Source organism: Meriones unguiculatus, chromosome 6 (genome assembly GCF_030254825.1).
Source record: "Meriones unguiculatus strain TT.TT164.6M chromosome 6, Bangor_MerUng_6.1, whole genome shotgun sequence".
In the NCBI taxonomy this organism is placed as follows: Eukaryota; Metazoa; Chordata; class Mammalia; order Rodentia; family Muridae; genus Meriones; species Meriones unguiculatus.
Window position 1 is genome coordinate 102,406,564 of NC_083354.1, and position 68,015 is coordinate 102,474,578.

The 68,015-nt window shown below is 47.2% G+C and overlaps 1 protein-coding gene, 2 long non-coding RNA genes and 1 other non-coding gene across 4 annotated transcripts; 3 read left to right on the forward strand and 1 right to left on the reverse strand.

Annotated features, from left to right (window-relative positions):
• Positions 1-5,256: 5,256 nt before the first annotated feature.
• Positions 5,257-13,661, reverse strand: LOC132654554 (uncharacterized). The gene is made up of 3 exons (XR_009592182.1): positions 13,016-13,661; positions 8,647-8,806; positions 5,257-6,471 (listed from the first exon to the last, which is right to left on the reverse strand). It is a non-coding gene; the product is annotated as an uncharacterized LOC132654554 (long non-coding RNA).
• A 3,474-nt stretch (positions 13,662-17,135) lies between these two features.
• On the forward strand, positions 17,136-35,769 carry LOC132654742 (uncharacterized). The gene is made up of 5 exons (XR_009592444.1): positions 17,136-17,310; positions 20,497-20,683; positions 26,446-26,555; positions 30,705-30,799; positions 31,655-35,769. It is a non-coding gene; the product is annotated as an uncharacterized LOC132654742 (long non-coding RNA).
• Positions 35,741-35,868, forward strand: LOC132654983 (small nucleolar RNA SNORA17). Its single transcript, XR_009592580.1, has one exon. It is a non-coding gene; the product is annotated as a small nucleolar RNA SNORA17 (small nucleolar RNA).
• Positions 35,869-45,839: 9,971 nt separating this feature from the next.
• On the forward strand, positions 45,840-49,601 carry Hey1 (hes related family bHLH transcription factor with YRPW motif 1). Its single transcript, XM_021632311.2, has 5 exons — positions 45,840-46,096; positions 46,314-46,389; positions 46,563-46,646; positions 46,929-47,010; positions 47,884-49,601. Exons 1-5 carry the CDS (start codon positions 46,008-46,010, stop codon positions 48,450-48,452), a joined length of 900 nt encoding a protein of 299 aa, XP_021487986.1. The 5' UTR covers positions 45,840-46,007; the 3' UTR covers positions 48,453-49,601.
• Positions 49,602-68,015: the final 18,414 nt, after the last annotated feature.

Here is a 68,015-nt window from a genome sequence, read left to right on the forward strand (position 1 = left end):
CTTTGTGTTACTGGAGAAACTATGTGGACAGGATATAGTCTGGTTATCACACGATCTTCTTAAGTTTCATGCCCGTTCTGCTCACCAGTGCTCCCAATATCAGGAGATACATTTCTCGGAGATAGGCTTTTAAGAGGCAGTCTAGCCCAGCTGTTGCCGTCCATCTTGAACACCTACCTTTTCACCCTGATGTGGAGTGCACATGTCAATAAGGACTGTTTAAAAAAAATTAAAAAAAGAAATTCTAGAATGCCCAGCAAAGGAAAAACAACAAAGTTGGGTAGTCTCTGGACACTGAGGTAAGAGACACGGCCCAGGATATTTCAAGGCCTCAGCACCGTTGTGTAAGCACTTCAGTCACATAAATAGAGCGATTTTTTTTTTTTGGTCTCGTTTTGCTGTAAGGAGCCTTAGCTAGAACAAGAAATCCACAAGGGTTTGGAGTTGGTGAACTGTCATTGCCTAGCTGGGTCTCACGCAGGAGCAGCTCTCCACACCATTTCCCCGGCATGCACATGCCATTCCTGGGAGGCACTCCCACACGGACGAGGCTGCAATTCGCTGACAAATGACCTCTAAGCCTTTTTCTCACTTGCAAGTTCAGAGCCAGGGGGTCTGTGCTGAGGTAATTCTGGAAGGCTTCCAAGGGCGGGAGGGGTTGTTGGAAGGGAGTGCTAAGTGGGAAAGGCAGAGGCCCACGTGGTCCTAAGATCCCGCTGCGCCCCGCTGGGCCCTGGTGCAGCCCTAATTGAACCTATGGGCCAGGGGTGGCAAGAGGAAGTGTCTGCAGGTGGGGTTGCCGCTCGCTGGCCCTCGTGCGCGCGTAGTGTTTGAAGTTGGGCCGATGGTTTTCAGGAAGCTGACGGCATCAGGTTTCCATTAGCTCAGACGGAGGCAGGAGGCACCGGTGAGGCAGGTTCACACCACGACATGGTAACAATTAAGCCTTCTGCTACTGGACCTTACCCTGGGGTGAGGCTCCTTTCTTCCTTACTCACGGGACTTAAAGTCGCACTGGTTTCCTTATGGCTCTGTTTCCTGCAGATTCCGGTTGCTTCACGTCTAATCTGAGGCCCCTCATTAGACCACACAAATTGCCCAAAGTGTCTCCAGCCAGCAGACCTTGTAGCAGACCCCCAGTGTGCCTACGAGAAAGACCGTATCGCTGAAACGTGAGATTTCCTTCCTGTGTAAACAGTCGCATTACCCGGAATCCGAGCTGTAAAGATTTGGGTGATCATGAAAGAATTGTACATCCATACCCTGAAGCCTTCTAAGTTATTTTCTTTCAGTTTTTTTTTTTTAAAAGGGTTTGTTTAGGACGATTATCTCCATTTTCAGTGATGAGAGAGATATGTGCACACATGATTGTAACATGAAACAAGTTTTTTTTTTTTAAGTTTCTTTAAGAAGTATGGTTTTTCTACAGAAAATTGCATTAGCTTCTAGAAGAAATGAGGTCAGGGAAGACGCTTTTCGAACTGAACCTTGAAAAACAGGTGATCTGGGTGGGCAGAAATTGTGTTTGTGTGGGAGGAGGGGTGGCTAGCGAACAGAAAGGTAGGGAAAAAAAAAGATGCGAGCTCTCTCCTAGTGCTTGCTGCTGTGGCTTTGGCACCAACAGTGCCATGGGAAGAAAATCACCTGTAAGGCAACCAACTCCTGCCTTCTTGAGGCTCCACTTCAGAGTGGAGGAACCACACACCGGTAAGAAACCTCGTGGTTCCACCCCTGAAGCCCACCTCAGGATGAAAGTGTCATCAGCTGAATTGCACTAGGTTTCTGTCTCCGCTGCTCTCCCAGACGGTGGGCCATCTCAGTAGCTCATAGGCTGTCTGTCTCTGAAAGTTTCTCGTGGCCCTGCCCTGGAAACTACGGGTTATTTTCTCTCAGGTTACATGGCTGGCAGGGGGCTCATTGCCACTGACAGGGCCACAGACACGATGATACTGCATATCTCTTGCCTTGGAAAACATTAAAATGAAACCTTTGCAATAATGCTTTCTACTGAATGGGTGTCACCTGGGGGTCATTGGACAACCCAAAAAGCTCAGTTTGGTCCATTTTGTGCTGAAAACTTTCTGCAGTGTAGAGGACTGCCGTTCTCTGCTCAGTCTGGACCTCAGCTTCCGGGATAAGGAACTAGGGTTCCATTTCTCTCCAGAGTGGCTAGAGCATTTTAGGGCAAGGCCAGGGTGTGCTAGGCCAGGGTGTGGGAAAGTTTTCCATGGAGTGTTACATGGAATGGGATTGCAAGAGGCAGCTGGCGTTCCAAAGAGGCAGGTATCAAAGTGTTACAGCTCTTGGCTAAGCTGCTGTGCTGAGCATGGCAGAGGTGCGGGCCAAGGCCCATGCCTGGCCGGCTTGCAGCTGAGACACAGGCCTGGAAAGGCCCAGGCCTGGCAGATAGGAGGGCAGGCCCAGTGAGAGGGGGCCTGGCAGTAGATAAATGGTTAATCTCATGAGGCCATGGTGGAAGGCTGACGGTCTCACGGAGCACACAACCAGCCAGCAGCATGTTTATCTGAAATCAGGGATTTATAAACCTTGGGCACTGGGAGGGATTTTGAGTGTAAATGTGTTTGATTCTCTGGGGTAGAGCCTGAGATACTTGATTTACATGTAGTGGTACAGTGCCTTATTTTCCATGAAGTAGCACGGTTCCGTTACTCATCCTCGGGGTAAGAGAATCTCCAAGTACAATTGAAGGTCACTGCTGAAGACTAAGATCCTTAGTAGGGTGGGGTATTTCTAGGAATTCCCAGATGCTTGCTGGACAGGTTTTCTTATCAGGAAAGGATCCAGTCTGTAATCTGCGCTGAGGGCTATGTGCTGGTCCTTACAAAATGTGGGGTCACCCCGATCAAGGGGGGAGGGGTGGCTTTTAGAACCTCGATGAGAAAAGAGAGTCCATTATCATAGACTGAGCACAAACAAATGGCTATCCAGACATGTCAGACTTCAACCTAATCCAGCAAAGCCCCTCAGAGGACCATTGAAGATGTGGTGTAACTAAGCCTTATGCCCCACAGGTAACATTTACTCCTGAAGTGTCAGGACAGGTGAGGGGTGTAGGGATGACAGAGAGCTTTCTGCACAGTATTCCTCATGGATCTAGTGTGATATGTGACGAATTCCTCAAGTTCCTGGATGATGTTGGTGTTCCCAGCTAGGGTCTCACAGCTCCTTCAAGACATCAGCAAGCCACGGCCAAGACTCTGATATGGAAAATACTGGGAAGTCCTACATCTAGGACATGCTCATCAGGGTACCTCTGCCACTTGAGCTGAGAACCAACTCCCATCCTCCTTCCTGTTCACATTCCATCAGGAAAGATGCAGACACAGTTGGATGTTGTCTCCTTTTCCTATGTCTAAATGACTTCTTGATTAGAGCCACAAAAGAACAGAGTGATGTCTTTTGTATTTCCAGAAGGAACAACGATGGTTAACATTGGATACCATTCCAAAACACAGGTCCCTGCACTGTGGTGTTCCAACCCTGTAATTCTGTCACTCAGGAGGCTGAGGCAGGATGTGTGTTCTAGGCAGAGCTGGATTACATAGTCTTGAAGAAGAAGAAGAAGAAAAAGAAGAAGAAGAAGAAGAAGAAGAAGAAGGAGAAAAAAAAAGACAATCCAAATTAAAAACAGTTAACAACAGTCTCCCTAGCAACATAAAAGAAACTAAAAGATAGTTTTCATCGGTACCTTCTGAAACAGTCCTATGTCTTGTAAATTTTAAAATATTGCAGACAAGGAGTTTTATCATCACATTTCCACTTGTGTATGTAATGTACTTTGGCCATATTTACCCTCCCCCCAGTTATCTCACACCCTTACCTTCTGCCACATCCCCCAATAATTCCTGTTTTACTGTTATGTCCTTCCCCAACCCCGACTCTAAAAACATGAGAAAACATTTATATTTCTTAAAAAAAAAAATTTTTTTTTTGGAGACAGGGTGTCATATAGGCTGGCCTGAATCCTATGTAGCTAAGGATGGCCTCCCACTTCTCCCGCCTTTACCTCCTGAGTACTGGGGTTACTGGTCTCCCCATCTACCATACCTGGTTTATGTAGTGCTGGGAATCTAACTCAGGGCTTCATGCCAACCCCAGCCTGACAGTCAGTGACTCCAACAGCTAGGGTTTGTTACGGCATTGGTGTATGGAGGCCTCTACAGAATCTAGACACTTGATCTATGAATTAGAAACACTGCCCAGACTTTACGTTGAAAACAGTGCATTAGTTTGCTCTTTTCATATGACATTCGAACAGAAGTTACCTTTTTTTTTTTTCCATTTTTTAAGCCTTTATCTATTTAAACAAAGCCACATTATTTCTCACTGTAGAAAAAAAAATATATAATTCCAACTAATGGGAAAAGGACAAATTTGAAAATATTTGAAAAAAAAATCTGTTTTTGTAATCTTTCTACTCTGCTGGCTCATGTTTGAGTTTCTTCAAGACTTTAAAGTTTGATTTAGGTGGGAATCCTCCCCCATACTTGCCTTAGTAGGTGTCTTGTTTCACATGTTTGAAAATAAGTTATTGTATACTATCTTATTTTAAAAGGTGCTCTGTGGTTTTCAAATTTTCCTTTAATCTTTTGACTATTGAAGATCAGAGTTGTGCAGTATGCAAATGGCAGTAATTAGAGAACACCATAATATAGTTAATAGCATGATTCATATTTATGAAGTACTAATTTCATATGAATACCAAAAATATACACTGATTATACCGCTCACATTTTGAATTGAGCAAATAAACAAAATAGCTAGGAAGACAATTTATTTTATAACAAGGAAGTAATGTATTATGTATCTTTTCTCATGGTTCAGCCTGTGAAGGAGCACAGCTATGCTGCTGTCTTCCTTTGTGTAGAAAGAAATGATATCCTTTTGAGTAATGAGGAAGTGAAGCGCTCGTTTCTCCCAAAAAGATTTGGAAGAGAATTTCATGACACAGGTTAAGAGGCTGTAGAAGAGTTGAGGGGTGGGGATACAGATATCTTCCAGGGACCCCAAGAATGACCATGAAAGGGTCCCACCAGCTCCCCGTGTTTGTCAAAATCTCTGGCTCGTTGGCTGGGATCCTGAGCCTCTGTGGAGGAATAGCATCTTTTGAGGAGAGACATATCAGTCCTGAGGTTTTCCTACTGCCATTTGTTATTCCCTCCCCCACACTTTAAGCAACTTAGCCAAACAGTGTCTTGGGTAAAGAGGAGTTGCATAAAAGAAAGGAAATGTATCTCCTTAACTTGATAGTGTTTTATTTTATTTTGTACAGGTGTGTTTTTCTGTGAAGGGAAGTTATTAACTTGTGATCACATTCTTGCAATCTTACAACAGCACAGACAGGGCATCCCTGGAGCTCACTGGCCATATGTTCTTGATGAATTAGTGAGCTCCAGAGTCAATGAGGGACCTTGTCTCAAAAAGTAAGAGGGAGATGCCTTCGTGGAAGAAGGCATCAGACATTGACCTCTGGCCTCGAGATGCCAGTGCCCCCACACACATGTATCACAGACATGTGCATGACTGCACACACATACACACGGAAATGTGAACCTAAATTCTTCGTATGACAGAGAATATACACATATTTATATTTATGAGTTTGGCTTATTTTGTGTTCCTGTAAATCTGTACCATTTGTGGGCGTGTACTCCAAGGACTCCAAGCTGTCGGACCACAGGGTACACTCACCTACTGCTGTGCTAGACTCAGTTACACTACCAGCAGAGGACTGCTGCTAAGCCCTGGATTCCTGTGTGGCCCCAGGAGGGTGACTTTTCCTCCCCTGCCTCAGCCTCCTCTGGGTACAGTGGGAAGATTGTCTCCTCTCACGAATGAACATGGCAATGAAATAACAATAAAATGGCAACCTGTGATAGAGCATAGTGACAATAACCCAAACGATGCCCAAGGAGGACAAACTCGTGAAAAACGAGCTGTCCTGGGCCAGTGCCACAGAGTGCCTTCATTGCCACCTGGGGCTCAGCAAGGTTTTGGAAGACATTCTCATGGTTCATCTTCTATTTCCCCAGCTCCTACCCAACTGTTCACTCTCGAAGCCCAGGATCTCCATGGGTCAGGTAGTGTCCTCCTTGCTTGGTGGCTTGTTGGGCGGGGGGGTGTCCCATCTCCACCACAGTGCTTTGAGATCCTGCAGTCTTGAGCAGGGCTGGCTTGTTTATTATGACTCTGCTTGGGCTGACGTAACCAAATACCACAGTTCATGGCTTGGGCCACAGAATTTCTTCCGTTGTGTTTCTGAAGCTAGAATTCCAGGGTCAAGGTGTTGGCAGGGTTGGTTTTCCCACAGCCTCTTCCCTCGTCTGGTTCATGTCTTGCTTCTCCTGGGTGCTTCAGTGTTCCAGCTTCCTCTTCTCAGGACATCAGTGTTAGATTAGAGCCGTGCCCTGCCGCTTGGGTTCTGTCAACCTGACACAAACCTGTAGTCATCTGGGAAGAAGGAATGTAAACTGAGGAAATATCTCTATCAGACTGGCCTGTAAGCAAGCCTGTAGGGCATTTAATCAATGACGGATGTGTCCAGGCCCAGCCCATGGTGAGTGGTGTCACATCTGAGCAGGAGGTCCTTGGCTGTGTTAGAAAGCACACAGAGCAAACTAAGGGACTGGGCCAGTAAGCAGACCCCTCCACGGCCTCTCCCTCAGCTCCCGCCTCCGGTTTCCTGCCCAGAGTTCCTGCTCTGACTTCGTTGTGGACTGTGGTGCGGAAGTGTAAGCCAAGTTTCTTCTCCCATGTTGCTTTTGGCCGTGGTGTTTCATCATTGTAATAGATACCCCATTTTCCTTTCCTTACCTCTTTAATTTAATCTCTCTCTCATATTGTATGTGGTGGGCACATGCACATTTGGTGCGCACATCTCTATTTGCATGTGTGGTGATCAGAAAAAGACACCAGGCATCCTGCTCTATCTCTCTCCCTTAAGCATCTCATCCCTTGAGTCATCTCTAGCTGACTCAGCCTGTCTCAGCGATTTTCTGGGTTCTGCATCCTGTTCCAGCACTGGGGTTAGAGATGGATGAGCAGCTATGTCAGGCTTCTTTTGCAAGGGCTGGAGACACAGTTTCAGGTCCTCATGCTTGCACGGCAAATGTGCGTACCCGCTGAACTATTTCTCCAGCCCTCAATCACCTTGTCTCTGGGCAGCGTCACCTGCTGAGGGAGCACATCCAGAGGAGCCATAGCTTAGCCTGTAACACTTATGAGGGATGGTTTGGAGGGGTAGGGATGGGCAGCCATCAGCTCTGCTGCTTCTTTCCAATAACCTGCCCCTGCACAACGGGATTATTCCACTACGGCTGAGTTTTATTCTTCTTGCAAAATGATACCCCTGGGAAGGATCACACTAGAGAAGAACATAGATTCTTCTTTTGTTACTTGCTGTGGTGCTGCATCCAGAGCCAGACACATAGGAAAGACAGGCTGGCTGCTGTAACCACGTGTTTTCGCACCCACACCCCAGCTCCTGAAATAATGACTCTGAGGCTTTATTATTTACTAATAAATGCCTGGGCCATAAGCTTTGGCTCGTTCCCTGACTAGCTCATAGCTTATCTTACCCATTTATCCTATGCTCTGTGTGACTGATGGCTGGTTACCTCTCCTCAGTTTCATGTGTCTGTCTTCCTCAGAGTCAGGGTGGGATGAGGGAATCTCCCCTCCAAAGCTATCCCAGAGTTCATCCCTCTCTCTTCTGGAACTCTCACCTCCTATTTCCTGCCTCAGCTCTTTATGGACAGGTGATTTTTTTCCATACAGAGCACAAGAGGTTCTCACCTCAGGCTGTTGTTGATATCACCACCATTATCATGATGGCCATGGTTGTCACAGACTGCAAACTCTATGAGAACAGGCCAGGCCACTGTGCTCTGTCTGGCTTTCCTTGGTTTAGTAAAATATAGAATCTCAATATACTTGATAAATACATGAAGAGATTCCCTGGGGCTCTCTTTTTGTTTTTGTTTTGTTTTGTTTTGTTTGTTTTTTTAATCTCTGAAATTACTATTTGCTGACGGGACTGCCTCACATCTACAATCCCCTACTTAGGAGGCAGGGGTGGGAGGACCAGGAGTTCAAGGCCATCCTCAGCCATAAAACAAGTTTGAGGTCAGCTATATGGAAGGTTATGTGGACCATGTGCAAAACAACAACAGCAAAGAACCATTTTTAAATTCACATTTATTTTTTATTATTATTATTTTCTATGTGTGTGGAGGTTAGGAGTCAACCTATGGAAGTCTAGTCTGTCTTTCTACCGTAGGGACTCTAAGGATCAAACTCAGGACTTCAGACTTGGTGGCAAGTGATTTTACCTGCTGGGTCATCTTGCTGGCCCAGAACTAACATTTGCTGAGCACTTACTATGTGTGAGTCCCTGAGTTACCTGTTTTATGTAGATTATTTCATTTTAATCTTTAAACCAATCATTTGAGATAGGTACGATTTTTATCCTCACTTTTTTTTCCAGATGAGTAAATGAAGGTAAAATTGGTCAAGGTTGCACAGATAATACACAGGAGCGTTCAGATGCCTTACTCAAGTTGGAAGTACCAGCAAATACTTTGTCTCTTTCACAATCATGAATATGGTGAACAACCCCAACCTTACCTGGGTGTGGTGGTGCAGGCTGTAATCCCAGCTACTCGGGAGGCTGAAGCAGGAGGAATCTTGGCTATAGAATTCAAGTCCAGTATGATCAACTTCATGAGGCTCCTTCTCAAAATAAAAGGTAAGAAGAAGGCTGGGGAGCTGATGTTCTTCACAACATCTGGAGGTGAAGGCAGGGTGATCAGACATTCAAGGTCTAGCTAGTTTGAGGCTGCCCTTGGCTCCATAAAATAAGGTCTTAAGAAACACGGGGTGAGGGATGTAGCTCAGTGGTAGAGTGTTTACCCTCATGCATAAGACTGTGGGCTCTACAGACAGTACAGAAAACAAACAAACAACAGACGCCTAGCTTTCTTTGCTGCTCCATTGGGAGGAATCAGGGGAAATTGTTTATGTGTCTCTGACATGTAGTAGGAGCTCAAGAAATGTCTAGTCTTGCTGAGCTATGCAAACAGGCTCTGACCCCTAAAAAAAGTCCTCCCAAATCCTCCAGTCTCCCAAGCCCCACTGACCCCATTATCTGCTCTCATTCAGAGCAAAATTCTACAGGGAAGAGATCTTCATCTCATTTTGCCTTCATCCCACAAAAACAAGGCTCTTCACACATCCTCTGTGAAACAGCTCTTAACCTCTCCGCCCACCCCACCTCTCCTCATCTGAGCTGATGCGCTCCCCATCTTCTTCCTGCCTTTTTGGTGCCTCTTGGCTCTGCTCCTGTCTGTTGGTTTTCTCTTTCCATTCCAGCTCTGTATGTCGGCGCTATAGGAAATTGCACACAGACCCATGACTTGAACTCTGTCCCCAGGTGGGCGGTTCCCACGGCCTGGCCGCAGTTTGGTCTGCCCCTCCAGTTACCCCAATTGCAGGGCTGCTAACAGTTGAAATGGCCTCTCAAATGCAACTTGACAGGGGATTCCTTTTTTCTTTTTGTGTGTTCTTCTCCCATTACAATCCACCCCCACTGGAGCTCCCCTCCCTCCTCTCCTCCCTCCTCCCCTCTCTTCCAGTTGCACTCCTCCTCCATTTCCCTTCAGAGAAGAGCAGGCCAGGGATATCCACCAAACATGACATAGCAAGTTACAATAAGGCTAGACACAAACCCTCACATCAAGGCTGGATGAGGAAGCCTAGTAAGAGAAAAGGGGTCCTAAGAGCAGGCAAGCGAGTCAGAGATACACCCACTCCCACTATTAAAAGTCCCACGAACACTCCAAGCTGAACAACCACAGCACATGCGTAGGCCTAGTGCAGACCCACACAGGCTCGGCCACTGTCCTGTCAGTCTCTGTGAGCCCCTCCGAGCCCTGCTTAGTTGAGTCTGTGTTCTCCTGGTGGCCTCGACCCCTCTGGCTCCTACAATCCTTCCTGCCTCTCCTCTGTAGGGTTTCCCACCCGGCTAGTGCTTGGAGGTGGAACTCTGCATCTATTTCCATCAGCTGTTGGAGGAGGCCTCGACTTGAGATTCTTTAATCTGCATCCCCTCCTTCTTTTCCCACCAAGTTCTCTCCCACTCTTTCTCTTCCTCACTCAAGGAATGCTTCCACCTTCTACATGGTTCCAAACAAAAGTCTAGGACATATTTTTTTTAAGTCCTCGTATCCCCATTTCCTATATTCAGTCAGTCAAAAACCACCAAAGGACTTATTTCTAAAATACATCTCAGTGCAGGAGAGCTGGCTCAGCCTGTAAAAGAATTAGGTATGTAAGCTTATGCCCGGATGCTGTAGTGGGAGAAAAGAACGGATTCTTCCAAGTTACCTTCTGACCTCCGCAATGCACCATGGTGTATACACATGCACAGACACACACACACTCACAGACATACACCACACACACACACTCCCAACACACACATCCACACCACACACAAACTCACACCCACTCTCACATACAGACATTCACACACACTATACCCATTGACACACATCATGCACCCCCCACACACTCACACATGCACACACATGCCCCCCCACATACCATATACATACAGTAATAAAATTTAACATATGCTTTGTTCTAAAAAAAAACAGACTCTATCTTAGGTCTGACCATCTCCTACCTCATTTTTGGAATTAAGACAGAATCCAGAATTTTGGACCCAGCTCACAGAGCTCCCTGTGGGCTCTCTCCCTCCCTCCCCTCCAGAACCTTCAGGGTAATGAAAATCCCCCTTGTTTGTGAAGTATCAGGCACCCCCCTATTCCCAAGGTACGTCAGACCTGTTTTTGTCTCAGAGGCTTTGCACTTGCTGTTCTTTCTGTTACTCTTCACCCTTGGCTACAGATGGCTACGTACCATTCAAGGCTCAACTGCATGTCACCTCAAAGAGGATGCCCACAGCCACACCATGGCTTCAGTCTTAGCATTTCATGTTGCTCTATTAGCAAAGTCTCTTGCTGATTCAAACCTAGAGGAACTACACTCAAAGAGCTTTGTTTCATGGGTTAGCATTATTACAATTATTATTATTTGGTGCAAATATCATCACCACAACCACCGCCATCATCATCATCACCATCATCACCATCATCATCATCATCATCACTACCATCACCATCATTATCACCACCACTACCACCACCATCACCATCACCCCCACCACCATCACCATCATCATCATCACCACCATCACCATCATCACCATCATCATCATCACCATCACCATCATCACCACCACCATCATTATCATCACCACCACTACCACCACCATCATTATCATCACCACCACTACCACCACTACCACCACCATCATCAGCAGCAGCAGCAGGTCTGGGGATTAAACTCGGGGTCTTGCACATGCTTGCAAGTTCCCTGTTACTGAGCTGCATTCTCAGCCTTTTATTTTTTGAGACCCAGGCTGGTGTAGTGTGGACCAGTCTGGACCTGACTATACATCCCAATGGAGCCTTGAACTCCTGATATTCTGGCCTCACAGAAGATCACAGGCAAGCACCACTGTGCCTGGTTTGTCTCGGCCAGTATTGAAACACCCTGGGAAGTTGGGTGAAGGCTGTGCAAGGCTCCATGATGGCACCAGGGATTCCGGTTGTCTTTTGCTTCTATTGTGTCATCAAAACATGTTGAATTTCTTCCCTGTAACTACATCTTCAGGACCACAAGATAGCTGCCATGCCTCCGGAGACCCCGTTGTGTTTCCAAAAGAAGGGAAAGTTAAAGGGTCAAAGTCCTCTCTTAGGCAGCTCTACAACGTCTTGGCAGGGAAGCTCTGCCTGGCATCTCTATCTGGAGTCACTGATGTGTCAGGCTGCTGCTGCCACCAGTAAGTGAGCTTTCCTCCTCCTGTGCATGCTAGACAATAAACGGGGGTGGGGGCAGGGGAGAGGTGAAGGAGAAGCGCAGTGAAGCCCAGGCCCAGGCTCATCAGTCTGACTCTAACAAGTTATCTGCTTACTTCACTCTTTCTTTTCTTATGACATGTTCATTTATGGTTAGAATAAACAGGACTTGCTCTTTCTCTCTCTCTCTCTCTCTCTCTCTCTCTCTCTCTCTCTCTCTCTCTCTGTGTGTGTGTGTGTGTGTGTGTGTGTACACATGTGTGGAAGCCAGAGGACAAACCTTGGATGTCAATCCTCAGTCCTCACAATCTATCTCCTCCTTCCAGACAATGTCTCTTTGTTTTGTTTTTGTTGTTTTTTTGTACTCCACATGCCAGGGCTAGCTGGCCTACCAAGCTTCCTGGGACTCTCTTGTCTATATTTCCTCTCTCCCCATTGGATCATTGGTATTACAGATGCTTACACTGTGACCACTGTGACAAGCTATTGTGTGAGTTTGGGGTTTCAAACTCAGGTCCTTATGCTTGTGTGGATATATATATATAATGTATTATTCTCTGGGTAATACACACACACATATATATATTACTGTAATATATATCACTGTAATACACACACACACATATATATATATATATATATATATATATATATATATATATTACAGTGAGCCAGGTCTCCAGCCCCAGCCTCATCTTTTTTGTTTATGGCTCTGAAAGGAGTAATCTGTGACCCAGTCAGCATTCAACAGTTAGCAAAAGCATGGTGACATGCATCTGTAATTCTAGTGCTCGAGAAGTACAACCAAGAGGATCAGGAGATCAAGGTCATCCTTTGATACATAGCAAATCTGAGGCCATTCTGAGCCATATGAGAGTCCCACCGCAAAAAGCAAAGCAAACCAGCCAAACAACCAAAAAACCCCCAATAAAACCTATTTGTTGATTACTGAATAACAACGACAAAACAACAACAACCAAAAGAGAATGCGTGTCTCCATCTTGCAGATGGATTACCAAACCACATGGTAACACAAAGCAGATTATCAACACTCAGCTGGACACATCACACACCAAGTAGTATGCCATCGGGACACTGCTGAGGACTGTGAGAACCAGTCATGGCTGTACTGTCAGGAAGCATGGTGCCTTCTGTGTGGTCCACACGCTCTGTGGCATCTCTCCTGGATGGCAGAACAGGATGCCCTCGGGCTTACTGAGGAGCTGCATCTTTGGGTGAGATTCAGTTATGGTTCCTAGCCGGAGTCCCAGCCTAATCGACTGATTTCCTGGCTACACATAAACTCCAGAATATTGTATAAAATCTGAGTGACAAACACACCATGGACAGGACAAGTTTCTATGTTGCCCCCAAGGCTCCCCATTCATCGTGAGGACTTGATGGTGTTCTTCAAGCTCCAGGGCCATCATGCCACAGGTGGACCAAAAGTCATCTCTTCCATCCTTTGCAGAGGGCGGTACATACATAACTCCTGGGTCCCTGGCCCCAAGAACAGCTGTGCCAATAAGTTCATCCCAATTCCTAGGCCGCTGTGATCAGTGGAGAGAAGGGATTCTGAGGACTGTCCTCAGAGGATGTCCTCTTCCTATGCATGTATATAGATGCAAGGAGGAAGGCACCAGAAGTAAATATGAAAATTTTGTTTTATTTAAAACCCTCTGTGTGCCAGGCACAGCCCCAGGCTATGTTGGAGCCCCGTGGCAGGGGTTTCGAAAGGGAAAGAAGTGCTCTTTCCCCTTTTCCATGGCTGTGGCCATGACCTTGGGTCTCGGAAAGCCTGGCTGTGGCTTGTTGGAATCTCCATTGTCTTTAGCAACTTCAGCAATGGAACTGTATCCAGGCAGCTTCAGAGAAGAACAGGAGGTACAGCGGGATGATGAGCTTTATAGCAACAAACTGGAGGGAGAACTTGAGCATTCAGCCTCGGGGTTAGTAGTAGGAGTCCAGTTCAAACATCATCTCCCCCCCTCATGTCAGCCGAACAAGCCCAGGAGAATGGGCTTCGTATATCTACTGAGCATGTTGGCTGCCTGGCACTGTCCTCGCCTTCACGGCCCTTCTGCTATAGAGAGAGTACCTTGGTGTCTCAGGCTGCTACAACAAGACACCACAGAGCGGGTAGCTTATAGATGACAGTAACCAACTGCTCACAACCCGGAGGCTGTCAAGCTTACGGTTAGTGTGTGGCGAGGGCCCCGGCTCCTGGCTCAGGAGCACTGTCTCCTCACCCACACAGTGGGTGGCACCAGGTGCTTCTGTTTTTATGCGGCCCCGAGCCCAGTGCTTGGTAGCGCCGGCCCCACCGGGCATATCACCTTGAGGACTTTAGGGTTCTACTGGGAAATCTGGGAAGGAGATGCACGCACTAAGCTCTCGGAAATAAGAAATAACCTCCCCCACCGGGGGTGGGGGTGAAAGGGCTGAACCTTGACTACAAGAATGGAGATTGATGGAGACTACTCGGATTCAGAAGAGAATTTAGAGGAAAGCGTTCCCAGAAGGAGGGGTATCAGCTGTTGTCCAGCCCCAAGCCGTGCTCCGAGTGAACCTGCACCTCCGTGGGCCCAGCCAGACGGTCCCACGCCGGCGCTTCTGCTCTCTGCACCCGCCCCTCCCGCCCCCCACCCCCAATACCTTCACAGCACATGTGGCTCAGCGCGTGATTTATGATGTGCTGTCTCTGCAACTGGCCGGGAGCTCCTTCCCCAGGCTCCTCGGAGCTCTCTGGCCGACAGCAGGCCCAATGGCAGGGGTGTGCGATTTAACCGCTGGCCCTCTGACAGAGCCAGTCTTCGAGGTGGAGTCACGTTGCAACAGGTGAGGTTTAGGTCAGGCATCGAATGCTCCTTGTCAGGCGCGTGAGAGGCAGGAACAGCTGTGCGGGGGCGGCTGCGGTTCACTCGGTGTCAGGCTTCAGCACCGGGAGGATTAACCCGTCAGCTACAGCGCAGCCACAGGCGGAGGACTGCGCGCAGCCAGGGCACCGAACCTAGAGGGCGGGAGGTCACTGACCACGGCACGGGGGGAGGGGGGCGCTCTGCAAACACGCAGGGTTTGAGAAGACACAAATGGAGGGGTCGTCATCGCGGGGCTCTGATGGATCTCAGAGAAAATCCTAGAGGCATTCCATCATTTGCAACCTCGACCCGAAAAAGAAAAGAAACGTGTGTGTGTGTGTGTGTGTGTGTGTGTGTGTAGGGGTGGGAGGAAGGAGAGAGAAGGAGGGAGGGAGTTATTTTTAAGTTCTGTAAAATGGTAAAATGTTTGGGATTGTTTTAATAACATTGGTTTTATGCCATCTCTGAGCACTGTTAGGCTTTGGTATAAAATGTGTCCCATAGGACACTGGTTTGCATGTTTGGTCCCTAGCTGGAGGCGCTATTTGGAAGGTTCTGGAAACTTTAGGAGGTGGGGCATGCTGGAGGAAGCAGTGGCTGGAGGCTTGCTTTGAAGGTGATACCTGGCTCCTGGTCCCCCTGCTCTCCGCTCCCTGTTCACCCTGAGGAGAGCCCCCTACCACCTACTCCCACCACGGCTGCATTCTGCCTTACCAGAACCGACAGAACCAACGACTGTGGACTTAAACCTCCCAATCCATGAACTACAATAAGTCTTTTCATCCTTTAGTTGTTTCCGCCAGGCAGCCTTATCATCACGTAATAAGAAAACTAGCCACAAGGGATACGGACACGGAGGCACGAGGAAACGCAGGGCTTCTGCAGTAAAACTCACAGAAGGATCCAGATACAGAGGCGTGAAGGATGCAGCGCACTGCTGTGTTCGGACTAGCGCTGGAAGCAGAGGGAGAAAACAGTAATAAGGGCTGTGAGCTGGAGAGATGAGGCAACAAGCTGTGTCTGAGCCCCCCCAAACCCACGGGGTGGCAGGAGAGAACCCACTCCTTGAGAGCCGTCCACATGCTGCCGTGGGCCATCAAAGCAGGATCAGAATTGGGCTGAGAGCGCCAAATGTGCTATGTGTTAAGCGCTGGTGCTGGCCAGTCCCAGCCATCCCACTAGAGAGAGAATGGAGTCTGCCCTGCCTGCTGGGGAGAAACTCCGGGTGCTGGGCTCAACCTCGCCTTTGCTCTGGTGCCTGGAGGGGAACAAGGTATCAGCATTCATTCGTTTCCACGGATATAAGTATATCCAGATACGTTTATAGCTAGATCCTGTTAGTCTGGGCTCTTAAAAAGTAGCTGTTGAGCGCTGGAGGATGGGTTCCGTTGGTAGATTGCTTGTACTGCAAATATGAGGACTGAGTTCGTCCCCAGTACAAACAAACCTTGAAGCGGTGGTGTTTGTTCACCATCCCAGCACTGGGGAGGTAGAGGCAGGTAGATCCCCAGTGCTTGCTGGAATACCAGCCAGCCTAGCTTGATCAGTGAGCCCCAAGTCCCAGTAAGGGACCCTGTCCCCCAAAATAAACAGACATCTCCTGAAGAACGAGAGCAGGGGTTGGCCTGTGGCCTCCACGCATGACCAGATACGCATGTTTAGACTCCTCCCTGTGAGGCCGTGCCTGGGTAGCTGACCGAGCCCGGAAGCCCACTGTCCTCTGCACTGTCATTCTCCTTGGTGTGAGGTGTGACCGGCTCCGCCGTGCTGTGTCAGGACTGGTGAGCGGGGCACTGCTCCAGAGGGAGTGCTCCCCTACCCATTCCTTTGCGGGCTCTGGAGTGGAAGCCCCAGCACCAGAGCTGCCTACAGCCTGCTGCAGAGGCCCCGCCCTCCGCCAGCACCTGGCTCCACAAAGCGCCCAAGGAGAAGAGGCAGAGGTGCCGCAGCACCTGGGATTTGATCGTCGTGAGGCCTGGAGAAGCCCACAGCCATCTGTGATGAGTTGTGTAGCCGCGTGGCTGATTTTCACTTCTATTCTGCCATAATTATCTTCAGGCGTCTATTCATCTCCCGCCTTAAAGATATATAAAAACCCCTTAATGCGCCTTTCCTGGAATTTTTAGTGCTAAATATTTGTCGGTTTTCTTTCTTTTTTATTTTTTATTTTATTTTATTTTATTTTATTTTTTTCTGGAGATGTTGTCTATGGTTTCAGGAAATTAGACCTTATTTAGAGTTCCACAGCTAGCCTGTTGGGTGGGTTAGACATGCGGCTTGGCACATAGGCAGGAGATGCGCTGAGATGTTTCCACTTCTGTCTGTCCGTAGGATCAGTGCTGCTGCTCGGAGGACAGCTCTGGGCACCGGGGCCATGCTTTCCATGTTTGAACTCCAGAAAGGCTAGCCACTGTGCACAGAAAATAGATGCGGATAGCAGAGCAGACTGGCAGAGCTCGCCAAGGGATAGCCGCATGAAAACAAGCAGCCCATTTGCTCCTAGAAATCAGGTAATTAACCAGGAACCAAACAGAGACGGTTGCAGACTATATTCGGTCACATCTTAGTGGGGGATATGGGTAACGCTGTTTTCGAAGCCTTGGGAAATCGCTAATAAGGAATATGGCTTCCAAGGGTTTGTTTGTTTGACTCTTATCTTCATTTACTTATGAGGGCGTGTGCCACACATGTGTTTGAAGGTCAGAGAACAGCATTCTAGAGCTGGTTATCTGCTCCTACCATGTGGAGTCTGAGGATCAAACGCAGGTTACCAGGTAGCAAGGGCCTGTGCTCGCTGAGCTGGCTTGCCAGCAAGAGTTTCAATATTATACCAACTTTACAGCTTGTCAGTCAGCTCTCTCGCTGGAATGAGAGAAATTTATAAAAGAAATTTACAAAAAGAGGGATTATTAAGTAAAGAGGTTTATTTTGGCTTATGGTTCCGGAGGTCTGAATTCAAGATCAGGTATCCCACTTGGTTAGGGTACCTGGTGAGGCCAGCCCAGGAGCATGCTGGGATCAGAGATGGAAGCTAGAGGAGGGGAAACCAGAGAGAGAAAGGTGATGAGCAGATCCCACAGGTCCCCTGAGAGCACAATGCCTTCCCCATGAGGATGGACACCCCTTCTCAAAGGCCCACCTCTTAAAAGTCCACAGCACCCTACAGATGTGTATCCTGGAGAAGAAACATTTGGGGACCACTCAGATTATACCAGAGCACAGGAATCTAGTACTTCAAAGTGTCAGAGTGTGTGTGTGTGAGTGTGTCTGTGTGTTTGTTTGTAGGCTTAAGGGTCATAGAGTTTATTTACTATTTGGTTGGGTTTTTTTAAAACCTTTTATTGATTCTTTGTGAATTTCACATCATGTATCCCAATTTCACTCATGTCCCTATCCCTTCGTGTCTGCCCTTTGCCCATGCAACCTCCCCCCACCCAAAAAAGAAAGGAATTAAAACCAAAAGCCATTATATCACCGTATGTCCCAGAGTATTCCCTTTTGTCCACACGTCTTTACTGCAAATTTTCATTGCAATAAGTTATTGGCCTGGTTTGAGGCTCTGGCTTCTGCTACACCATCAGTACTGGGCTCCTCTTGTTGTTGCCGTGTGTCATGGAGATCCTGCAGCTTTGGTTCTGTAGGTCTGGCCCTTCACACACGCCAGCAGCGCATAGATGGGGTAGATGTTGGGGTGGGCCAATTCAAAGCCCTGGATCTGGGCCTGGGTGGTAGCTGAGTTGGTCAGTATGCCAGCTCTCCCACACCCACATCCTCAGGGCCAGCTCACCTGGGACCCTGCCGTCAGGGTCACCTCTCCTGTGGCATCTTCCGCCCTCCTTCACCTTCCCTGCTTGTTTTTAAGTTAGAATACAAGACAATGTGTTTCATTACGGCATTTCATACTTGGTTTTCTGTTGCTCTTCCTTCCCTGCCCCCGCATTTCTGATTCACCCCCTTTTCTCTGCTCCCTTCCAGTCCTCAGTAGCTCTGCTTACGATCCATATCAGACTTAATCTATTGCCATCTTTACACCTGCTGCCCAGCCCCTCTTTATAACCCCTCCACGATCCCTTTTCTTGTCCTTGACCTATATGCCCTCATATATGCAAATAAATAAAAAATGGCATGTAGAATCCACGTATGAGAGAAAACACGGATTTATCTTTTTGAGTCATCTGGGTTACTCCACTTAATATGTGACTTCAGTTTCCCTTCACTTTCTGGTACATGCGATCATTTTATTGTTGTGGTGGTTGAAAACACATTTTCCTTACCTGTTCACCTGTTGACGGACATCTCAGCAATGTTAGTATTTTCAAACTACATTTAGAAAATGTGAAAACTGAGATATAAAGAACTTACCATTCAAAACCATTACTTTACTTTTTTTAACGTGGTGTCCTGGTTAGTTTTTTATTGCCAACTTGACATAATCAGAGTCACCTGAGAAGACATAATCTAAACTCAAGAATTACCTCAGTCAAATTCAACAGTGGCCATATCTCTAAGGCTTTTTTTTTTTTTCCAAGACAGGGTTTCTCTGTGTAGCCTTGGCTATCCTGGGATTTACTCTGTAGACCAGACTGGCCTTGAACTCACTGAGATCCACGTGCCTCTGCCTCCCTGAGTGCTGGGATTACAGGCGTGTGCCACCACCGGGCTTCTGTGAGGCAGTGTTTTGATTAAGGATTGATGGTGGCAGAGCTCAGTCAGGAAACAAGCTTCTTCCATGGACTCTGCTCCAGGTTCCTGCCTTGGGTTCCAGCCCCTATTCTACTCAATGGTTGACGTTACCTGGATATGTAAGCTAAGTTCCTTTTTGGTCATGGTGGCTATGACAGCAATAGAAAGCAAGCCAAGGCTGATGGTTTTCTACTAGCTAGTTAGATTACATTGTCAAAAATGATCTGGGAAGATGCTCATGTTACTAGGTTCAGGAGGCAGAGGCCTGTAAGAAGCCAGGAACCCAGTGCAGAGGAACAGGTGCTGAGGCCAAACCTGGGCTGACCCCAAGCTTTGTGAGTTTAAGGCTCTTGCCCCAAGCCCAGGCTAGCCATGCCTCCATGACAGCCGATGCCATCAAGCCATTGGCTCTGAGCCCAAGAAGCTGATCAAAGTAACAGCAACAATAATAAGGAAAGCAAAGAAGGAGCAAGGAAAGTTCTTCTTTTATCTAGCTCAGGTCAGGCCTTTCTCACTGTATAGGGGAACAATAATCCAGGACTTGTGTTATTGGCTTTGGGAGGTTGACAAAAAGGCCATAATTCTAAGGGTGAAAGCCCGTCACTTAGCCCTCTAACCAGACACTGACACTCCTCTACCCTCCTCAGGGAACAGAGATGGGGGAAGGAGGCAGATGAAGAAAAGAGTCTATCATGAGCCCCATACAAGCCAGCATCCCTCTTGTAGAAGAAGACACCAAGGCCCAGAGTTGAGGCTCGTCCTGACTCATGTGATTAGGTGCGGTTACACTCAAAAGACAGGTTTTCTTACTCTGGCCCCCCTTTTATCACTCTGACTCCCCTATTCTGTTTTAGTTGTATATTTGGGTCTCACCATGCAGCTGTCACTGACCAGGAACTTACTCTGTAGATCAGGCTGGCCTCAAACTCACAGGGCTCTGCCTGCCTCTGCCTCCTCCATTCCAAGCACCTGCTCAACCACATAATTCCCTGTTCTGTTCTCCTGCTCCCCAGTTGTAGCTGGTACTGGACACAAGGAACAGATTGTATTCATGGCCCGCTGCCCCATGAGTCAAGCAATGGGAAGAGAGAGGAATGTGAACGGAGGAGAGGCGCTCAGAGTCGAGGGCATCAAAAGCTGGCTACAGGAAGGAAGGTCTGGAAGAGTTCAGCGGTGGGACTGCTCGCTTGGAGTCTGGTGGTAGGTCTCCAGGTCAGCCCGGCTAAATTGTCCACCGGTGTGCCTCTCACAGTACTTCTAGAAAAATTCAGAGGAGGAGGGAAGGCACCCCCACTTTCCAGCTGTGGCTGACACCATAGCATGGACTGGGGTTCTAGACTGAAAAAAGAAAAGAAGAATAAAGGGTCTGCAAGATGGTCTAGAGGGTAAATATGCTTGCCACCAAGCCCAAAGGGCATGAGTTCAGAACCCACATGGTAGAACAGAAACTCCCGAAAACTTTCCTCAGACCTACAAACACACACAAACACACACACCATGATATATGTCTTACCTCCTAGAACTAACTAAATGTATGTATGTACGTATGTATGTATGTATGTGTGATGTCTTTTTTAAATTAAAAGGGAGATGGAGAAGCAGGCTGAGCAGCAGTGTTTGGTGCTCTCTGCTTCCCGACCGTCAGGGCCATGTGACCACTGGCCTCATGCTTCCCCCGTTTTACCTTCCCACCGGGTCCTGTCAACTGTGAGCCATGAGAAACTCTGGCTTCCTTAGCTTAGGGATCTCTCACATCTACAGGAAAAGTAAGGAATACGCTCTCCACCAAGGCTGCCGTGTTAGACGGCCGAGGTCGGAGGATAGAGAGACATGGGAAGGTGACTCATAGTGTGAGTCTGGGTGGGAATGAGCGAACGCTGGGAGCCGCAGCATGGTTCACCTAATAGGAAGAATGTTGTGGTACTGACTTCCTTCCTTCTTCAAGGGAAAAGAATGACACACATGACCTAGGCATAAATTTTTTTTTTAAACAATCCTTTGATTTGATTAAATAGAAAGAAAATAGAATCATGAAATTGGCGGGAAAATAGGTGGACCTCAAAAGATTGCTCAAAGAGAAACCCAAACTCAGAAAGAAAAAAAAAAGCACGTTCCTCCTCATATGCACATTCTGCCTTATGATGGATATGTGCTCACATGTAAAGAAGTGCTAACATATTAATCTTAGGAAGGAGATCAAGAGATGGTCACATCAGGTGACAAAATGTAGGCAAAACGACAAGTGAGTCACACAAGAGGGGATAAACCTAACGTTTTTCTTGTTTCAACTCTCATGTTTTTTTTCTTTCTCCTAATAGATGCTGGAATTCAGCTTTCTTTGCACTGAAGAAGCAAGAACATTTTTTTTTTTTTTTTTTGTATCTCTAAACAGCCGTTGAAGCAGTGGAATTAATTTTTATTTCTGTTTACCATTAGTACAAAGGAATCAGACACATGGCTATCAGACACATGACTATTAGTAGATTTGTCATATTGATACACGTGGGAAAACAGATTTAAAAATTTTGTTCTGGTAGGAGGGTTTGTGACCCTAAAAATTTCCATTTTTCAGATCAGGGTAGGATGGTACATGTCTATAATCCCAGCACTCAGGATGGTAGAGATTGGTGGATCTTTGTGAGCTCAAGGCCAACCTGGTCTACAAATCCAGGACAGGACAGCTCAGGCTACAAAGAGAAACCCCGTCTCCTTCTTTCTTTCTTTTTATTTTATTATTATTATTTTATCTTATTTTGAGGCAGGGTCTCACTATGCATCTTTGGCTGGTGTGAAAGCATGTAGACCAAGCTGGCCTCAAACTCACAGAGATCTACCAGCCTCTGCCTCCGGATTGCTAGGATTAAAGGTGTGTACCTCTGCACCTGGCTTTCACATCATTCTGTTCTATCGTTCTTTCATAAGCAAAGCGTATTGCTAGACTTAAAATAAATCTTTTTAAATTAAAAGCAAAAAAAAACCCAATCATGACAAATGCAACTTTCAGCCCAAGGTTGTGAGGTTGGTTTTCCTGGTTCCACCCACCGCACATCAGCTCTCTGGCTTCTGAATCCCTCTTTGAATCCTTGACATATATGTTCATATAGGGTCTCTTCTGTAGCCAGACTGTCCTTGAAATCTCAGTCCTGCCTCACAGACCTGTGCCACTTCAGCCACCAGTAAATATTGCTGGAACGTCACTATGCGCTTCACACTGGGCTACAGACGAAAAGATAAGCCCAGTGTCTACCATTTGTAAAAACCAGCATGTTCCCAGAACCAGGGTAGTGGCCAGGTCTCCACAGCATCTAGCTGAAATCAGGACTGAGAGAAAGCAGGGCCTTTCCTGGAAGGACGGCCCGAGTATGCCCAGATCAGAAAGGCTGCTCCAGGGCCAAAGACTGATGAGAATAAGCTTGGATTGTTGCTATTTGGGATTCTTGCCACGCCAGCAGAAATACATGGACCATATCATACAAAAATGGTGACACAACCACCATTAGGTGACATCAGCAGTCCACTCACTGTGGAGGAGCTCAGAGAGGGAAGCTCTGCCTTCTGTCTTCTGGAGTGGTTTACCTGTGACAGGAGATTCTTGTCTCTGTCATAGCCTGTTACATGCTTTCTTCCCCCTTGTCTTCAGGCCCATTAAAACGAACCAAGGCGTTTGGGAAGTTGAGGGTGAATGAAAAAGGAAATAAAAAGGAAAGCAAAGGACATGACTGCACCTAGCTGTGGCAGAGAAGAAAGTTTATCGTAGATATTTGTGAGAGCAGAGCCAGGGGCAGACCCATCAGAGAGAGTCCAGAGTGTGGGGAAGGAGAGAGGGAAACCAGTGGAATAGCCAGGAGGCCAAGGGTACAAAAAAGGGTGGGCAATCAAAATGTCTGGGTTATATAGGGAAGAGCCTCTGGGAGAAGGGCAGCCAGCCCCTGGCATGGAGAGTTGGGGGAAGGGGTAAGAGGTTGAGGTATGCCAGCCATATCCTGTAACAGGTAGAGACTGAGGGATGCTGGGAGAACCTGGTGGCCAAGTTCGCTTTGATATGCCAAAATGGACACCCCAGCCTTTCACCCTGGTTTGAAACTTAACAGAGGATTCCAGCAACTTAGGTGCGAGCTCTACTTGGAGGCCTGAGTGGAGTTGGTAGGATGAGGGGAACATGGGGTTTGCAACATTAGAAAGAATGGCTACATTATATATATATAATATATAATATATAATATATATATATATATAATGTATTATTCTGCCTCCATGTGTGCCTGCACGCCAGAAGAGGGCACAGGATCCCTTTACAGATGGTTGTGAGCCAACATGAGGTTGCTGGGAATTGAACTCAGGACCTTTGGAAGAACAGCCAGTGCTCTTAACCTCTGAGCCATCTCTGCAGCCCGAGAATGGCTACTTGAGGATCTGGGCACGTGGGTATGCCAGTGAGGATGCTCTCTGCTGCAGATAATTGAAACCTTTCTTCATGTCAGGAAAAAAAAATGTTGTCAGAATGGCAGAAGTCCTCTGGCTGGGATCAGCTGGGGGGCTTGCAAGTGGAGCCACGCCCACATTCTTTCTCTCAGCTGGACCTTGCAGTCCTACGGTTGTTTTGGTTTTCTCCTGAAGCTGCTTTCTCATCACACCAGCTGATCAGGGTCTGTAATGACTTTACTGTGAAAGGAGTCTGAGGTACTGGTCTGGGCAACAGAGGGCAAGCTCAAGTTAGCTTTAATTTATTCTTTCCCCTTTACGTGGGAGTGCAAAGCATTAGATCGCTGCAGAATGCTGCTGTTATTTTGGTTCTGGGAGTCTGCTTTGCTGTCCACACTGGCAGCCCTGCATCTGTCCGCCAAGAGCTGCAGTGACAGTCATGAGTGAGCACACTGGCTCCCCGAAGAATTGCTGGGGCCACATTCAGAGCCCAGGGAGTGTGGTCCTGTGGGGTCCGGGGAAACACACCTTCCCCCAAGAGCTTTGCGCCTTCACCAACCCAGGCTCTTCCCGACCTTCAGCAGAGATGGTCCCACAACACCTTGGTCATGTCCTGTTGAAAGTGAGCTGCTCCTCACTGAACTCGGTGTTATGCCAGGTACTCAGATGAGATGCGCGTGAATACAGTGCTGTGATAGTTGCTGGCTTTTGGTCTCTTCACTTTTCCGATTTAGTCTTTTCCATTTTGTTGATTTTTTTGGGTTTTGTTTTTGTTTTTGTATGGGAGACAGGTTTTCACGTAGCCCAGGCTGGCCTCAAACTCCACAGGCGGTAGAAGGTGACCTTGAGCTCCTGCTCCTTGGTAGAAACAGAGCAGAGATATTTGCTGCAAATGCCAAGTGCAGCCTGCTATGTGTGCTGGCCCCCAATCTTTAGAAGCTCTGTGTGTGGCAGTTTTACCACAAAGGAGGGAGACAACCCTCTGGACTCAAACCCCAGCTCTACCTGGACAAGCCTGTGACCATGAGTTAATGACTCGTCCTCGATATTGAGAAGACTGTGGTGGCATAGCAGTCTACTCATGGGTTCCTTAGCCAGTGGTTATGGCTTCCTAAGTCACCTGCATGGAGAAAGCATTGTTAGGCTTGCTTTAGTCTTTTCTTTCTTTTTCTTTTCTTTCTTTCTCTTTCTTTTTCTCTGTGTAGCCTTGGGTGTCCTGGACTTGCTTTGTAAACCAGGCTGGCCTTGAACTCACAGAGATCTGCCTGCCTCTGCCTCCCTGAGTGCTGGGATCACAGGCATGCACCACCATGCCTGGCTCTTTAGTCATTTCTAAATTAAAACATTCTTAAAAAAACAAAACAAAACTCTATACGCTTCTTTTCTTTCTTTTCTTTATTCCTTCCTTCCTTCCTTCCTTTCTTTCTTTCTTTCTTTCTTTCTTTCTTTCTTTCTTTCTTTCTTTCTTTCTTTCTTTCTTCATTCTAAATCTTATGTTCTGGTTTTGAATGCAATGTTTCTTTTTAGCCAGTAAATGGGATACAGACTCAAAAGCCCCTGATGGGCTAGAGAGGGCTCAGTGGTTGGAATGTTTGCTGTGTAAGCATGAGGACCTGAGTTGGATCCCAGAACCCATGTAACTAGCTAGGTACTTATAACCCCACCACTTGAGTGTGTGCAGAATGGTCAGAGCTTAGAGGATTGCTAGGGCTTGCTAGCTGCCAGCCTAGTCAAAACTTAAGAGATCCAGGGACAGGATCTCTTTGAGACTACCTCAAAGTACTAACGCAGAGAGTGATGAAGGAGGGACCCTGACACCCTCCTCTAGCCTCATATACACGTGCACAAAAACACATGTAAGCACAAACACATACACACACCATCCCAGAGGGTCCTCTCTTTCAGAGCTGCTGCTGCCAGGGCTCCATCTCAGCCTTGGTAGTCTACTCACCTGGTCTAATCCACCACATCCCATGTGAGGAAAAGCATACATTTGTCTTGCCAGAACTCCGAATCAACTAACATCTCTGATGTCATTTCCTGAAACTAAGCTCTCCTGCTTCCTCTTTCCCACACAGGAGAAAACAAATATCCAAACGAAGGCATTTTCAAAGTCTTTGAAAACATTTTGCTTTTGGTGTGTTTATAGGTCACTTATGTAACAATACTTGAGAAACTGTTGCAGTTCTGACTCTAATGCAAATCTATCATGCTGGTGGATCTAAAATGTTTATGTGCTTATTTTTTGGAGACAGAGTCTCACATGTAGCCCTGACTGGCCAGGAACTTGCTCTGTGCTTCAGGCTTGGCCTCAGGTTCACCGAGACCCACCTGTCTCTCTCTCTCCACTGGGTCACACCTGACCATTTTTAACTTTTATTTATTTGTGAAGCTATCGGTTTTTTTTTTGTTGTTGTTGTTTTGTTTTGTTTTGTTTTTGTGGTGCTGAATATGGAGCCCAGAGCCTCGAGCATGTTAGGCAAGAGCTAACCATTATGTTACATTAAATATTGCCACTTTTGTTTGTTTCCTTGAAACAGGGCTTTGCTGTATATCCCAGGCTGACTTCAGATACACTACCCGGCAGCAGCTTCACCGGCTGGGATTACAGGCATCCTGCACGTGCCTCCAGCAAATTGCCTCTTTTAAGGTAAAAGGAGTAGTAGTTGTTCTTTAGGAAAACCGAGGACAGCAGATCACTTTCTCCATTACAAAGTCATGTTTATTTAATTTGGAAATTTGGGAGCTATAGAAAATCAAGTGGGAAAGAATCATCTCTGGCCCCAAACAGAAATAAAATCCCTACAGCAAATACTTACTATATTTCTACTCACAGACTATCTTTGATATGGTTGTGATGAAAGTATTAATAACTTTTTGTAGCAGGATTTCATGTAACCCACGCAATCCTAAAGTTCACTATGTAGTCAATGATGACTTTGAACATGTGATCCTCCTGCCTCTGCCCCCTGAATGGTATAACCAGTAACCCCATCAATTAATGAAGTGCTAGGGCTCCAGCCCAGGCATTCTACCAATTGAACTACATCCCCACCTGAAGTATTTATTTTAAACATTTTTTTTAAGAGTTATTGCTGGACACTGTGGCACACGCCTATAATCCCAGCACTCGTGGAGGCAGAGGCAGGTGGATCTCTATGAGTTGGAGGCCAGCATGGTCTACATAGTGAGTGCAGGACAGGCACGGCTATACAGAGAAACCCTGTCTGTGGGTGTGTGTGTATGTGTGTGTGTGTGTGAAGATTTATTTATTTTACTTTATTTGTATGAATGTTTTGTCTTCCTACGTGCACACGCCCCATGTTGGAGCCTGGTGTCTACAGAGATCTGAGGAGAACATGGTATACCTCTGAAGTGGAGTTACAAATGGTTGTAGCCACTGTCTGGGTATTGGGAACTGAACCAGGGTCCTCTGTAAAAGCAACAAGTGCTCTTAACCCCTGAGCCATCCAGCTCTCCAGCTCTCCTAAAGTATAACTGGTTTCATTTCATTTCCATTTACAAGCATTTCCAATGTTTCTATAAAAATTTGGCTATAAAATTTGCCCACTGTGATGGTGCACACCATTAATCTCAGCACTGGGGAGGCAAAAGCAGGCAGATCTCTGAGTTTCAAGAACCGTCTCGTTTACATGGTGAGTTTCAGGAAAGCCAGAACTACATAGTGAGACCTTGTCTCAATAAATTAAAACAATTTTTTTGTAAAACTTTACAATTTCACCGTATTAAATTATTTAGTTTTCCATTTTCAAATGCTTAATTTAAAAATTACAATCAATATCATCAACTGATACCATCAATTCTTTTTTGTTTCTTTTTCTTAAATCCCTAATCATTTAGGACTCTTGTTGTTCAAATATTGTTTCCCATCTCCTGAGTTGCTCATCCCAACAAAGGCTACCGTTGAACATCATGAAAACCTTAAGGGAGCCCAAGTCCCTCCTGCCCTCTGTCAGTTCCGTCTTCTAGGAGAAGCTGGTGCACCTCCCCCTTCTCACTTTAATTCTGCTCTCCTGCATCTTAAAACCAGTCAGTGGCCAGTGAGCTTCCTGTGCCCCTCCAGGCCGCCTTGCAAACTCCTACCCCAGCGATCACTGTCAGAGACCATTCTGAGCATTCTGCTGATTTATTCACAGTTGCCCTTGACCTTCAGGGTGGATTCTCAAGGTTCTGACCTCAGCTTGCTCCCACTTGTGTTTATGTCCCATGATACAGTTGTGCACAAGCTGTCTCACTCTGTCATAGAGAGCCCTGGACCTCTTGCACACCCTTTGACCTCTTTTCACCGAGCTGTTTCTTCCCTTCTTCCTTTGGCCAATGGTTATCTATCATCTAAGAAGTATTAGAGGAACCATCTAGGAAGCCTTGTCAAGTTTCCTGCCTGGGGCTAGGGCTGTAATTCAGTTAGACTAGGCCTTGCTTATCGTTCGGGAGGCCCTGAGAAGAACCTCCAGCAGCGGCAGAAACAGGTGTAGGGGCTTCTGCCGGTAGCCCCAGTAATTGAAGCAATAGACTCGGAAGTTTAAGGCTATCCTCATACTAGGGTACACAGAGGATTCGAGGCCACCCTGGGGTACAGGAGACCCTGTAAAATTCAACAAACACCAAATCCCCACCTGGATCCTGTTTGCCTTCTCTGGTCTTCTACCCTTACCCCCAGACCTCCAACTCTCAGACAGTCCTTTTATTAGTCTGAGACAAGGTCTCATGGGGCCCAAGCTGCCCTCAAACTCTGTAGTCAGGAATGACCTTTAATTTATGATCCTTCCCCATTCACGCCTCTAGTACTGACATTACCCACGTGCCTCATCGTGCTGGGCTCACGTGATGCTAGGACTTGTACCCAGGGCTTTAGAAAGCATGCTAGGCAAGCACTCTACCGGTTGAGCTACATTGCCAGCCTTGACGTCCGTTCTTGAGGGTTGGGGATTGTTCTGTTACTAGGTTTGTAAGGCTCTGGATGGTCCACCTTAGCATACCCAGCCCAGTGCTAGGCTCACAGTAGATACACAGGCATCCTTGTGGACCCCACTGGAATGAACTTCTCCATTCCGCTACCATTCTTCGGCTCCCAGTGCAGATCGCTCTGGTGCCACCGCATACAAGGTTTTATGATGAATCGTCACACCTGCTACTTTTCTCTTATTTGAAGAACACTAGATAGTGTAGTATCTTGAAAGCAGAGGCTTCCATTGTAGGCTCAGAGATCAGGGTACCTGGATCTTGAAATCCAACAAGAAGCCCCGAAACACAGAATACACATCTTTTCGTTGGGCCCTATGTTGGGCAAGCTCACGGCTGTCCTGTCTGTTGTCTCTACCCCTTCGAGGGGCTCAGCGCCAAGGTAAAAAGGACTCAGGAGCTGGAGTCCGCGGAAAAGGGGGCCCCGATCAAACGTGACTCGCCACAGCTCACGTTTCTTTTGTCTTTCCTGTTGAATAGTGCATGCTGGTTTTATTCAGAACGTGAAAAACAATTTCAATAAGCAGACTAAAATACCCGTCATCTATTACCCTAATCTTGAAAAGATTTACAGGGAGAGAGGTGAAGGTAACTTTTCCTGACTCAGTCTTGGCCTCCCCACGGGTCGGGTCGCCCCAGCTTTTAGCTGTTGCTTTCAGGGGCCTTTGTCAACATTCCTGTCTAACCCCTTCTGAGCCAGAGTCCTGCCGGGGCCGGACTCCCAACAGGAAGCGATCTTTCTGCTTTCAGGCGAGCCACACGCCTCCCAGCCAGCCAGCAGCTTCAACTAATTAGCACACGTGATGGGAATTGGAAACAAAGTCGCCAACAATAGGAGCGTGGGAACCCCGGCCGCTCCGCAGTTCCAGCGCCCCTCCCCCGTCCTCTCTGCTCAGAACTAGGGACCTCCTGGGCGGCGTCCCCCGAGGTGGGTCGCCTGGACTCAGTGATGGTCTGAGCTGCTGCAAGGTCCAGCAGGAAGTCAGTCACCGAATTTTGATCAGAGCCGGTGAAGAACAACTGTTAGCAAATATACTTTCGACGGGTCCCATCCCACCGTGAGGTCCAGGGACCCTGCTGGGGCTGTGCGGAGGAGACAGGCTCACTGAGCTAAGCCGAGGGCCACCGCCCTGTCCTTTCCTGCCGAGCCACACCCGGACCCAGAAGCCCAGAGGTCAGCGTCCCTAACCTCCGTGCTCCTCACCTGGGTCTCTTTCCTCGGTGCCCCTCGGCTGGCTGGAAGCAGCTCCCCAGGCACATGACCCGTAACTGTCTCCTGTGTCAAGGCGGCCCTGGAGAGAGGCTAATGGACCTTGCTTCAGTCTCCCAGTAGAGAACATCACCTTAAAAACCCTCAGCTGTCTTGAGATAGAATTCATATACGATTCACCCACTAAAAACATGTGATTGGATCGATTTTAGGGATTTCCTAGGTGTGCACAAGTATCTCGTTGGTGGTAGAACGTTTTCATTTTCCCCAAACCAAAAACTTGGTCAGTAACACAGCACAGGCATGGGCAAGGCCCTGGGTTCAATCTTCAGTACTGTAAGCACACGTATACACACGCGCACACACACTCACAATAAAAACAACCCACCTAGTACCTTTAGTTATCACAGCCATCCCTAGGTGCCTCACAAGGCTGGCCACAGAACAGTGCATGTAATCTTTGTGATTGATTTCCTTCACTTACCGTCTTCCTCCAGGCACATCTAGGTTGTGCCAAGGGTCAGCACTCTTAGCACTCATTTTTTTTTTTTTTTCATTCTCCAATAATATTCCTTGGCAAAGATTTAAATCGCGCTCTGTTGACAGGCATTGGAATCGTTCTTCTGATGCAGACATTACGAACAATGCTCTGCAGGGTCCCTCAGGCTTCCTGACCTGTGAGTGGAGCCGCTCATTTGGAGGTAAATTTCTGGTTGGCTTTTGAAGAAAGTCCCGGGTGGCTCCCAAACCCGGCTCAGGGTTCCCAACCACAATGCATGTGAGTGCCTGTTTTCTCTTTCATCGACTGGCAGTTGTTTGTCCTTTTGCCTACAGCCATTCTACAACCAAATATATGAAGTGATTTCTCAATTATGAAATTAAAAGATTGGATGGGCCCTTAACACTATCCAGTGTGAGTTTCTGAGGCCTTTCTGGGAATGAGAACTGTAACTTGCACTGTATCTTCTGTAAGGGTCATGAATGGCAACTTACTATTCCAGCTGCTAGAAGCAATAGCATCATTGTTTGGGGTGGGTAGGGCTAAAAGAGAACGTTAATTATTTACCAACGTATTTCTAGGTCAGATATGGAGGTAGACAAGAATGCCCCTATGAGGGACTGGCTGCACTTGATAGCCTCCCTTTCCACCTCCTAACCCCAGATTGTGCTGTCTGTACCAGGCAAGCTATTCCCATGTTGTGTGCTTTAAAATGACCCTGTGTAATTCTAAACCATCCGCTGGCAGTAAACCTTCACCCTGGTTGTGTTGTCTATACTCAGAGACTCTTCACTGAGCCAGGGAGTTTAATCAGGGTTGAACTTTAGTTAGCCATGAGAGTAAATTTTCATAGAGGAGTTGCTTTCTTAATAATGCTATGACGTTTCTGTTGACATGACTGGCTGTGGATCAATTATTCTACAATAAGAACATGCAGATTGGGCGTTGCAGTGAATTGGGTAGGACGACCCTCCCTTGCCTTAACCTGTCTATTTCTCCAATTCAAATGACTATCAGGATTTTATATTTTTTTAATGTGTTTTTTTTTCTCCAACAGGTATCTGTCTTCTATAATGGTTAAGATACAGTCCTTTTAAAAGGAGAAGTCATATTTAACTCAGAAGAGGCAAACACCATACATGAAACATTTGCCCATTGGCACCGTGCTTGCTTGGTGAGGCACTGGTTTGGCCGTGACTCCACCTTGGCTGCATATCATTATCACCTGGAGAGTTTTATAGATTATTATTATTATTATTATTATTTTGCCAGATTCCAGTGCAGATTTATTAAATTCAAGTCCCCGGTGCCTCTTAGGAAGGGGGATGCTGAGATGCCATCAACGTCAGTGTTGATGCTGAGGTGTCATTAGCATCAGTGTTTTCCACCAGGCCCCTAATAAATCCAAGTGCATAAGGGTTGAAGTGGTTTCAGCCATTGGTTCTCAAAGTGCAGGTCAAGGAGCAATAGCATCACCTGAGCATTTCACTGAAATGCAAAGCCCAGAAACTCAGGACAGAGGCCTCTAACCAGTGCTTTAACAACTATCCACCAGGTGGGCATGGTGGTGTATGCCTTTAATTCCAGCAAAGGCTGAGGCAGGGGGATCTCTATGAGTTTGAGGCCAGACATCTAAGGCTACACAGAGAAATTCTGGTCACAAAAAAAAAAAAAAACAAAAAAAAAACAACCAACCACCCAACCTAATAGAGAGAAGCAAGTGTCCACCAATTCTGGTGGGGCCCGAGGCTGGTTGTCAGTTTTCTGTTCGACTTCTCTTTGGAGTCATCAGCGGACTTAAATACTGGCACCTGAATTCCGTCCCCAGAGGTTGTGGTTTCAGGTATTTTATTTTTTAGAAAAAGGATCCCTGGATGACTCTAGCATGAGGTCCAGTTGCAAACCATGATGCTAACCTCCACAGTTCTGAAGCACTCTCCTAAGCAAGGAGGGGCAGCATTGCTCCGAAGCCGGCTTGAAACATGAATTCTCCAGCCTGAGCCTGTTTGATGCCTGAATCCATATGATCCTGACACTGGCTTCCTTCAGCACAGAACGAGGTTCTGAAATTGGAATATTGCTGTGCGTGTATACCCCCTCCCTCTGTCATTTGGATACATCACAGTTTATTATAAAACCATGGACTGGGCTGTCGGGCTGTGGTGGCACACACCTTTAATTCCAGCAGAGGCAGGTGGATCTCTGGGAGTTCAAGACCAGCTCGTTCTATATAGCAAGTACCAGGTCATCCAGGGCTACACAGTGAGACAAAGAAGCAAAAATCACAAAACAAAAAACCCACTGTGGACTACAGGCATTAGAGGAACAGTTTCTCTGTTTATATAATTAATATATATTATTAAATTCTATTATTACCACTGTAGCACACACTTTATTTTTAATTATTTTGCTTTTGTAGATTTGAAGGATGGCCTCATCTATGCTTTTATCTTTTATTTGCTCATTTATTTGGCACTCAGATAACTGAGCATTTCATTTGACACAGGAAGACAATGGTTTCCTTTATTGTCTGTGAAACCCTTCCCATGGGAAATTTATTTTGAGCCATGGTTTCTCAAGATAGGCAGCAACTTTCTGAGTCACAAGCTCCAACCATTACCACCAGAACTATCCCCAGATTCAAATGGTTTAAACTGGGAGTTTAACACACTTACCTAATTCCTGGGAAAAGTACCAGATTCTTACCATTCCAGAGAACTCTAAGCTACACAGCTGAATACTGTGTATCTCAAGAACTCCGCACAGACTGAGTCTAAGCAACTTTGTTTCCTTCTAAATTTTCCCATTGTAGTCTGGCTTCCCCACCAGCACACACGAAAGGCTTCTTAAGGATTGCAAATGTGACCCTTGGACTAAGTCACTTTAACTTTGATGATGCACAGTAGCTACTGAGAGCCACTGTTTGGGGGCTAGGAAATGAGAAGTGATTTGTTTTATTTATTTTCTGTTGTCCAGGCCATCCTAGAATTTCCTACTGTAGCTCAGGCTAGTCTCAGACTCCCAAATGCTGGGATCACAGGTGCCTATCTTGGAAATGATTTTTGATGCAGTTACTTCTATACAGTGAAAGGCTGAGTGCTACTCAGTGCTCTCCTGCAACTCATTTCCCATGTTCTTTTCATCCCTGGAAACAGTCTTTATCACATTCATCCCTAGCAGAGCTCAACACTGGGACTGTCTTCCGTAAGTCATTCTAAATCACCTCAACTGCAAGCAAGTGAAGACTGGGAATCTCCCATTTCTGATCTAACAGATTTACTTCCTTGGCCTCAGGGAGAGAAGGCCACCTCCCTTCTCACTGGGCCACCTTTCTGCTTGTTTGCTTACCCTTGAGAGTGTCCTTTCTCTACAGGGCCCAGATGCCCACATCCTCCCGTTTCTGTTCTTACTCTAATAAATAAAGATAATAGGAGCAAAGGCAGCAACTTACTCATGACCTGTTGCATCGACACATAGACCATGAACTATTCTTTTCTTCTCTCATCATCTAAACATGAAATTCTGGCTTGTAGGAAAAAATAAAAACAGATTCTGGAGACTCAGAGACTACCACATATGTGTACACACACACACATACACACACACACACACACACACGCACAGGAATGCCAATGAACATGGACTGTGATGTACTCTTGGTGTCTAGTGTGTTTACATATTTAGTATTATGGTCTTAAGAACGGCAAATTCCACAAGGCAGATGTAATATAGCACCCTTGAAGAAAACATTACCAATCAGTAAGCAGAATCTGTATGTAAATGTGTTGGTCAATATTGTCAGTTTGATGGGATTTATAATCACCATAGAAACAGATCCTTGGGGTTTGCCTATACGGATAACTGAGGTGGAAAAGCCTAAATGTCGGTAGCACCATCTGATGGGCTGGGGTCATCAAATGAAAAGGAAAATGTGAAGGAACATAGGAACTTACCATTTCGCTTTCTGAAGTGGATACAATGTGACAGCCAGCCTCCTTCAGCCATACATCCCCCACCATGCCGACTGTCCCCCTGGAACTGTAAGCCAGAACAAACCTTTCTTACTCAAGCTGCTTTTGTCTGATATTTGGTCACAGCAATGAGTTAAGTAACACAGAGAATACGTGTCAAATTAGGAATGAATCCTTCCAGTCAAATTTCAGGTAGAAAAGAAAAAGTTCAATAAATGTTGCAAATCAGAAATAAGTAGTACCTAAACAGAAAGTGTTTGTTTTCTGAACCAAAATCTTAGAGGAAACAAAGGCAGTAATGAATTGAGTACTAAAAAAAGTTTAAATATGAGCCAATATCAGAGTAAAATTTTAGTTAAAGTCATCAGCTTACAGAAAATAAATTGTTTTTCCTAACTACTAAATATTAGAGGAACTCTTAAAACTGGGTATGAAAATCTTCCAAGAGTTATGTTTTACAGAAGACGGTCTTGAAAGTCACAGCTGTTAATTCTCAGAAAAGCATGCTTCTAGGATGTGTTTAACAGCTCCAGGTATGAGTTCTGTTCTGTAAAGTGGGCCTTACTCCAAGCAGAAAGTGTTTGGTTAATGTAACATCTGTACCACTATTGCCCGAATGGACATATCTTGACTGGCCAGTGGCTATGTAGCGCACACAGTTCAGAGCTGGGTAGAGCTAATGATTATGTCTCTTCCCCAAGAAGCATGAACAGAAATTTTCAGCACCAGGAAAGCTTTCCAGGAAGGATGACATTTCCATGTCTGTACCATCCTGATTTCTCTGTGTTCTATAACTTAAGTGTGTGCTATCTTCAGCAATAGAGTCTCACCATTAAGTTCTGGAGGGTAACTGGAGGGTAGCAATGGCAGTATCTAGTAATGTCACAGAGGGTGTCTATGAGACTCCACTGACCAACAACTTCAAAAGAGGTAACTCATCCCTGGCACCAGGTTTTTATTTGATTGCCTATGCTGTCTAGGAGAGGAATTATCTGCAACACCCCACCACCCTGTTATAGGCTAATTCCACTTAAACTCTTTTTTATATGTGTATATGTTTTCAGAAGCCTCCACGGTAGCATGTTTTCATATAGTTCCCCTTAGTTCTTTAGTGTTAATTAGCCCTCTACATACTCCCAAGGGTAGGTAGTTCAAATAAAACCTTTTAGGGACCAGCGCTTAGAGGCATTGCAAGTGTGGCTGCTGTGTCACTGTGCTTCAGTAGGGGGCAGAGAGGAGAGAGGCTTTGTCTATGCTGTGTTCTGACCAATGACATCTGCATGATTAGTAACCTAACATTCCCTGAAAAAAGTGAGCCTGAGATGACCACCAGTCTGGCACCAGGGGCCCCAGACAGGGAGCTAGCCTGAGATAGACCACCAGGCTGACAGTGCAGGCCGGTGTGTGTGGTGGGGGACAGACCATGCTTGAGATGACTGACTCCTGCCTGGTGCCATAATGCACAAGTGGGAATGTAACACTCCTGAAACCGCTCCTGAGATGACCCAGACACTCAGAGGCCCCAGGCCAGTAAAACAGAAGGATGTGTGCACAATGAAGAAAGGCAGAACCAGAGACTCGAGGGTAGTGAGGAACAGCCTGATGTGAGTAGCCAGCGATGACGCCCGGGCCCATGGTGAGGTCCTGGCCTGTGCTGCCACCGGAGGCCATGTCTGGGTACCAGGTCTTACAGCAGCTGGGGTATGTGGCCACCGTAGGCCAGGCAGCTGTCCCTGGTCTGGACTGTGGCACAGGGACATGTTGATGCCCGAGGGCTGTGCAAAACTGGCTCCACCCCTCACCTTGGCATCGTAGGAGAGCTGGCCCTGGAGGCATGAGACCCTGCCCCTAGCCAGCTGTGGTACACAGGAGAGGAGGCCCAGCACACTGAAGGAGTAGCAGGTAAGCAGGCCCTGGATGTGGAGGTTGGGAAAGAGCCAGCCCCAGGGGCATGAGTGCTCTTGTTCGCTGGGTGGTGGTGTGGAGGAGGGGGAGACACCCTCCTTCTCTCCCTAGTCCCTCACCATCCTGGCAGGCAGGAGAGCTAGCCCCAGGGTCATGAGAGTGGGAGAAATGGCCATGCTCCTTAACAGTTGCAAACACTTGGGAAAGTGGGCCCTGCACCTTGCCTGGGCAGCAGGGTAGAGCTGGCCCTGAGGGCATGAGAGTGGGAGAGCTGGCAGGCTGACTAGCTCAGATGCCTCTCAGGCCCAGTTCCAGCGCTTTGAATTGGTCCACCCCATCTATGAACTATTGGAGTTCATGAAGGGACTGGTCCCACAGATCCAAAACAAAGGGATCTTCATGATACAGGGCAAAACCAAGGTATCCAAGAGGAGTTTCAGTATTGATAGAGTAGCAGTCATTGCAGTGAACATTTGCAAGCAAAGAAGTGAGGACCAAAGGGTATACTGTGGGACATATTTTGACGCAGTACAGCTTCCACAATGAAGAGTGTTTTTTCTCTCTGTTGTGTGTGTGTGTGTGTGGGGTGGTTTGCAAGGATGAAGGGTGGATAGGAGTGGAGGATGAGTGGGATTGGGGTATATGATTCAAAATTCACAGCGAACCAATAAAAAATTAAAAAAGAAACCCCCCACTCCCAAAAAACCCTCCCCAAACAAAAAACAAAGAAACAATCAAACAAAAAGTCTTAAGGAGAGACCTTGTGGCTCATGTCTGGAATCCGCACTCAGGAGCCTGAAGTGCTGAGTGTAAGGCTAGCTGAACTCTATAGTGAGCTCTAAGCCAGTGAAACCCTGTTTTAAAAAACAAAAGACACCCTAAAACATTACTTTAAATATTTGTTATAGTGATTGTGCAGGGACTAAGGGACTGAGGTAATGATGTGATTGTACACATAAATGCAGGGACAAATTGGGCTATCTTCAAGACAAATATATTCTGTTTCTTTAAAATGATTGTACACCTTTAAAGTCCATGGCATACTCGGCCAATTCAACTTTCTGGTTCTACACTTCATCCCCCCATGGTGGAAAAGAAATTAATTTTATCCTTCAAAGCTCAGTGGTAGAGTTCTTGGCCGGCATGTACAAGGCCATAGATTCCATCCCAGCACTGAAGAAACAGTGGTGGAGGGTGGGGGGGGGGGGCAGAGGTTTGTGTTCCATTGCTATAAAGAGACACTGCAGCAGCTCTTCTCAAAGAAAGTATTGAATTTGGCCTGGCTTCCAGTTTCAGAGGTTTACTCTATTTTTATCATGGTGGGTAATTTGGCAGCTTGCAGGCAGACATGGTGTTGGAGAAGTAGTTGTGAATTCTACATCCGGATCTGCAGGCAGCAGGAAGTAAGAGAGATTTTGGGCCTGGCTTGGGCTTTTGGAACTCCAAAGCCTACCTCTCAGTGACACACTTCTTCCAACAAGGTCACACTTCCTAACCCCTCCATAGTTTCGAGTCAAATATATGAGCCTATGGGGGCCATTCTTATTCAAACTAGCACAAAGTCCCTTCACCTCCCACCACACTGGGAAATAAGCCTTTAATGTGTTCCCTTTGGAGGATGATCTGGATTAACCATGAAAGGCAAAAGAAAGTTTCTTCATGAAGAAACTCTAGCCATCCTGAGCATGGCAAATAGGACTCCGGCAAGCTTTGCCCTTCTCCTGCATTCCCTCTGCCTTGCTGAGAATCATTATATTCCATTCCTAAAGCTAGCTGCCAAGGTCTGTTCCCTTATTTGAGTGCTTCCTCTTCCTGAGGCTGACTACCAAGGTCCAGCCATCACATATTGAAGCCCAGCAATCAAAAGCCCAGTCAAAATTAACCACCTCATCCTAACTTGGTGGGGGCAGGGGGTTCTCATTTTACCTTTATAACCTGCCATTTGCCTACATCTGTCTCCTCTCCATCCAGTGCCAGTTCTTTGCCCCCCTGCCTCAGGACAAATATCCCTTCCCTGTCTCCCTTTTTCCTCTCTGCCTTCTCCTTCTTCCTCCATCTCCTGTCTTGGTCTCTTCTTCCCTGCCCTCTGTCCCTCTGGGGCAAGTAAATCTTCATTCTGAGAAATAGGTCTTGGGTTGTCTTGTGCCAATGGTATTGGTCCCTTCACTTCAAGTTATAGAGATCTGAAGTGGAAGTTTCTGGACTCAGGTTGGTCATGTGATGTTTTGCATAGGTGGGCTTGTGAGAGGGTATGCGATGTTTTGCTCTCTCATGTAAGGGGTTTGACTTTGGCCTGTTGAGAACATCTGTGGGTAGACACACACACACACACACACACACACACACACACACACACACACACACCTATAGAGGCCCCCACACAGTGAGACATCACTTTTTGGATCAACATTGCTGCACTCATCTTCGTGCTTCAACACTTGGCTTTGCAGGGAGAAACATTTCAGAGAGCTACTCCAGGCAATCCAACTGAATCTTTTGGTTTTCACTGCTTCATGTTGGCCTTTGGACTGGACTGCTGGTATCCTGATGACTGAGTCCGGTAATCCCCTAATGAGCCACTGACCCTAACCAGCAGGACGTAGCCAAAAGAGGTCTACAGCCCTATTGATTTCTTCCCTAAGGTTGCAGGGGTTGGAAGGGAGGTAAAGGTGCTTAAGAACCCTAAATGAAGTAGGTTTGGTGAAAAATCTACAGAGACCCATCTGTATCTCGAAGCGTGCTCCAGGAAGCTTGAGCATCTGGGAAGACTGTTCTTGCAAAGAGAGCTGTAACTATCCACCTGGAGAAAGCAACCCTGTAACAGTGCATTCTGGAGGTTTTAGTATGGCAAGGGGAGGGAAGTGAAATCGTGGAGAGGTACTCTTTTTTGTCTTCAGTGCCAACAAGTGGGCCAACAGCTCAGTGCTGTAAAGTGGAGATACACAGCGGAGAAGAGCTAGCCATCTACTCTTCTGCCACTCGACGAACAGCTCAGATGGAGAAAGAAGGAAGAGAAAACTTGCGGGCTGAAAGCTCAAGCTGCTCTCAAGTAGAGACATGAGAAATACCAAGACCTGTCTCATTTATTTAGAAAGGAACTCGTCCTACTTCATTAACTTGTAATCACTAAAGGATTTGAAAGAGTCATTGAAACATAGAAAAACATACTTGCTCTTAAAGTAGGGCTTTTTGAAATGGGAAATGTGGTGTCTTTTGCTTAGCTCATCCAAGTATATATGAAATAAAATGCATTTTAATGATTTTTAAAAATTGGCATGTGCGTGTGTGTGTACCTGGGGGAGGCCAAAAGCATCAGAATCCCTGGAGCTGGAGTTAACAGAAGGTTGTGACCATGCCTGATAAGCTGGGAACCACACTTGGGTACTACTGCTTTTGCCTTATCCACTGAGCCATCTCTCTGGTCCCCAGTGGAATACATTTCAAAAGCTGGGCAATAAAGCAACTTTCTGAGCAGGGATTTCTACTTACAAAGATGTAGCAAGATGTTACAAAAGTTTTGAAATAGATGAGCCCCCAAACCTTATCTTAAATTCTGTTTATTTTCTGGAAGATTTTGTTATAATTTTGTTTAATGCTTTTTAAAATGAAAGGTATAAACATGTCAGTAAACTTACTTTTTCCATTGTAAAAATGTACATACATATAGGCAATATAAAGAATAAATGCATAGGATTTCGGAACTAATGATGAAGCACTTTAAATCTTCAGAGAATGAATGGAATATGTTATGCAGTATAATCTGGAATCATAGAGGAACTGAACGATTTTCTAAATATAAATATCTAATATGAATGTGGAGAATAAGAAAAATAAATATCTAATTTTAAACACAGACTTGATAGTAAAAATGCTGTCATGTTTCTCAGATTAAAAAAAAAATAAGGCTTTGAAATAGGAATTATCTTACCTCCAGCCATCATAGCTCAGTCCCATAGATGGAGTCACTTAAACAACAGGAACCCTCTTTTAGCTTTGGAGGTAGGACACCTACGAGGAGGATCCCAGCATGGTGGGGTTCCTATGAGTCACCCCCTCTTATGGCCTTGCAGATGTCTTGCTATTTTTTATTTTATTTTATTATTTTATTTTTTTGCTGTGTTCTATAAAGAAAGTAGGGTGGGGGAAGAAAGGAGGCTAAGGAAGGATGTGGGGAGAGGGAGAGAGGAGGCGGGAAGAGGTCTAGCTCCTGGGTATCTTTTCTTACAAGAGCACCAGTTCCATCCCGAGGGCTCCACCTTCCTCCAAACTTAATTATCTCCCAAAGGACCTGTCTTCCTCAGGGTTCTGTTGCTGTGATAAAACACCATGGCCAAGAGCAAGTAGAAGAGGGAAGGGTGTTGCTTACACTTATGTATTACAGTTCATCATCCAAATCAGCCAGGACAGAGCTAAAAAAGCAGGGCAGGAGCCTGCATGCAGAGCTGACACAGGGCCAATGGAGGGGTGCTGCTTACTGGCTTGTTCTTTCTGGCTTGCTCAGCCTGCTTTCTCATAGCACCCAGGATGACCGGTCCAGTGGTGTCTCCACCCACAATGCGCTGCCCCCCCCATCAGTCACTGATTTAGAAGATATCCTGATCTTCTGAAGGCATTTTTTTCCAGCTGAAATTCGCTCCTCTCAGATGACTCTAGCTTGTGTCAAATTGACATGAAAACGAGCCAACAGAGGCCTCTTCTCCAAACGCCATCACATTGGGCTGCAGAGCCATTACAGGGCAGTAATCCAAACACCTTTCTTTTCCTTCCTGTATCAGGATGCAGAGCCCCACTGAGTACAAATGAGGCTGTTTCAGCCATGTACTCTCTGCTCTCCTGGCCCTCTATTTCTTGATCCTCTTCTCTCCCTCCCTCCTCTCCTCTCGTGGCCTGGTCCATTCTCTTGGCCAATGTTCAATGTACTACTTTCTCTCCCTGTTCCGGATTCTCCCAAATGCCTTTGGCTGTACTCTCCTTCATATCTACAACAAAAACCTCCTCAGTCATACCTTGGAGCAGTTATATCCTCACTTTACATACCTGGGATACATGAGACCTTGCTGTTATTGTTGCTGCTGGGGACAGCAACAGCAGCACACAGGCTAGGACATCTACCACCTTCATCCTAGGATAAAAATATATTCCTCCCCCCATCCCCTTTTCTCTCCCCTTTCCTGTCCATCTCCCTTTTTGTAGACAGAGCAGCTCATCCTGAAAGAATTCACTGGCAGGCGCAAGAAAAATCCACGGAAGCTTCCTCTTGGTGCTCCAGCAACGCCCAGGATGTTGTTAGGATCATTACCTCCGTCATCACTATCACAGTCCTTGTCTTCATCTTCATCATCAATTATAAGCAGAAAGTACACTTTTGTATACTACTTCACAAGTCTCTCCCCAGACACTTCCTCTCTATTTATTTATTTATTTATTTTAAGCAGTGTCTGTTTATTTTTAGCAGTGTCTACTGTATTCCAGGTTAGCTCTAACTCCTTAGGTAGTGAAGGATGGCCTTGCTCTGTTCCTCCTGTCTCGGTCTCCAAAGCGTTGAGATCACAGGCACTGTCACCTTGACGCCAAAAAGCATGCTGCAAAGCATCATTCTTACTGATGAGGAATTTGAGGCTCATGGGACTGAGGTATGGGCATGGCTAATGACTAGCTCACGGTTACTCAAACCCAGGTAGGTGACCTGAGCTGCCGTTCTTTTCCCACGGTGCCACTGTGTCCTCTTGGCGTTACAGTTAAACATGCTTTCCCAGCAAACAGCGGGACACCTCACACTACCTCCTGATTAGGAGACCCAGGAGCAGAAGTGCGCTTGTCTGTGGCACGGAATGTATGGCAAAAGGCTGTGTGATGTTCTAGACAGGGCTTCTGGGGACCAATGCATACCGTGAGTGGAGGAAAATGGCAGCTGAGTCAAGATTCTTTTGGGACAGTTTGGGAACATTCTGCTTTGGTTCTGACTTGATGCATGCTCCAGAACAAGCAGAAGCTGAACTCTGTTCGAGTGCAAATTGTTTATATACCTATTTATAGCAGCGTGTGCTCTGGGGGGGGGGGGTGTTCCTTAGCAAGAGACTCAGAAACGGCACTTTCACTAAAAATGAATAGCAGATGGCCCTTTTACTCACAGCAAACTGCTGCTTTAAATAAGTAGCACCAAGTCCCTCCCAAGGATCTCCTACTTTCTAGAGATGTTGTCTTAATATATCTGATTACTAAATTATGCTACATGATCTCAGCAGATGTGAGACATCATCAGAAGAAAATGCTGGGGTCACCTCCTGCTGCATCCACCAATACAGCTGACACATAATACCTAACACTAACTCATGGGTGCTGCTTACTTAGTGTTTACCAATGGCCACAAGTTATGTAATCTGTGAGCTTTGCATAACCGGCCTAGGACAATAACTATTATCAATATTGCCATGTCACAGATAACGGAGATGTAGAGGTTAAAGAACTTGCTCAGTGTCAGGAAGTTCCTCTGTGAAGGTTGATGGATGCGTGGCTTTTCAGACTCATTGCTCCAGGCTTAACTCAGTGCCTAGCATATAATTAGGTTTTTCTACAGATTCTTAATCAACAAAACCCTGAAGGTCTCAAATACTTCACCTGCGGCCTTCTCCTCTGGTTGGTTGTTTCGTTTGTTTGGAAAGTTTCAAGGCAGGATTTATGCAATTCAAGTTGTTTTGAAACTTTCCATCTTACTCTCTCAGCACAGCCTCGCCCAGGCAGGGCTGGGATTATAGGCATGTCCCACCATGAGGAACTCTGAGAGTGGTTTTGATACAACACTATTATGGAGACAGGGATTCACTGCATAGCACTGGCCTGGAATCCCTTGGTAGATCAGGCTGGCCTCCCTCCCAGCTCCGACTGCCTCAGCCTCCTGAGAGCTGAGGTTAAACCCCAGCCATCACAAAGGCTTTTTCCCTCAGAGAGACACAGCGGTTTGATTTAAAGCCCCTGGCACCATGAAGCAGCCCTTCCTCCTTTCTGGGCTGCAGATGAAGCCTCCACCTTCTGAGTATCCTGTCCAGCAGCACTCAGTGAGCTCACCTGCGCCACAGCCCAGGGGAACAGGATTTCCTGCAGGGGCTCAGAGTAGGGACCCGAGTTGTAAAAAGGGCCTTTTCCTTAAAGGCCAGGCCTGAGCGCCCCCATTCACTTTGCAAGAAGCCCAGAATCTCCCAGAGGGGAAAAATGCCTGTGGCCAGTAGCTGGTGGGGAAACAGCCAGCTGCTCCCATCCTCTCTTTCTCTGACCCTACTACCCAAGGGAAGCACTACCCTTTCCTTCCTGGCGATAACTCAATGACCACTCCATCTTACATTCCTGATCAACTCTGAAAAGGTCTCCCAGACCTCATAAAAGTGTTCCCATCCCCCCCCCCCCCGCCCGTCTCCTTATCAGAAGGTGCCACTAGGGTTTGGGGCACCCACAGCTACCCCTCCTGTGCACCAGCTCATTGTGTACTGTCTCCCTCGGAGCTTATCACCTCTGTCACCTTTGTCTCTCAGGTGCCAGCCCTGTGCCAGGCACCTGGAAGACAAGAGCCGGGTCCCTGAGTTACAGCCACAACGTTCGTTGTTTCGGTACAAGGTCTTCTTATACGTATAACTCAGGAGTATCTTCAACTATGCAGCATAGGCTGGGCGCAAAGACATTTCTGCCTCCGCTTCCCAAGTTCGCGATTACAGGCATGCTATGGCACATGCCTGTGTGGGGAATGTTAGTATCTAAAATGGTGTCAAATCAAGCACCCTCAACTTCAACCTTTTCTTTTCACCAGCCAACCTGCCACTTATTTCTAATCCTGCACAGCATGCAAGACTGGCCAACGCGGAGAAGGCCTTACTGGAGATGGCACTGACCCGTGATAATTAAGAGCCATGCAGTAGAGGTCACACTGACTCTGGCGCAGGATCTATCACTTTAGGGGAAGAAATGGAAAAAAACTGGGATGATCCGTCTTCGGACCGGATCACCAGGCAGTGGGAGGAGGCAGGCGATGGGATGTCTGAAGATGGAGGCAGCGGAGAGGTAACTGGAGGTGGGCTTCCAGGTTTGCGACCGCAGCCTTTTAGAAGCTCAGCTGTGAACCAAAATGCTTAGATTTAAAAATACGTATCTTTTTTAAAAGTCGGCGTTCTTGGTGGGGAAGAGGGGCGAGAGGCGCGCAGAACTTCATACAGCGCCCCAAACGCCCGCCCCAGCCGAGATCAAGGGGAGAGGTGTGTCTGTGTGGTGCTGTTGAGAAACGTGCTTTCCCGCTGCGAGGTCAGCCTGAGAAGCGAACACCCAGGCCGCCACCCTGTCGCCTGTCGAGAGGATCTGGCCGCCAGCTCTGGTGGGAGGACAAAAACAAAACCAAACAACAGCAGAAATCCCAACATAATGAGTGTCTCCAGGGACAGCTGCCCCTCCCTCAAGCTAACCGAGAAAACAAGCGGTCCACTTCCCCGGAAATAAGATGCAGGGGGAATTCATCCCTTCCCGGAGCTGAGAAGCCCTGCAGCACTGATTGCCTAGCGCCGATGGCTCCCCGAAAGCGCAACATCCCTCGCTCGGCCCCCCACAGTCTCTGCTCCCAGAGCTGGTCGCCCGCACGAGTGGCGCCTTGGGCGACCGCTCCCGCGGGCCCCGCCCGAGCCCACCAACCGCGCGCGCCTCCGGCCGCCGGGCACCGGCAGCGCGGCCTCGGAGAGCCGGGGCGCGGGCGGCGGCTTCCGGGGCTCGCCGGCGCCCGGCCTCCGATTACAGGTTCACACGCGGAGCCCGGCAGGCGCGGCCTCGCGCGGCCTCGCTCCCCCGCCCGGCCATTCTTCTCCATTCAAGCGGACGCCCAGGGCTGCCGCCGCCGCCGCCGCCAGCGCGGCCGCCGTCCGTCCGGATTGGCTGGCGGCCGGGGCGCCGGCACTTTCCCACGGCCCGCGGCGCGTGCGGCTCACCGGCGGCGCTGCAGGCGCGGCCCCTGGCGCACGGCCAGGCCGGTCGGGGCGCGCGGGGCGGGGCGGGGCGGGGCGGGACGCTGGCGATCGCCCGGATGGTGTCCCCGGCCGGCCTCCCCCCCTACCCCCGCTCCGCCCGCCGCCGGCCCACCGCCGCCCGCGCCGCCCGCGGCCCCCAGCCGAGCTCCCGCGGAGCCGACGCACCGCCGCCGGGCAGGGGCGGGCACCAGGGGGCGGTGCGCAGCCAGCCGGGGGGCCCCCGCTCGCCCCGCCCCCAGGCGGCTGCCAATCCCCGCGGCGGGGCGCGCCGATTGGCCCAGAGCCCGCCGTTGCCCGGGCGCCGCGGCCCCGCCTCCGCCCTCGCGCCTCACCGCCTCCCCGCCTCCCCCGCCCTCCCCTCGGCCCCGGGAAGGGGGCTCAGCGTGGGAAAGGGATGGTTGAGTTTTAACCGGAGGCTGAGCGTGAGTGGGATCAGTGTGCACGCACCGCCCGCAGCCGAGCGCCCGAGCGGCCGCTGCTGTTAACTCCTCCCTGCCCGCCGCCGCACGAGCCTCCTCGGAGCCCGCGCGCCGCCAGCATGAAGAGAGCTCACCCAGATTACAGCTCCTCCGACAGCGAGCTGGACGAGACCATCGAGGTGGAGAAGGAGAGCGCCGACGAGAATGGGTGAGTCGGCGGCGTCCGGCCAAGCCGCGGTGGGAGGGGAGGCTGGGGTGCGCCGCTGCTCGGGTTCCCGTGGCCCGGAGCCGTGGGCTGGCCGCTGCCGGCCGCGAGCGAGCGATCCTCCGGGCGCGCTCCAGCCCAACTTGTCAGAGACATCTGAGTGCGTGGGGGCTCTGGGGTCCCCGACCTTTCCCAAGGCAGTTGCTTCCCCATCTTGCAGGAACTTGAGTTCGGCGCTGGGTCCCATGTCCCCAACGACGTCCTCCCAGGTTTTGGCCAGAAAAAGACGGAGAGGCGTGAGTATTCCCCTCCCCCCCTCCCCAATAATTTAAATATACGTGCGTGTTGTCATATTAACGAACCGAAAGAACCCACGTCTTTTCTCTTTGGAATTTAGAGCCCTCGTGGAAATGTCTTCCCTTTATTTTTTAATTTTTATTTATTTTATTTTTTTGTCTGCCTCCCACAGATCATCGAGAAGCGCCGACGAGACCGAATCAATAACAGTTTGTCGGAGCTGAGAAGGCTGGTACCCAGTGCTTTTGAGAAGCAGGTAATGGAGGAAGTAGGTAGAGCGCCAGTTGTAGCCAGCTGCGCCTCTGACTCCCTCCCCCTCAGCGCTTCGGTCCTCCTCTGGGCCGTGCTGCTGTAAACGCCTTACGTAAATTCCAGCAGATTTGGGGGCCACATCCCGTTTTGCCTTAGTTTACGTTTGTGTGTCGCTCGTGTGTGTGTGTGTGTGTGTGTGTGTGTGTGTGTGTGTGTGTGATTTGCGTGCGGGTTTTTAAGTTCTCCAAAGGCACGTGTGTCGAATCAGCCCTGACCATCTCTTTAGGGGTCTGCCAAACTCGAGAAAGCCGAGATCCTGCAGATGACCGTGGATCACTTGAAGATGTTGCACACTGCGGGAGGGAAAGGTATGCCTCCTTTGGTATGGTTCCGGCTGGGGCTCTGCGCGCTCGGCCGGCGCGGAGGGGGCAGCAGCAAGCGCAGTCTGGGATTGGTGCAGTCCCTGCCTGCTTCTGCTCTGGGGGGTGGGGGCGGGGGAACCCTGCGTTCTCCTGGCAGCGCACCTTCAGCAGCGGATCCATCAGCCCGGCCCTCTTCCAGCCGAGCCAAGGCACCTTTCAGCAAAGTGCCTGTCATCCCGTAGGCTCCTCCCGTGGTGTGACAGACACGATTTAGGTCAAGTCACTCACATTTGTCTGTTGCTATTTAAGAAAACCCTGGGAAAGGGCTCGTTAAAAGCAAGCGCTGCATGGTCTGAGTCTCCCAGAACCGATTAAAACAACAACAACAACAACAAAATCCCAACTGCCAAGAGAATCTGGGGGGAAGAGACCTGTTGTGGCTTAGGCAGAGGACAGTTCTAACAGAAGGTGGGGAGAGCGAAGCCCGTGTCTGTCTCCAGCCCCCGAATTCTTCACCGAGGACCCAGTGCCTAAAAGCTCCAGATGATAACTTACATCTGTGTGTCTAATGAATTTCACTGCTCTGTGGTTTCCCTGTCCTTGATGTCTTTTTTTGTTGTTGTTGAGGGGAAGCATTAAAGGAAAGAACACAGTTTCATCTGCTGGTAGGGTATAATTCCAATTTCTGCTCAGCAGCTTCTAATTGGGCTTTGAACTCACATTAACCAACCATCTAATGTTGGTTAACGCAAAGATTTTGGTCGGCTCCAAAATACTTGAGCTTCCAGGACCCACGATCTGTACGTGTGTTTGCCAGGAGCGGAGGAAACTGGGGAAACGAGCAGAGCCTTGAAGCCCCCCTTTTGTTTTCGTGCCCAGGTTATTTTGACGCGCACGCCCTGGCTATGGACTATCGGAGTTTGGGGTTTCGGGAATGCCTGGCCGAGGTCGCCCGCTATCTGAGCATCATCGAAGGACTGGACGCCTCCGACCCGCTTCGCGTTCGCCTGGTCTCCCACCTCAACAACTACGCCTCGCAGCGGGAAGCCGCGAGCGGCGCTCACGCGGCCCTCGGACACATTCCCTGGGGGGGCGCCTTCGGACACCACCCGCACCTCGCACACCCGCTGCTGCTGCCCCAGAACGGCCACGGGAACGCTGCCAGCGCGGCGTCCCCCGCGGAGCCCCATCACCAGGGCAGGCTGGCCTCCGCTCATCCGGAGGCGCCGGCCTTGCGGGCGCCCCCCAGTGGCGGCTTGGGACCGGTGCTTCCCGTGGTGACCTCGGCCTCCAAACTGTCGCCGCCGCTGCTCTCCTCCGTGGCGTCGCTCTCGGCCTTCCCCTTCTCTCTCAGCTCCTTCCACCTACTGAGCCCTTCGACACCCACGCAGGCAGCAAACCTCGGCAAGCCCTATAGACCGTGGGGGACGGAGATTGGCGCTTTCTAAAGAACTGATACGGTAGAACCAGGGAGGGGAGAGATTAAAGTCCCAGGTCCTCCGGGACGGTTGCCAACACCACCTTAAAGTCGGCAGTCAAAGTCAGGAAGAAGGTACACGTTCAGATATTTTTTTCTAAAGACTAAAGGTTTGTTGGTTTACTTTTTCCTCTGATTTTTTTTATCACGTCATGTATTAGCAGTTTTTTAAAAATTAGTTGTTAAATTTTGTTTAAACCATTCATTTGAGGTAGTGGTTATGAACACTTGTGATCCGTTGTCCGTCCTTTACTTTGTAAACCCGTATGTCGAAGAATGATTCCATTTGCCTCAGTTGGGGGAGTCTTCACATTAGTGTTTTGGGGGTCAGTTTCCAAGCTTGTATAAGTTGTAATCTTTTCTAGGATTAATTTCCTAAGCCATTATGCTCAATGTTAACATGATATTGTTAATATTTCTGGCAGATGAAGGTATTGTATAAGTGATATACTTTGGGGGGGTAGGAGGGAGGGCCAGCAAAGCATTATATTTCCAAACAAAGCGTTGACAAATCAGACGAACAGCTTTATTCTAGCAGCACTAGCTCTCTGCCTCTCAGAGCGGTGAGGTGAGCGCACAAACTTATCAGCTGCCCTGAATCCAGATGACCAGCCACTGGGGTCTGCCAGGCTCTGCTCTTCTAACATTTCGGGTTAGAAACAGCCACTGGTCATCTAGGTTCCCATTGGGAGCATTGGCAGAAGCGAGACGATTGTGTAGACCATGCCTGCACTTTCCAGCCCCAAGCAACACTTTTCAGCCTCACGGATCTCAAGTTCACAAGCGTTAACCTGCCTAAGTGACCCTAGTCCGAAGGTAGTCAGCTCAGTGCCTGTTAAATGCATTACCTGATTTCCCCGGAACCTCCATATTTTCTTTTAACTGGAAATTTTTATGTTGTGTTTTTCTTTCGGCGCATGAAAATGTGGTTCTTGTGATACTTAAAAGGGCTTCCCTGCCTTCTCATTGATTTTTTTTTTAAGTTGATTTGGGCTCTAAAAGTATCGTTTTACAGGTTTGTTCCTTTAGCAGGTATAGTTTGAACAGCCTCCACTGAACTGGGTTTGACCTCTGTTGTACTGATGTGTTGTGACTAAATAAAAAGAAAACAAAAGAACAAAGTAGGCTGCTGTGTTTCTCATCCTCAAGCCTTTCCCTGTGTTGGTTGAAAAAAAAAAATCTCTGGTTTCTTGGTTTTCATTTTGCCTGATGATTGTTGTTTGTTTCTTTCCCGCCATTGCCAGTTTCATTATTTTTGGAATTCTAGGCTATGTGAATATGAGGTGACTTTGCTAGACTGCAGAGCTTTGCTTGGCCTCCCAGGAGGGAGCAGGGCTTGGCTGCTGCTTCAGTCAGGTGCTCTGGCTCTGAGAGATCTTCTTCGTCTGGACTAAGAGTTTGAATTCAGGTTGGGGTCTGCAGTCATTGGAAGGAACTGGGCAAAAGCATTTTAAGCTGTGTTGATCATTTGATGAGTGCTGAGCACACCTACTGTGTGCCCAGTTCTTCACCCATGAAACAGACTCTTCCATGTATCTATCTGTACTCGTTTTAATGGGAAACCAGGACTACAATGGCCTTGTATCTGAGCCTGCGGAGAATGCGTGGTGGCAGGCTATAATTCCACACCTGCACAGTTGCGGGAGTCTCCCCTCATCTTGTTTCTAAGGAATTTATTTAACCCTTGGTTTGCAGTGTACTCCAGAGCTGTGTGTTAGGCCGCAGACATGTGCTTTAGGTTAAAACAAAATGCTACCATGACAGAGGCGGTAATTGGCCACAGAAGTGGCCTTCCAGTGCCTTGAAAGTGCTGCCAATGAAGGGGCACTGCCTCTGTACTCAGTAGGAGTTTGCCTTGATCCCAGGAGTTGTAGAGAGAAGAGAAAGCAAAACCCACTCTGGCAGATGACAGTAGAGCCCTCCTTTTCCTTGGGCAACAGCTGTGGCGGAGAAAGCAAGGGCAGCACAAAGAGATGTTTAGACTTTGAAACTGAGCCATAGCTGTTGGGTCTGTGGGAAGGACGGGAGGCTGGCATTTGGGTTTCAAGTGTGAGATGCCATTCACACTTTTGCTTTGTGGCCTCAACCCCTGCTCTCGAGAGAGAGAGCCGCAGCTCCATTCTCAGCATCGCCTGTGCTGCGCAGACGCTCCCCGTCTGTCACAAGGCTGTGATGGAAAGTGTTATGACGATTCTGCCGAGCATGTTTAAATTTAGCAGACACGGCTTCCAGCGGTGCTGCAGCATGCCGAACAGTATTGGGCTTCCTTCCACTCTCAGCTTGCCGATACCTAGGCTGGGTTGGCTGCTAACGTGGGTTGCTGAAAGAGCTGTGGAAGTGTGAAATAACGTCACCATTGTCACAAGGATGATGGCTGTACCGTGATCTGGTGGGGAGTACTTTGGGGAAGGGCAGAAGGATTCTCTTCTCTCATTCTCTCTCTACTCTCTCTTTCTTCCCTCTCTTCCTCCCTCTTCCTTCCCTCCCCCAACCCCCAGGCTGACCTCAAATTCCAGCTGTTGAAGAGGAAGGCCTTAAATTCTTGATCTTTCTGCCTCCACCTCTCAAGTGCTAGTCTTATAGATGCGTGGTACCACACCGAGCTTATGGAGTCCTTTTTGGAACTTTATAATTATCTAAAGAAATATCCTGGGCCTCTTTTGGAAGGTGACCAGTTTCCGGATGGTTCAGGTGGAGTGGGAGGACAGAATTCTAAGAGCCAGCATTATTACAATAATTCCAGTTTCTGTTTAGAATTGGTGCGTTAAAAATTAACATCAGGGTCATCAGTTCATGACCTGCGTCTACATTTATATCATATATGATTTTTATTTGCCTACCTGCATAAACAAAAATTTCTAGATGACATCAGTGTAAATGAACATCTTAGATGACTCATGTATGTATTTTTAGAGCTTTATTGTTTTAAGCATGTGAGTGTTTTTCCTGCGTGAATGTCTGTGAATCACGTGTGTGTTTGGTGCCCTCGGAGGTCAGGAGAGACCATTTAGTCCTCTGACTTGGAGTTACGGGTGGTTGTGAGCCACCATGTGGTGCTGGAGCTCCAACGGGGTCCTCTGCAAAAGCAACGAGTGCTCCCTAACAGCCGAGCTGCCTCTCCAGCCCTTACTACATCTTTCTGATGAAAATAACATCATTGGTCACAAATATTCACGAAAGTCCTTACTAATTACCTACTTAATTGATTAAATATATCCCTGTGGATTAATGAAAGCTAGAGACTGCTTGTATGAACCCATCTTTATTAGAAAAGTCCCAGAAATACCATTGCTAATTTAGCTCCTATCGCTAAATAAGGATGTGATTTTTTATTCAGATTTCCTCTTCCCCACTCTGCTAGTCACTAAAATCATGATATTTTAAATATAGATTACTTAAATTTAAAGTCCCTCAGGAAATGTTCTGTCTCTTAGTTACAGCTTCCCCAGCCCTTCTGGTCTATACCAGCACCGCAGCTTTGATGCCTTCATTAGTTTCTAGTGCTGATTTATAATTAAAATAACTTCAGAGCCAACATCATCTGAGACATTGCTTCAAATGTGGCCCAGTTTCTTTCACATCCCAAGCTCCAGGGAACGGGGCATCTTGGGAAAGAGGCTAGCATCCTGGCTTTCACTCTGCCTTTATCTACTTGGGTGACCTTGGAGAGGTCATTAAAATTTTGTAGAGGCTCTTTTGGTCATCTGCCAAATGAAATGGTTGGAACAGGCGGGGAATAAAGGGTTCTAGGTGTTTGCTCACAAGGACATGGATTGACTGGGAAGAAAGTACGATGTCAGGTCAAGTAAGAGAAACAGAAGAAGGTTCTCACTAACCATTCTATCAGATCTTGTTCCTACACGGGTTTGGTCGAGTGCTTCCCAATTGTTGAAGTTTTTAAGAATTAAAATAATAATATTAATAATAACTGTTAGTGCTTGCCACCACCACCCCTGTGTGTGTGTTTGTGTGTGTGTGTGTGTGTGTGTGTAGGAGTGCCACAGCCTGAGTGTAGAGGTTGGAGGACAACCTTGGTCAGGAGTTTATTTGTTCCTTCTACTTTGGGTTCTGGGTACTGAACTCATGTTGTCAGAATTCTAGGGCACGCAATCACTTCTAACTGCTGAGCCATCTAACTGGTCCTAATCATTAAGTCTGTAACAGTCACCCATTTAATCGATTAAACACATTACTGCAAAGTAATGAAATGAGAGTTATAGAGTCTTTAAGACGATCACTACCTTTGGCTTTCTATGTGGAATTAACCAGTTTTTATTGGTTGGTAACTTATTTACCAAAATCTGTCTTCTGGCAAGACTGGATGAGTAGGTAGCAGCACAGGACAATGGCCTGAACAGCTTTCCAGAGGGCTGGAATTTTCTGCTATCTTTGTCATGAGTCTCACTGAATATGCCTAACAAGTCAATAGAGGCCTCAAATAAAGTAAACTCTGTATTAATTTTGTAGCTGAAGGTGACACCATGAGAGAGGATGTTGCTTGTTTGTTTTCTAGGCTATTATATTTCCTCAAAGCAAAACAAAGCCAGGAGAAAGAAACAAACCGCCAAACCAAGCCAATCCAAACCAAGCACACCCATTATGGAGTGTCCGGACCACTGACAGGAACCTCCTTGAGGGTGCTCTCCCTCCGTCCTGTGTTCAGTTGCCACAGTTAACAAGGCCAGCATGGTGGCCTCTAGTGAACGAGTGCATATGCAGATGCCTTATGACTCACACTCACACACCACATGGAAGGTATTGCCTTACGGCGGTGAGCGGGAAATCCCAGTGAAAAGCAAGCGGTTTGGAACTTCGGTTTAGAGTGTAATGCTCACCTCCACCTTGATGAGCTGCAGGGTTCTTTGCTGGGATGCTTGGGCTCTCTGCAAGGCTTGATGATGGCAAGTGGGTGTGATCTAAAAAGCCAAGGAACAGGGAGATCCTGGCCCTCCTTTGTGAGCAGTCTGTAGGTTGATGTGCTCCCCAGCCAAACCTAAGAGTCCCCAAGAGATGGGTCTGGGGGCTCAGGCACGCTTTAGGACTTGGTGTGAGTCAGCTGTAAAGCCAGGCTTCTTTGCAGTTCAGTTTTAAATGTTCCCATTGCATTTACTGTTGCGTTGGCATTTTTCTGGCAACTGTTTTCTGTAACTTAAGTGGCCATCTATTCAAAGAGCCACACTGAAAGTTGAAAGCGCTGTCATTTTAGGTGGTTTATGCCTTGCTTTAGTGAGCAGACATGAAAACATATTTCAACCAAAAGATTCTGAGAGTTAATTACTGAAGATCCTGGACCTGGAGCAAAAGGCTGTTGTGAGTTGTTTCCTATGGACACTGGGAACCTCACTTAGGTCGTGTGCCAGAGCAGTACATCTGTCTAGCTCCAGCGTTTTTTGTTTGTTTGTTTTTTGTTTTTGTTGTTGTTTCTTTCTTTCCTGGGAACAGATTTGTTTCTGGAATATAGGAAAGTTCCACATAGACAGAATCAAGTTACAGAATCAAGTTACAGAATGATGCTCCGGAGCTCCTTTACATACCGTCTTAGAGTGCATTCCCTCAGAATTGCTCTTCCTGCACTGCCCTAGCAGCTCCACACCAGCACTGTTGCTGTACAGCAGGTACCCTGGGCCCGCACCACTAAGCCTCACCATGGCTGCTCGCTCTGTCTGGACTGTCTCTCTCAGCTGGTCTATCCAAGTTTGAATGTCCTTTCAAAGCTCTAACATCTGACAGCCATGTGATTAGCTCAGAGGTGCTGTACCCACATGAAAGGACCAATGCTGTCATCTGGGGGAGCGGCTGGCTATTCCGTGAGTTGGCTCCCGATAAAAGGACAGGACGAGTTCACCCCATTTCCTCTCCTTGAGGCATTCACCTCTGCTGTGTTATGCTGCAGCCCCAAGGCCCCTTCCAGGTGCTGGAGCCCTGGGTTTGAACCTCTCAGCCTGCAGAACTGTGAGCCAAGCAAGTTTCTAGTCACAAGTAACCAGTTTTGGTGGTATTCTGTTACAGCAACTGAAGACAGAGTAAGACAGGCCTGTAATGGAGTTCAGCCTGGGCTGTGCTCCAAGCTTGCTTTTCCCACGAGGTCTTTCTCGACAACCTTCTTCCAAGCAGTCATCCCACTCTTACCCTTCGTGCCCACCCCTCCCTCCCCTCTTCCGCCTCTCTCCATAGCATTGCGTTATCTGACTGGAGGTTGACAACACATGCTTCTTGATTTCCTTAATGTACGTTTTTGGCTGGTTGGCCATTTCCACAGTTCAGCCACTTAAAGCAATACCTACCATCCTGGAGGTTTTCAATAAACATTTACTGGATGGATGGATGGGATGGTGAAGCTCACCTTTAGGAGCAGAAGTGAAAGAGCTGCATTTAGGTATGTATCAAACTTCCAGCCCCTACCTCCAATCTTACTTTAGAAGCTCCTGGAAATTTTTTTTTAATATACTTTACTTTTGTAAGTTCTCTTTACTATTGTTAAATTATCATTTAAAATATCTAACGTATAGGTTAGGGATGTAGCTCAGTTGGTAGAGTACATTCAAAAAGTCAACGTTGCTTTGGCTATGTGTTATCTATTGTTCCACATAAAATATATGCTAATCATATTAGTTTTTAATGTTGGAGACTAAAAATCCTGTCTATTGTGCCTTCAAGATCACTGCAGCCATGCCGGAGGACCTGAGTTAGATTCTTGGAACCCACATGGTAGAAGGAGGAAACCCACCCCTCCTCCGACCTTCATGTGTGTGCTGTGGTACAACCTTCATGCCCCCTGTGGAATAAAAAGAGCTTAACATTTTAAAGGAAATTTGTATATATTTGTCATGCACAATATGATCTCTTGTCTCCAATGAGCTAATTAATATGTGCTTTACCTACCTGTTCTTTTTTTTACAATTAAATGAATAAAATTTTTAAAATTATTTTATTTTTATTAACTACAGTTTATTCACTTTGTATCCCCCCTGTAGCTCCCTCCCTCCTCCCCTCCTAATCCCACCCTCCCTCTGCCTTCTCCACCCATGCTCCTCCCCAAGTCCACTGAAAAGGGAGGTCCTCCTCCCCTTCCCTCTGATCCTAGTCTATCAGGTCTCATCAGGAGTGGCTACATTGTTTTCCTCTGTGGCCTGGTAAGGCTGCTCCCCACTCAGAGGGAGGTGATCAAAGAGCCAGCCACTGAGTTCATGTCAGAGACAGTCCCTGTTTCCAGTACTATGGAACCCACTTGGACACTGAACTGCCATGGGCTACATCTGTGCAGGGTGTCCAGGTCATCTCCATGAGTGGTCCTTGGCTGGAGTATCAGTCTCAGAAATGACCCCTGTGCCCAGACTTTTTGGATCTGTTGCTCTCCTTGTGGAGCTCCTGACCTCTCCAGGTCTTACTATCTCCCACTTCTTTCCTAAGATTTCCTGCACTCTGCCCAAAGGTTGGCTATGAGCCTCAGCCTCTTCCTCGATACCCTGCGGGATAGAGCCTTTCAGAGGCCTTCTGTGAACCTACCCGTTCTTGTAGATGGTAAGAACACTTCAAATCTCTTAACAAGTTTTACATAGCCAAGGAAGAAACTTATTTTCTTTTCCTTAGTTCATTTTTTTATGTGTATAGTTGTTTTGGCAGCATACATATCTGTGACTGGTGCCAGAGTCTAGAGTTACAGATGGCTGTGAGCCCCCTTGTGGGTGCTGGGGATCAAACCTGCCTGGGTCCTCTGGAAGAGCAGCAAGTGCTCTTAACTACTGGCCATCTCTCCAGCTCCCTTCTCCTAACAAGTTTTATGAATACAATATTATTAACTGTGGTCATCATGCTATGCAGTGGGCCTCTTCTACATAATGGGTGTATGTGGCTTTAGGAATTGTTTTTTTGTTGTTGTTGTTTGGCTGGACAGACAGCTACTGAGGTTTGAGTAAGACTTGCATCATAGCTCCCTTTGGGTGATAATGAACATTTTAACAGTGTGAATTCTTCCACTCCGTGAATGGGTCACTTTGCCATTTACCTGTATCTTCTTTGACTTCCTTTAAATTCTTCTTTGGCTTCCTTCTAAATCTTTCAACCCTTTAAGCTTATGCCCAGTTCCTGTGGTGCTGGAGGTCAAACCTGAGACTGTGCATGCTGGGTAAACACCCTACCAGCTTCCCCTCACCAGGCTCAGGTTGAGCTGAAGGAGCATCCGGACAGGGTAGAGAGGGAGTGGGGGTGGTGGTGTCTGGAGTAGCAGCAGAGATCAGAGAGTGGAAACACCCAACTTTGCAGTGTTGGGAGGCACAGGGTTTCCTGTGCTTTCTGGTCTAATCTCTCCTCACCTGGTGGAAGAAACGGTGGCTAGAGATTCCAGAGATCCTGGAATCTTGTGTATCGTTACAGGTGCCTAGCCAGTGTCCACAGTATCCTTGTTGATATTTTAATGGGACCATTCACTACCCAGCCTAGTTCCCAGACCCTCAGCCAGCCCAGTGGCCTCCCAATGACTTGCTCATGTAGGGTTTATAGTATAGCTGAAGTGCAAATACCAGGAGCGCCAGCATTGGGTATAGATGTAAGAGTAGGAGAGAAAAGGGTCTTGAGGAACCTGAGGGATGAAATTAAGTTGAAGTTGCTGCTCACTTCTTTCAAACCAGATTTTTTCTAAAGGAGGGGATAGATTAAGGAATTTTACAATTTTAAGAAATAATAGATTTTGAAGATTTTTTTCCCCCTCCCCTTCTGCTGGAGTCATGTTTTTTATAAACTCCCAAAGCTTTAGTGAAGGTCTGAATGCATAAAAAGTTCCTGTTAAAAAAACTTTGGGACAGCGAATTTCAATTGAGCTTTAAATCAGAGTCCTTTGGGGGGGGGGGTTCAGACAAGCCTGACAGCCAGTTCACACCCAAGATTAATTAAATCAGAAGATCCAGAGGTGGTGTCAGAACTTTAAAAAATACCCTTAGGCGATTTAAGGGAAAACAAAACAAAATTAACAAACAAACAACAACAAACCCCCTCGCACCTGAGGTTGGTCTTGGCTGCTAAAGGAGAACGAAAGAAGAAAGTGCTGAGTGTGGGAGACCTGGGAGAGGCCAGCTGCTGTACGTGAGGTTGATTCTGAGGCCGATCATGAGTGCAGCCAAGCAAGGTGCAGCCTTTGCCATCTGCAGCCATAGTCAGCTAGCTGACAGATCAGCAGACTTATTCAGTCATTACAGACAGTGGGTGGGAGGTCTGGCTCTCAGGGTTGACGTTGATTTTCACCATTTCTCTTGCATTGACTCAACTCTCACTTGTTGGTAGAGCTGAAGCTTGCCCCTTTCCCCCAAGACAATGACATCTGGCTCCTGGTACCTGACTGCGACACTGCTGATCTTACTCATCTCTAGCAATGCAGTCCCTGGGCTTCTTCTGTGGAGAGGAGGGTTCATTGGTGGGGAGGTCACACATCTGTGCGAGTGCTGTGTGTAGTTATCAGGGACACAGGGTGACACCATGTAGGAAAGAGCTGAAAGCAGGGATCAAGGATTAGTCCAATCCTTAACTCCCAAATGCCCTGAGTTCTTCACAAGCTTGCCTGGGGAGCTCACCTCTTATTACTTCCTCCAGCCCAGCAACTCCACTGTGCTCTGGCGATTTCATTGTCCAGACCATCTTCTTAGTTACTAAGTGGGTTTGCAAGGTCTCTGCAGAAAATGGAATTATTTACAGAGAGTCTTTACACCCCTTCATTTACTTCCCTTCCTTTATTTGCTCTCTCTCCCCCCGCTTTCTTCCCTGGCTTCTCTCTTACCTTTCTTCTTCCTTCTGAACGACAACGCCTTTCTCTTGGTTGGATGTGGCTTCCCAGAGCTCACGTGTTCACACCTGTATCCCCAGTGCTGAGATGTGAGGCCCACGGGAGGAGATAGGCTCTGAATAGCTCTGAATGGCTCATGCTCTCATAGGGAACGGGTTGTTATAAGGTGAGTCAGCTCCTCCCCTGAACCCCTGCTTTATGAATGCCTTATTTGACCTCTCCTTTATCACTCTGAGCAGAAGTATCACAAGAACTGTGCTACATGTGCCCATTTAATCTTAGAACAGCTGAGGCTGGGCAGCGTGGCACACCCCTTTGATTCCAGTACTGCAGAAGCAGAGGCAGAGAGGCAGAGAGGCAGAGAGGCAGATTTCTGTGAGTTTGAGGCCAGCCTTGTCTGCAGAGCTAGTTCCAGGACAATCAAGACTACACACACACACAAAACAAAACAAACATACAAACAAAAACAACCCTTTTTCAAACAAAACAAAACGAAACAAAGCAATCTTGAAAAGTAAGTGCTCTTTCTCTCTGAGACATCTCTTATCCACCCCCATCCCCGTAACTCTCTGTGGGCGTCTTGTGGCCCAGGCTAGCCTCCAAACGGCTGTGTAGTCAAGATGACTTGAAAGGTGGGCCTCCTGACTCCACCTCCCAGGTGTTTGGGTTGCAAGAATGCACTACCATGTCTAGCTTTACATAGTTCTGGTGGTAGAAGAATAGAAGCCAGGGTTTTGTGTGTGCTAGGCAGGTACTCTATCAGCTAATCTATACCTCAATCCCAAGATCTCTTTTTGTGAATTTCTGAATACGAAGGGAAATGTTTCCTGCAGGCACAGAAGATCTCTAGGACTCATGGCTCCTGTGGTGTTCGTCATCACGTGTTACACTGGTGACTTTGAGACTCACTGGCTGTGGCCACTCCCTTTTCCTAGACTCCTAGATTAACAAGAAACAATATCACAATGAGATGTGTGCCCAAGTCTTCCACATTCCTTCAGGCATGCACTCTCTCATCGCTAGCAACAGAATCTTATGGGATCATAGTGCTCAGTTTGCACGGGCCCCACTTCTTAAGTTTGCTCATGGGCTAAATTCTGCCCAATGGTTTGTGATCAGAAGATATGTAAGAGTTTTGGAAGGAATGACAATAGCAATCTCCTCATCCCATTTCTGCGCTGGGGCTCAGCGCCATGTTGATGGTGACACAATGAGCTACAGATGATGGAACTTGACTGAGGCACTGCTCAGCCACTCAAGCTTTGGACTGGCTGCCTCTGGAGTGTGTTTCACAAGGAGAGAAGAAGCGGGCCAGAAGCTGTCAAATTTTTGTCTAGGAAGTTGTTGACAGTTGAATGAGTGCTATCTGTTGATTATTTTCTTTGTGTGCCAAATTTTTTTTTTACAAATGTTTAAAATGTTAATTCCCTATTATTAATCCCATTTTGCAGATTATAAAAATAAGATAAGAGGCTTAGTAATTTGTTCAGACTTATTTTCTGGTGCGTTCTTGGAGCATATTTGAATTTAGGTAGTTGTAGGAATTTATTTCCTACATCTGATAACATTACTAGTAAGTCTTCCCTTGCTGTCAAGGTAGGAGAGGCTTATTTTCCTTCTCAGTGAACCAAATCTCTGACCTCCAGTGTTCTGCTGTTATTATTAATGGGGTAAAGATCTGCCCCCACCGAGCCCTCCTCCTCAGTCTGGAAGTTGGGGATCAAGTACGGAAACTGTCTAAGGTGATGTGTCTGGACTTGGGGATATAAAAGACTCACAGAGTGCAAACCAGGCTGCTTTGCAGAGGCCACAGCTGTAGTTCTCAAAGAAAGGACTGTAATAAAAAATAAATGGGGGTTATCTACTACAGACGCCTTTCACACACAAAAGCCATATCTCACATGCAAATGAGATAAAGGGAGACAAGTACAGAAAGGAGGGCAGCTCTTTAGCTAACTACAGTCTAATAATATAAAGATGGCATTTGAAAAACATACTACACTAACTTCTTATCTCTCCTACCCCCATTTTGTCTTCCTGTACTTCTCACTGAGTGAGAAGGACATGGTGTCTGAAACCATGACACGGATTTTGGATTGAGGATGGCAAAACAGAAAGATGGCAGCTGAGCCCTTGATAGCCGCTTGACTCCATTAATAGTTTATCTGTGGACATTCACAAGAGAAGGGAACTTAATCTTGCTGACAGACTATTTCCTGTTTTGGATGTACACTTGTTTTTGTTTTGGTCCCAGGTGTGGGGTGTGGGACTGCTTCAGATTCTCCACAGCAGCAGACTATTTGCTTCATGCAGGCTCTGAGGGAAGCTTTTTGTCAGCTGCAGATAGTTTAACTCTAAGGACTCTGGAGAGAGAATAAATGCCAGAGTCCAGAGAGTAGAGCAAGGAGAAGGAACAAGGCTGTTCCTGCTTTGCCCTTGCTGCTCCTGGTTGCTGTTGTGAGACAGGAAGTTGGAGATTACTGAAATGAAGATTGGATTGGCTCCAAGGAACCCAACAACAACCCTAACCATCAGGAAGCAGGTAAGCACGAACTGTGTTCCCTCTCCCACTAATACTTTCTCTCTCCTATCTGGGGTTGGAGAGTTGGAAGAGATTGGGGTGTAGTAGGGCGAAAAAGTTAAGAAATGTAAATAAAAGAATTGTTTTTTTTTTTTTAAATTGCCAACAATTTTCCTTTCTTCCTGCATTATACATACCATCCTGACATAGTAAGGTAAAGCCGTGTCCATCTTGTGTGGCAGGAATCAGAGACATGTAAGAATGAGTTCAAGACATCAACTGTGTTATATATGTATGTATATTCACAAACACAACCAGAGCCGGGCTAGGAAGAGGCTTGCTGAAGTCTCCCTACTCAGTGCTCATTTCCTCAAATAACTCCTGAGCATGTCCTATGTGAGAAGCCCTTTGCCAGGCATTCAGGGCACGGGGATGAAGCAGGATATGATTCTGTCCATCTGGAAGTTCACAAAACGCACCTGGTGGGTGGCTCACCAGTCTTCTTGAACTGTGCACCCAAGGTGTTCATCTTTGCTGTGTTAAACCACAGCTTCTTTTTATGGTGATGAAGAGTAAGAGTAAGAGGTGGAGGTGGAGCGGGAGGAGGGGGAAGGAGAGGTAGAAAAAGGGGGAGGAAGAAGATGGAGAGGAAGAAAGTCAGATAAGCATCTAAGGGCCATGGGGTTGGTGTAGAGGTCAGAGGACAACTTCGAGGAGATGGATCAGTTCTTTCATCTTAGGCTTGGGTACTCAAGCTCAGGTCCTCAAACTTCCGGGATAAATGTAAATATTTTTATCCATTATCCACCCCACAGCCAAACTCCAGCTTCTGAAACCATACACTCAGCTCCCATGTGTGGAGGGTACAAAAAAAGCTGTTGACAGTGGATGGATACACAGCAACACAAAATACTACAAAATCAAATGTTTAATAAATGCCAGGTCTTTCTGGCCAGTTTCACCCACGTGGCAGTGTGCCTTGACTGCAGCCTTGGTTCTAAACACACAACAAAGGATGCCCCTAACATGCTGACTAGCGTGTGGTGCCCATCAATGCTGAGTGATACCCACCATCTCAGAATTGCTACTATATATATCTTATTAATGCAGCGGTTTCTGCACAAAGTTTTCATCTCTTAAAAAAGAAGAGCTGTGAGTTCGAGGCTAGCTTGGTCTACAAAGCAAGGTCCAGGACAGCCAAGGCTACGCAGAGAAACCCTGTCTCGATCAGTTATAGAAAACGAAGACTTTCAACGTTGTCTTACCATCGGTCTTTAGCATCCGAGCATCAAATTAGAGACCCTTTGGATTGGATTGCTTTAGAATGTATGCTTCCAGCTGCTGGGCATGGGGGTTCATACCTCCCATCCCGGCAGAGGCAGAGAAGGAGTATTAGGAGTTCAGGGTCAACCTGGGGAACACAGTGTGCTCCAGGCCACACGATAGCCTGTCTCAGGAAAGAAAGAAGAAAGCAAGTTTGGTCTTAAAACTTGCTGTTGGAGTTGCTGAGCTGAGTTTCATACATTTCATTTTGGTTTAGGATTGTGACTGAATCTCTGCCAGGTGAGATGGTACGCTTGTAGTCCTAGCATGCAGGAGGGAGAACAGGAGGATTGGCAGCCAAGGCCAGTCTTGGCTGGACAGCAAGCCTGAAACCTGTCTGGGATACATGAGACCTTATCCCAAAAAACAAACAAAACAAGCAAAAGGGACCTAATTGTGACAATTTCTAAAATGGTCCTAAGGATGCTTCTGCCATGCTGGACTGCGTGTTTATGTGAAGTGGCCGTCTCAGTGCTGAGGGTTATAAAACAGACGTATCAGTCAGCTCAAAAAGGTGTTGAGATGCTCTCTATGCTGCGGTATCAAACATTCGGCCACATTTTAGTGTTTTACATAAAACAAACAAGGGCCAGAGGGATGGCTGAGGGGAAAAAGTACCGGTCACACATACCTGATGACTTGACTGTGAGCCCAAAGTTGGTAAATTGAGAGAACAAATTCCCAAAAGCTGTTCTCGACCCGACCTCTATGTGCAAACCCTGACGCTTGCATACCCACCCACACCCGTTCCTACACTCACACATACCTAGGACTCACTCACAACGATAATAACAAAAGGGCTAGATGAGCAAGCACACCCATTTAATTAGTATGCAAATCTGCTTTAATCGTTAATAAATGGTAAAATTTTTACCAGAGAAGTGCTTCAAGATACATTTCTTGATGGTTTATTATCAGTTACGCATTTGACTTGCAAAGGAGTAGTGCATGCAAGAAGGCCTGTATTGAAGACCAAAGAGAACGCAAATAGCACCCAGGCTCCTTCTCTCTTTGTGTGAGAACATGTTCCGGCATGCATGCGGAGCTTGGCGGCACATGCACACAGAGGTGACCCTTGCTGCAGGACCACCTCTCTCCTGCTGCTTTAAGAACAGCTTGTATGTCCAGGTGCCTGTTTATATGGTCCATGTGGACGGGAGGGTGGAGACAATAAAACAATCATCTCTGGGGGCCTCTGGGGAGAATCTCTGCGTTCCCTGGGATAGGAAGTTCCCTAAGAAACCAGGAGCCACTGAAATTCCCACCAAACAACAAAGTGTGTGCAGCCGAGATAAAAGGAGAGTGGGGGTGAGGAGGGGAAAACAAAAGAGCTCGCCCTGGCTCGGGGAAGCAGGTGTGCCCCGTTCAAACAATCTGGTTGCTTCTATTATTTGTAGAGTTTAGGAACAAAACAAAACAGAACAGAACTCCGCTCCTCCCCTCTAGGGTGGAGGGACCTTCAAGGATGCTTAAAAGCAACAAGATGAAAACGGTTCTTTCTCAGCCCACGGAACAGCAAGGAAACTAAATGGGAAACTAGCAAACCAAAAGCAAAGTGACACACTTTACAAACATCGAAGAGTGCTGGGATGGATTAAGGGGACACAGTCTTTGGATGGGCCCGTGGACAGCTTCTGGCATCCAAGCTGAGCCTTGAGCTCTGAGGCCATCGGCTGGTGGGCTAGTTCCTCTTATTGTGGGTCCAGCAAAATGCGTCTGAGTTATGAGGTGGTAAGGGACACAGGAAGGGCCAGGGGCAGCTGTACTGTGGGCTGCAAAGGCTCCTCTTCACACAGACCCTCCTGAAGTCTTCCAGATTCTATGTAATCACATGTTCTGTGACATATGCAAAGATAAATTATTTCTCTGCCCGTTTATAGATCATAGGCTGAAGTTTCCACAAAACACCCTTTCCAGCTCCTCAGTGAGTCCCTTCTGTTCTTTGGATGCATGAACTAGGAAGACCTTTGTCTAGGTAAGGGTGTGACCTGAGGCAAAAGCCTGGAGGGTGGTGAGGAAATGAAGCTGTAACTTGGGGAGCTACTGCTTCAGGGTGCCTCTGAAGTAAGTTCAGCAATGTTGGAGGATTGCCTCTTCGAGCCACTAATGCCTTTCACTGCACCGTGCAAGTATCTGGCCTGTTTCTTTGGTATTTTCTCACATATCATCTCAGTGATACTTGATGAGATAATTCCCACCTTCAAGACCTTCTCTTGACTTCTGCTGCAGAGCAGTGACGGTCCCCAGCTGACTGGAGGCATGCCTATGCTTGTCTGGGAACAGTAGCTGGTTTGCAGGAAACACTCAGACACTTTCCAGAAAGCGTCACAGGAAGAGAACAGAGTAACGAGGTCAACCATACTCAAAAGCCAGGGGTTGTTTTGAATGCAGTGTGGTGTCTGCCATGGCGATTTTCTTCCAGCCCAGTCTCCAAGGATCCATGCCAGGACCCGAAACAAAGAGGTAGAACATTAAGAAGGCATTTCAGTAGGCTGTGTGGTACTGAGGGCCCCAGACTGAATGAAACCTAGTGTGACTTGGGGCTGACTTTCAACAGCTGGCTGGAAAAAGGCGCAGCTCTGGTCTGTGTGAAGAAAGTCTTTTAAATGTGGTCATTTGGAGGGGAAATGGAAGGCACAAATGTTCCTACGGCCTCTACAACTTTGAAGTAGCGACTTAGGAACTAGTTTTATTGGAGAGAACAAAAACAATGTCTTGAGGCCAGAAGGTCACGTGACTAGCAATCACATGGCAGGGGATACAGAAAGAATATGATTAGCACGCCCTGCCTTGCTCTTAGCTCGTTATGTCAGATATTCCATTAAAAACGTCTCTGGAGCCAGGGAGATGGCTCACTGGGTAGAGTGCTTGCTCTGCAAGTAAGAGGAGCTGAGTTTGAATCCCAGCATCCATATGAAAGCCAGAGTGGATGTGAGCACGCCTGGCACCGTAGGAGTAGACACAGGAAGAATCCATGCGATTCCTGGCCAGCCATTCTGGCTGAAATGACAAGCCCCCGGGCTTAATGAGAGCACCTATGAAAAACAAGCAAAAGCCAAGGCCGAGGGAGGTGGAAGCAGACACAGAAGACAACCCCTGGCCTCCACGCCTGCACTGACATTCGAGCACATGAGCATAGACGCCACGCACACCACCACAAAGCTTCCCTGCATGTAAGGTGGACTCTGCCACCACGGCTGTTAGCAGATAAGGGGACCAAGTCTCCAGAAAAGAGTTACAAGAATAGACCCAGCCAGAGAGAGCGTGCCTACCTACCCGGCTTAAACCTCAGTTCCCATCTCTCAGCTCTGTTTACACAGCTGGAAGCCAAAGAAAGAGTGGTTTTGTTGCTCTTAACTGTTAATTCCTTTTCGGTCCCAGACTGCTGAGGTGACTTGCAAAAGAAAGGAGAAAATGAAAATGAATCTGATTGTGTGTGCAGTCTTCACTTATTTATTCAGACACACTTACTGAACACCAGGGACCAGGCCCTGGGCCATGCTGACTAGTTTGCTTCTGTTTTGAAGAGTGCTCCTGTTAAAATCTGAAAAATTTATGCGCTGGAGAGCGCAGGTATTTCCTACTGTAATCCTGTCACACTCTCTCCTCTTAGAAGCAGGGTTATTTGCATAACCACAGCTCGAACACCTAATTCAGTGTAAACGGAGGAGAATCATCGTCTTCATTGGCTACGCTTAAGTACTTGGACAAAAGGCTGGTGCTCATTCATTTCCAGCATGCCAGGCCAAACTGAGAAGGTTGAATTATGCTTCTCTGACTGAAGGGAGGAAATTAGAAAAATGTTCTGCCAAAATTTGCTTACTGATGTACTTGCCCTTGTGTATATAAGAGTCAAGGTTATTGTTCGCCCAGAGAGCTCAGCCACACATAATGATAGGATGCCTGTCAGCCCCCATAGGTGGGCTGAGCTGATGACAAGTGTGCCTGTTCCCACGGACAGGTAGATCCTTAAGCTTCACTGAAAGAGATGTCATTTTTAGGAGCCATCTCTGTTGGGATGACAGGATCTATTGAAAATGTAACGCTTGAACCCGAATGTCCATGACTCAAAGCTCTAAGGAGTAAGGGCTCACTTTGTTCAGGACACAGCGCCTCACTTTGTCTTTTGCTTATGACTCATCTTATGGAAATGTTGAGTTTGCAAAGGGTACAAGTTGTGATTCTGACTATATATAAAACTAGGTGGGGGCTGGGGGAACCCTAAGTTTAGGAGACTCCATTCTGTTCTGGATAAAAATAGTTCCACTCACTCTTGCTCTGCAAGGAAAACATCAATTAGACGGAACAATGTTCCTTGTAGAATGTAGATGCCACATTGTCTCTGGACACCTCCTTTGAATTCGCTCTGCACTGTGTCGTGTCTTCTGTTAGGAGGAAATTATCAACAACAAGAGGAAATCCTGGACTAGTATTGAATAGTCCTTATTTTAAAGGTACTTCCCTTCTTGTGGGAATTGTATGTAACCAGAACAAAACTGTAAAATGTTGGGATTATTTTACAAGGTTTGACTTTCAGCCCCATTTTTTTTGTTATTGTTGTTGTTACAGATCAGCTTATTGTGCTAAAGATATAGCCAGTTTTTGAGCTGGAGAGCATTCTTCTCAGGCTCCATGGATGTTAAGGTGAGGTGGAGGTTAAAGCATTGGCCACAGGAAGCAGGAGGTCCTTGGAGACACCTATTTATTCTAGAGCACACAATGACTAATAAAGGCCATTCGAGTCACAAACATTTACCCCTTTCTGAGCAGAGATGATTGTCTTCAAGGTGGGGAAACTGAGCAAGCTGGCATGCAGTTCTGTCTCCATTGGTTTGGTTTAGGCAAAGATGGGAGGGTTTGGAACAAATGGGTCTTGAAGACCTGTGGTGGGAAAAAGATGTCAAACTTAGTTTTCTCTTTCAGAGAATAGCTAGTTATTACCTGTGGCCAGGAGCTGCATGGAAGCATGAGCAGTCTGAGAGAACGGGCTTTGTGCCCTCTGGTCTATGAAGCCAATTAGCAGGACACAAGGCTTCCTGATGCTGCATCCTTGGTGCTGATCCAGCTACGGATGTGCCCGACAGTCCCTTGTTAAGGAGCTCCCACTAGGAGAGGGTAAATTGCTGTACCTGGGGTTACAGCCAGTCTAAGCTCAAAGAAGCCAGGTGCAAGGACAGAGGTTCTTCGAGTTCATGCATCTTATCTGAAAATGTGCAAGGCTGTGGTATTAGACTCCAACTCTGTTAGTTGGCATCAAAGTTCAGTCAAACTTATCGGGATGGTGCCGTACTGTCCGACATAGTGGTTGCTAGCCACGTGTAGCTATTAATCACTTTCCATGTGCTTGGAGTCACTAAGGAACCAACCTATCAAGTTATCTTTAATCTTAACCACCTAAACTTAAATGGCTCAGTCCTAGTGTGGCCATACCAGGCACCTGCCAGATAATTGCAATGTTGGTTGCCTACTGTTACCCTTGGGGCTCTTGACATCTCCATAGAATTGTACACTGACCTGGCACAGCTCTTCTAGTCAGCATATATATATATATATATATATATATATATATATATATATTTATGAGTGATCTCTGCTTAGAGTTCTGGTCCCAAACCTGGAGCCTCTGTGATCTTGGTTTCCACATCTTAGGATGAGAGTGCGTTGTTTTCCCACCAAGGAACACTGAAGAGTGGCTCTTATTGCTATTCTCCTCTGCAGAGACAGAGCATCCTACACCCCCTAGCAGGGCTCATCCTGACTGCATCCTTCTGGCTCTCTCCTTGTTTGTAGCAGTTGTGCTCAAGTGTCCTCCACATTACTTTACAAGTGGAATTCGGCAGCCCCATCACCACATACTTTTTAGACAGGGTCTCTTTCAGGTCCAGTAGTGTCCCTTATAATCAATTCTGCTTTTGCAG

Excerpts from the sequence above, each read along its gene's own strand:
- Hey1 (XM_021632311.2), top strand. The coding sequence starts at position 46,008 with ATGAAGAGAGCTCACCCAGATTACAGCTCCTCCGACAGCGAGCTGGAC. Across the intron at positions 46,097-46,313 it reads GAGAGCGCCGACGAGAATGG|GAACTTGAGTTCGGCGCTGG; the intron begins GTGAGTCGGCGG and ends CCCATCTTGCAG. Across the intron at positions 47,011-47,883 it reads GCACACTGCGGGAGGGAAAG|GTTATTTTGACGCGCACGCC; the intron begins GTATGCCTCCTT and ends TTTCGTGCCCAG.